Here is a 71,801-nt window from a genome sequence, read left to right as displayed (position 1 = left end):
AACTGTTGCGGCCAAACATGCTTGAGTTTTTTGTGCTTTTCTTTTTTGTTGCAGAAATCTACTCGAATTGCCGCAATCGCGATCACGCGAAATTGTCCCGCATTGATGTTTGTTGGTAAACGAGACCTTATAGCTGTACTCACGTTCGACGCACGTGAATCGAAAAGGGCTTTGGCTGAACGCGCGTCGTGATCACCTCACATGACGCGTCTCGGCCCGAATCCGGGAAAAATCTGCTATAACCGTGAAAAATCGCGAGCTCCTTGCGGTGTTTGCTTCGTTTCGCGTTCATTTCTGCGATCGCAAAATCCTGGACGGACTGACAAGTAGCAATACGATTATAGAAATCAAAAATTAATTTTAAAAAAACCAGTTATTACTTTAAAAAAATGTTCATTTGGTGATTCTTTATATCAGGAAGCACTTATTTAACACGTATAGACGGGGTCTCCGGTATCAGTGCTTCGTAACGGTACGTTTTCCACTACAGGGAAGTCTTCGTCACGTTCCGGTTTCTCCGTAAACATCTGTTTTGTCTTATTAACGTCAAGAGAGAGAAAACACGAGAGGCTGGTGAGGAAACAACTGCTTATAACGTAAGTGGGACAGAAAATTGTTTTGTGGCCGTTTCAACGCCATTAAATGGTGCTCGCTGTAAGCGTTGCCAAATTGCTGTGGTGTAAGAGGAATAAAACACACACAGCGTGTGCTCATACAGGAAAATAATCAGCACACCGCACCACCCTGTCGTGTTTTATTCCTTATGTCGTGTAATACTAGCCTACATCGCCACACAACCATGACAATACAGTCCATTTGGTCAATAAGTAGACGTCACTACGCGTTCGAATCCTTCGAGTCACTCGCAAAGAATCGATTCGCTAGTGAATCACTCATCACTAGAGGGCACATTGCGGAGTTGAACACACAGCCAGGCGGGGATTCCGAGCATGAGCACTTCAGTGCAGACTTAAACAGAGTAAGGACTGAATTTTTTTTTTGGACTCTGCTGACACACCGCTGGACCAGACGACTTCTTACGGACACGAAACCTGACCCCTCGGTATCAGAGGACGGAGCGCGTTTTCCACACGCAGGTAACAAGGCGCCGAACCGAGCCGAGCCGAGCCGAGCAGCTGGTATGAGAACCGATGCCAGGTGTTGTTAATATGCCAAGTGAATTTGGGCGGGTTTTTTTGTTGTTGTTGTTTTTTTCTTCTTCAACCACTGCGTAAAACGACCCAGAAGCGCCATAGCTGCTTGATTTTTTTTAGGCGACGTCCAAAAACAGCATATCATACAAGACGCACTATTTAGTTGAGTAGTATGCGGATTGGGACGCAGCCACAGGCAGTGGTCAATTGTCATGGTAACCGAGAAAGCTTCATTCGGGGCTCTCTAACTCTGTATTTACCTCAGGTCTCAGGTGGAGTACAATTTCGTTAAAGTATTTACTACGACACTGTGTATTTTCATCTTGCTTTGCATTGTTATCCAGTGTGCGCATTTATTTATTTATTTATTTATTTATTTATTATTCGCACATTTTATTTCTTAAAGGTGATATAGTCGAATTTTTCCCCATGTGTTTCCTGTATAAATAATATGGAATAAATGTATTACGTGTAAAAAAAAAAAAACCCAAAAAAAACAACAACAACGTTTTAACCCGTTACGTTATCAAAAGTTTATTAACTTGCTGAAAAAAAGCCACTGTTTTACGGTCCGGAAAGCTTGTTTGTGTTTTACGTCATTTTATAGACGCTATATGAACCAATTAAGAATCTGGGGGCGGAGCTTCGTGTTAAATAAATGAAGCTCACTGTTCAAGACCTAATCTTGATATATCTCAGTTAATGTACATTTAAAGAGCGTTTACAATGACGGCACTGACATAACCGCGTAAATAAACGACTTTATTGCTTGCTAACTTTCTTTCAGCTCTTTAAAAGTTTATAACTGAAGCAGAAGTATTCAGAAATTCCTTGTGACTTTTTTTTTTTTTTTTGGTCAAAGGAGCTATTTATATGTTTAGTAAAATGCTAAAAATTTCACCCAGAGCAGACAAAATAAAGCAAAATTGCTAAAGGGGTCTAAAAAAAAAAAAAAAAAGTATCAACAAAGTTGACAAATTGCAATAACGACAAAAAAAAAAAGGGTTTAAAAATTAAAGTATAATAAATTGTCTAATATTTGGTACTGTTACAATCAAGACATACCTTATGTATAAGTTTAAACTTGGTTCTGGTTAGTTTTAATAATATACAGTAAGTTGTATTGGAAAACTATTTGTTTTTGGGGGAGGGGTTTACGTTTAAAATGCCAACACACTACAAACCTTTTTAAACCTCCTAAGGCGTGTTATCCAGTAACTACTTGGACGTTATTCAAGGTGTTTGGTCGATTTATGGGGGGAAAATGAGTATATTAAGGTGATTGTAGTTCGTAAGATCAGTGCCTCGTAGACGTGCGTTTATTAGGAGTAAAAGATGAACGGGAGATTCAGTAGAGAAACAAAAGTAAGGGTCGAGCACAAGGGCTGTTTTGTTTCCTTTCCGTAAATCACCGTGTCTGTGGATTCTGGACAACGATTATTGTTGTCATGAGGTTTCCTGTGGCTTCAGTCAATAAGAATAGGCTGTAAAGGTCAGAGTCAAAAGGTTACTGGGAGGCTGCTGGGCGTTAGTGCTGCTGCTGCTGTTGGTTCAGGTGAAGGAGAGGAAAGAAAAACAACAACGAGCAAGAGGATTTGTCTTAAAATGGAAATTGGTTGTGATTGATGTTTATCTCGGGCGTGGGATTAAGTTAGTGGCTAAATCACGTCCATCCGTTGGATTTAACGTCGCCGACGTTCCAGAAACTAGGGGTCATGACCTCGGTCTGGTTTCTGTATTCCAAAACAATGTGAAATGTCACTCCTAAAAAAAAAAAAAAAAAAACCCGAAACAGACGAACTGCTAACGGGAGGCTGTTTGGGGAGGGAAAGTGTTTTTGTTTTGACCTTTCAGGGATGAATCAGAGTCAGCGTCAGAGCTGGATGTGCAGTCTGTTAGTAATCACCTCTCTTTTAGAACGTGAGAGCGAAACGAACTTCCCGTCTCTGTCCCGGAGTCGATGCGTGTTTGCGTCCCAAACCCTCGATCTCCCCGTCCATCTTGTTTACTACAAAAACAATGCAAATGTACATGCTAATATGGAGAAATTGTTTTTGAAGGCGAACGTGCGACACTTTCAGCGCCATCTCCACGTATCTTTCGTTTTTGTTTGTTTTTTTCCGCACAGGAAAGTGGCACTTAACGGGTTTTTAATGGTGCGCTAACCGAAAAGCCGTGGTCTCGGGCTGATTGCGTGAAGTGTGAGGTTTGTGAAAGTGTGAGAATGACTCACTCGTGGTGTTGATGGTCGCTCGGAAAATGTAAATGACCCCATCATCTCTTGTTTTATGCTTGGGAATAGTGCCATAGAGAGAGAGAGAGAGAGAGAGAGAGAGAGAGAGAGAGAGAGAGAGAGATGTGAAAGAGGAAAACAATGCCCGGCAATTCTCACCTCAGAATCATGCCAATGATTCCACTTCTGTCGAGTCTCCTTTACACACAGGAAGACAAACCGTGCATAAATACAAGCTAGTTTGTGCCCACACTGACTGAGGTGTATACGGTGTTCAAACTGGTCTGTCATATAGCAGATAACGAGTACAGACGGCTTGGGGGGGGGGGGGGCGGGAGATCTTCTTGAACAAAGGAAATATAGCAACATTAAACCTTAACAGCTTCTTGGAATATAGAGTAATGGACCGACGTGTGCATGATTGCTTTACTATTAATAATTTATCGCTTGCTGGATTTGTGCTCCAGTCCCAGGCAAAGATGCAGGCCAGATAAATTAAGCACGCCACCCTTACCGTCATCACCCATTTAAAAACGGCAGCTGCGAAATATCTGTGCCAGGCAGTGGCATCCACCGAGCGTTCCCACAAGAAGCTCGGCCTTCAAACCTTTCATTTAAACCCACGCTCCTCGTTTTTTGAAACGCCGCCCAAGCGGCTCGCTGCTCACTTCAATCCTTTTGTTTTTACGGCGTCAGAAAGATCAGCGCGGTCTCCTATAAGGTGCCGTCGTTTTAAAAAAAAAGGTCACGCGTATAATAGTTTAAACCTCTAAAAGGGAAAGGTGCTGATTACGAGAAACATGAACCTGTTACTTTTGTAGCATGGGATTTTTAATTGAATACAATCACTGCCAGAGTGGATCTACGACTTCCTTCCGTATATAGGTGTCTAATGAGGTGTCAGGGGGATAAAAAAAAGGGGGGGGTCACTGAGTTTGATTAAAACACCAAGTGGGTTTCAGGAGTCGTGAATTTTAGCCGTATTTTTTAAACAAGACATGGAGAAAGAAGGGGGGGGGTATAAGAGAGGTCCAGCTAAGTGAAATGCCACTCATTCCTGTTGAGTCAAGTCGCGAAGGTGAGTGCCTTGTCTGTGTAAAGCTGAAGGATTGATGCATGAACCTGTCTGCCGGAGAATTCAAAGTCCAAGGCCGTTGCAGCGCCAGCCTATTACCAGCACTGTCCTTCATAACTTCTTAGCTCGGCCGTCCTTTTGGGAACCTTCAAAGCCGAGGCAAGGACACATCGTCTGGTGCAGTAAGCTGTGGCGGGAAGAGATTTACGTAATGACCCGACTTATACGCTCGTGTGTGTGTGTGTGTGTGAGACTGTACACACGTACACTCCTGGGCCTCCTGGGACATGACGAAAGAGCCGTTCTTTAAAAGCTTTCCTCTAAAATTGCAATTAACTCGAGGATTTTTGAGGATTTCTGAATGAGCGAGGGGGAAAATAGTGCAATTTCCCCGTATGCCGTTTGTGAGGTAGAACTTTTGTTGGTGAGATAAGGAGAAGGGATCTGAAATAAAGATGGTCTTTGTGTCATGGAGAGGAGAGGCGAAGAGCTGTGACTTTTTTTTTTTTTTTAATGTATTTTTATTTTATAGCTTTTCATTGCGGTCATCCATAGCATCACGTCATACAGGATTTACGATCGATCCACTTAAAGAATCCTACGGTTATGATTAGAAGTGAGCTCCGTAATAATAACAACGTGTGTTAAATATTCCTGTTAATAATAACCGTTTGTTTGCGCTCCATCCATACGGATATATATCAGCTGTTTACGGACTCTCTACTTCCACTTCCCTAAAGATCAGATTAGCGAAAGTGACTTCTCTCTTTGTCGTCTTCTCATATTTGCGCTTGAGGGACACCGAGTCGTTCCCCAGTTCGGTCTCTGCTTTTGTCACCGTCCCAGTTAACTTGCTAGTCTCGTCACATCCGCCGTCTTCCGCAGAGCTGAGAAACTTGGCGTTCTTGAAAACGCGGCCTCTATAAGCCTTTCCAGGCACATGAAAAAGCTGCGAGGGATGAAGTTGTCTCACTTCCTAAAGCTGACTGACACCAAGCTCCTGCTGTCGGAGCACAAAAGCCTCCGCTCAGGGGTTAAAGTGAACTGCGCTGTTGCCCGGCAACAAGGGACACCTCTCCAGCACCGATAGATGGCGGAGAGCGGATATCTTTCCGCGGGTCTCAGCCGGCGCCGATGAAGTCTCGCCACATATTCCTCCTTTGTGCATGCTGAAGAGGAATTCGCTCACACTGGGGCATGTGGTTACGAACGCGCACGCGCAGCGCACCACGCTGCTTATTTTGGCGTCGCTTTTCTCCCAAGCTGTTTCAGCCAGCCGTGATTTTGGCTCAGCGCTCAGCGCGACGTATCGCTCATCCTTGCTCCGTGACTACTTTCCTTGCATCCCAATTAGCAGGCCGAGTGGAACGAGTTAGAGCTCCTACAGAGGGCCGGGAGACGTCCTTGGGCGCCGTGGGAAGATAAACGCGCCCCTCTCGTCCCAGCGAGCCACTTCATGCTTCTCAAGGCTAAGCCACGGGTAGAGAGTAGGCATTACGACTAACCCGACCTTGACCAAAGAATAACCGTCTAAAACAAAGTTCAATCATGTGACCTCGCTCCTCACACAGAACCCGTGCTGGACTTTATGTAACTCTCTTGTTGGAAGAGTCGTCGTCTAGCGATAAGGCGGTTTGTTATCAGCCTGGTCATAAGGTTACGAGCACTGTAACCCGTGTCGAGCCTTTGGATCTTTTATAATGTTGTTGTTGTTATTATCGGGAGCAGGAGCGGCGTGGTTGTGATTGTGAGAATCGCTTCGTTTAATTCTACACCAACGTCAAATGCAGAGAAAATACAGAAGGAAATTTCTCTCTTGGATTATTTAGACGTCCCCCCCCCCCCCCCTTCTTTTTCAGAAGCATAAACAGAATCAATTAATTAATCTTGGCAGATGTAACTAGACTAGAGGCACATTTTGTAACGCCATTTCCTCTTTAACGGGCACTTGTTTCCCGTAGCAACCATAACAAAACCATCTTAGATGTACTGGTACCCAACTGAGGTAATTTCTTGCTACTTAAGGACCATTTTCATTGGGCTGAGATTGGGTCTGAAGATTGAAATACTGGGCACATTCGGTGAAACAAAATGCCTGAATTAGTTAATTACTCTGGAGGAGCTGAACATGTGACGTGATGTGATGCACGGAGACGAAACCGTGCGCTTAAATGTGCTAATGTGCCGCTTGTGTAACCATGTTTACATGGCTGAGTTACCAAAGCCAGACGACTTAACCCGAGCCCCCCCCCCCGCTTCCATTCAGGGCTGACTTTCACGCTCTCACCAAGGCAGGGCCTGACCTAAATACATTTAAATGGGTTTAATAAGGTCAATGAGCAGTGATTCAACAGCTTATGAATGCCTTTCATAAGCGGCGTGATAGATGTTGGAGACGAGCTTGGGGTTTGATAACCGAGCCACAGAGATGCTGGTCACAAATCAAATGCGGTTTACCCGAGCAACTCTATGGTCAAAAGTCTGTGGACACCTAACCATCACACCCGTGTGGTTCTTCGCCAGACGTTTGCCACAAGGTTAGAGGCACGCGGCCGTCTAGAATGTCTTTTGTTACTCGTTATTACCGCAAAGGAGGAGTATATCTGGAACGCGATGTTCAACAAGCACGTACGGGTCCGACGGTCAGGTGTCCGCAAACTTTCGGCCACGCCGTGTATTTCTCCACGGTGCTTTTGACGCTTTGACGGGACCCAGGATAGAAATTCAGATCAAGGTGAAGGCGCTTCCTTTCTCTTCCAGACCTCTCTAACCACATAGCATTGCACATCGTTTCATATGTACAGCATGCATTATGCATGTCGGAGGAAGGAACATGGGTTGTTGTGCCAATGCCGCGACCAGGATCGATATCTGACCATCATTACAGGGATCACACAGAGGATCGTCGCAGGGGGCGAGAGAGCTCGCATTATCGGCAAACATCTCTCGCGCGCTCTCTCTCTCTCTCTCTCTCTCTCTCTCTCTCTCTCTCTCTCTCTCTCTCTCTGCAAAAGCAACATACGCAAACACGTCTGTCTCTCTCTCTCTCTCTCTCTCTCTCTCTCTCTCTCTCTCTCTCTCTGTGTGAAAGCAACACGCTCAGCCCGAGAAGTGCTGGGGATTTGGAAGGTAGTGTATGTGTACCGTACACCAGACGTTAATGAGTAAACCTGTCTGTCCGTTACGATGGGCATTTCTACGTCCCAGAATCCGGCGCTGATGCATTCTTCACTTTGCTTATGGAGCTCTTCCCAAGCTGGCAGGATGAACAGAATATGGAAAAAGGGGATGAAACGATTGGGCTGCCTGAGTTGAGCTGTGAATCCTGTTTAATTAATTATGAAGCCTGATAAGGGCTTCATATTTCTGTGAGCATGTTCTCGGCGCACTGGGGTTAATGAAGGTAGTCTTTTCTGTCTCGCTGTCTCTCCAATTTTTCATCTCTCTCTCCCTCTCTCTCTCTCACTCGGATTCTCTCCACTCTCTCCTTTTTCCCCCCCCGCTCTCCTCGAGGTGCCTGATCAAGACTCTGCAATGCTCTTCACATGCTGTCATAGAAAAAAACCCACACTCTCACAGAGGGAAAAGTGGGTCATGGCGACCTATTTTTCTCACAGTTCACGGAGGCAGAGGGTGGCAGAGCTGTCGTCAGTCAGATGGGGAGCAGGGCCTCGTCTCCAGACGCAGCTACATGGAAGTGGGTCAGCAGCAAAGGCTACATCTTGTAAACGACTTGTCGTATTCTGCAGGAGCTTCAAATGAACCGTAAATTATATGCCCCGAGTCGTGCGTGGAGGTCCTTCCTTTTTTTTTTTCCTTCCCTAGTCCATTATACGCGAGCACACCAAAGCCCCGCAGAAATACTCGCTGATAAAATATATAATGCTTCTCTTAGCTTCCTTTTTTTTTCTTTTTTCATTCCACTCCTAGTGCAAGTTTAACCGAACAAAAGCAGACCAAAAATAACCTCCTAAGTTTGCACTCTATGTGCAATATGTGCTACTCAGCTGATCCCAACGTTGGACGGTTTCCCAGTTCAAGTCCGACCGAGTTGTTTTAAATCGTTGTACAGAATACATCATTGCCCTATTTAAGGTTCGCAAAAACAAGAGTGGGTCATTTTAAGTATAGCCTGTTAACTCTTAAGCTTATTAACACGTCAGGAGAAGACTTTCCGAAATATACGAGACCGAGGACTGGACTTTGGAATTTTTCAGAGCCTTATCCTTGGCACCGTGAGTCTTAATGACGCCGTGCACTATTTGATCGGTGAAATTCCTGCTCCTTCTTATTTCTCCAGGTTGTCCGAGCAGTATAGCATTAGTGAAGGGACTTTGACCCGGTGTGTGTTTGCGTGCGCGTGTGTTTTAGTGCTTGAATTATACTGAAGTGTGACTTGCAGGTCGTAGTGCAGAAGCACCCACAAGCACTTTGGCTAATGGAACCCGACTCGGCTTGTGTTGAAAGGGTGCTATATTTACACAGGTGTGCAAGGCCCTCAAATGAAATGACACGTAACACACATCAGGCTGGAGTGGGGTTATATGCTGAGGATTAGCATCTTGTTTGCCTCCATCGCCCAAAAAAAAAAAAAGAAAGAAAGAGAGAGAGAGATCTGTTGTTACACGCTGTAAAAGAACCTGAAGTCTGACTCATTTCAGCACAAAGATCATTTCCATTAACTAAGGCTCAGAAATGTGATCAAGCCCAGGCCTTCTCGGAAACCGTCATCGGAAGAACGGAGCAGATGGTTTCCAGCAGGACCGCAGAACCCAGGCGACAGCATTACAGTCAGGAAAGGTCAGTCGACATAGCCGGCAGAATGGACTCCGACCCTGCGAGATCTCCCACCAAGAACACGCATCCTGTCCACGCTTCTGATGAAACGCCTCGTTTCTCCTTTCATGCTTCAGCAGCGAAGACATGGAGGACGTTCCAAATATTTGTTTAATACTCTGAACCTTGGCTTGGCATGCTGGTGCTTCCAAGGGCACCGCATTTGCCTAGTGATAACATTCTCATCATTCTTCAGAACCTACTTGCAGTAGAGTGTTTTGTTTTGGTTTTTTTTTTTTATGGTAAATTATCAGCTGCTTGGAAACGTGAGGCATCCCAGTAGATCGCCACACCACCGATCTGAGGCTCAGTTCATGAAATACCTTTATCGTTCCTCTCCTCCTTGTTCCAGGCGTACTCGTTCTTCTGCAAATCGTGTTGAAGCTTATTTCCAGGCTTACCGTATTCCGAGGTAGGGTCGTGGCTACAAGGGTAAGCTCGTTATTATTCTCCGACAAGGCAAACGAGTGTTTCTTAATGGTCCTTGTATTCTTACTGGTAAGACATATGTATATGTTTTCGTTCAGTAGAGAACGGGATATCTTCATCGAAGTAGTCTCACTGGCATCTTGAGACGAATCAGAATCCACACCCGCAGTGGCACCAGCGCCATCCGGAATCATGCCGATTGCACCCATCCCCCCCCCAACCCCCCCCCCCCATCCCACCCCACACAAAGCCTCCACCCACACTGAATTAGTGGGAATTTGTGTTGGAGGTTAAAAATAAACCAGTCAGACCTTTTGAAATTCTGCCGGTATCTCAGAGTTCACTCGTAAGGTTAGAGATCCAGCGTTCTGATAACACCGTTCCCACTGGAGGGAGTTATGGGGGGGAGGGGGGAGGGGGGGGGGCGGCGCAGCCGTGCAGCCGTGCAGATTGGAAGAGCGAGACACTGAAGGAGATTTGAGATGTCTATCAGACGGCATGAAAGGTTTTTGTCTTGCAGATCCAGTTCAAGGACGCCTGCAGGCAAGGCAGCTTGTGTCATGCTGGCGATGCCGCTCAAGGTCACACACACACACACACACACACACACATAGTTGCCCGTGACATTCAGGAACAACAGGAAATGGGGGGAGGGGAGGAGAAGAGGGGCACTGTAAAATCCATCATTCCCCCCTTTCCCCCCCCCTGTGCAGACGGGAAAAGGGGATTTAACCCCCTCAGTGGCGCAGGGCTCCAGGTCCAGATCTGCGGTTTTGTACGGCACAGTAACCTTTGTTTCTGTGATAAAAGACTGCCTCCCACTCTCTGTCTGGCAAATGTGAAAGGAGCCAAGGCGGCTTTGTAGTGCCAGAGTGTGTGTGTGTGTGTGTGTGTGTGTGTGTGTGTGTGTGTGTGGGCGGGTGGGTGTTAACTTGGAAGAAGTAGACAAGAGCACAAGGAGAGGTCTTAAAGTTATTTAAAGAGACAAGCATTGAAATTTGCTCGCCACGGTGGCCCCCTCTCCAGCTCGACTTCACGACTGTCTAAACGGTCCCCCGTCGTTTCTTCTTAATTCCTCCTTGCGTTTATCCTTCACGCAGCTTCTCGCAACTCAGCAGAGATTTTCATCAAGTCCGTCGTCAGCACCTACAGCGACGGCGTAGCGCCGTTCGGCTTTTTCAGACATCGGTCTGATTACGACAGAAGTTTGCAGACAAAAGCCTAAATCGGCTTGTCAGAAAGCAGCAATAACACGCTACACGGGCTGTCACCCCTGAAGACATGCGTGACCCAGCTGTGAAGAAAACGTTTGAGATTGAGCTGTTCGGAAGAACACGCGTCATCCAGAAGACACGCTGTCCCTGAGCAGTTGATGAGTAACCGAACGTCCTCTAATCTAACGAAGTATCCGTTCCAAGACGAACCAAACGTTCTAGCAATTTGTAACTGTTTTTTTTTTGTTGTTTTGTTTTGTTTTGTTCCTTCAGGATGGATTTGAAGGGCTTGGAACCTGAAGCAACTACTCTGGATTATTTCCATGTTCAAATCTGGGTTGTTTTTTTCTGGGCTTCTTTTTCTCCAGCTGCTTGATTAAACGGTGGAAGTGGACCCTTAGAGATCGATCCTCCAGACCGTAAATCTTCCGCAGGCTGCCCTCCAACTCGTTCCCTTTCATTTTTATAGATTAGCTTTCCCATTACTCAAAACAGATGTGTTTGGAGATGATGGATTGTCTGGATACAGCAAATTTGTCAGCAAATTGATATACGCCGCATCCTCGGATGCACCGGCGAGGTAGTGTTTCTTCTTAAGGTTTCCCTGGGACGCAACGTCTCGACTTTACCGACAAGTACTAGTTTTCCCGTTGAGCTTGTGTAACGTCTTGCTCTTGATGGGCTTCATGTAGGCTACGGATGGTTTCTGGATGGTTTTCGAAGACCAGGCTTTAAGAACAAGCCCATGAACGGTAAACCAGTCGACAAAGTCGTACAGTTTTGAACTTGAAGCACCCTGACGTTCTTGAGATAAGCTTCGGATCCCGCTGCAACCCTGACCCAGATAAACTGGTTGTAATAGTGAGTGAGCAGACTTCTAGCCTGTTTGGTTAAGACACTAAATCTTATTCCTTTAATGTTTTAGTTGGGGGGGGGGGGGGTGAGGGGGGTGTTTTTTCTGAGTTTTGCCTAAATTATTCATCACAGGAAAAAGAACAAGAGAAGCAGATATACTGTGCAGCATAAATATTCCCCCGTCCTTGGGAAGAAACCCACCGTGTCGGTCTTGTGCCAAAGCAAACAGTGTGTTATTCTTCTTACATTCTGGCCTGGTGGTGAGAAGAAGAGAAGCAGGCCGGATCCGGGTTAGTAGGGGCAGAGCCCTGGCCGTAATTGGCACCCGCAGCTGCGCAGACGCTTGACAGAGGGACGGTTTTGTGCAGGCTCCGGTTTGTGTGACAGCTGCCTAATTGGGCATTCTCCCCTCGCAGCACGGCTGCTGACGAATAGAGGAGGATTACAGATGAGGGCACGGAGACCTGCACGACCTTCACCGCCAGCTCAAAGGAGGAGGGAGGGCCCTCTAGGGTGGGGTAGGAGGGGGGTCACCGGAGGATGAGGTCATGAGAAGGTGGAGGTTCTTGCCAGGTGGCAGATGACAGTGTCACATGACAACGGGCTGATGTCAGTGTGTCAAGGGCACTGCTGTCATTGCAGGCTCTCTCTCTCTCTCTCACACACACGCACACACGCACTGTCCCATAGTCTTTCATTTGTTCTGGGTGTTTATTCTGCCTTCACAGCCGCTGGCTGTCTTCACACATCAGCACAGAGTGTGAGAGCAGAAGATGGCAGTTTCCTGAGTGTGGTGATGTTGAGTTCCTGCCTCTCTCTCTCTCTCTCTCTCTCTCTCTCTCTCTCTCTCTCTCTCTTTCTCTTTCTGTCTCTCTGAAACTCCCCCCTTTTCCCTCTGGTACCGCTTCCTCTCAGCTGCATGCGAGACTGCCAAGGTGAGGTTGTGTCCTCTTGTTAGGAGCGATTAATGGAACTCGTTATGTACATAATGAAATATTCCTGCTGATGCAAAAGGTGCTATTGACTCTCACTCATCACCTTCTGTATTGCTGAGCGAGGAAGATGCAGCCGCTAATACATGAGCGTTCTCAGCATTATCGATACGAGCCACCAAACAGGGATGCTAGTCCGTGGCTCGTATCGCTAATGCAACCGATTATTATTATTATTATTATTATTATGATTTTTTTTTTTTTTTTGTACTTTTTAAACGTTCACTACGTAAACATTTACACTGCGGCGCTTTTGAATTCTCGAATCCGATTGGTCAGAACGTGTCGAGTGGGATAAAAGTCACACTCGGTCCTCTCTAATGTGACGATCGTTTCCTTAAAAAGAGGAAAACCAACGAGACCGGTGAAGGTGTGGCGGCTGGGAGGGTTTTGCCTCTGCTGTGAACACAAGTGGCAAGTTGTTCCGCAGCATTAAATGGATAAAACGTACGCGTCGTTCTATGAGCGATTTAAAAATGTCGGCTGATCACCAGCGGACTGCGGAGTATAAGAGGAATGAAGCACTTCAACAAGTTCGGTCGCACGTCTGTCCACATCACACCACCCTGCAGTTGATTATTTTACCATAACAGCATGTCCCCAAGCGTATTAATCCTTAGATAATATGAAAAACCGGCACATATACTAGCAGACCTAGTGTTTGTTGATGGAATATATGAGGTAGGTCTTGGATTGTATGCCACTTTCACCGGTGGCGTAGAAATCGTAAACATTTGGCCCGTCATTGATTTGATCGCAAGATCCATCCAACAATGCAATAGGAAGGAGGCACGTTTTAATGCCCGTCCGAACACGTTGGTGTATCGTAAGACGATAGACCAGAACAAGCTAGCGGGCGGGAAAGAAGTAAGAATCACAGATGTTCAGTGGTACTGTGTGTGACAGACGTTCCTGTCAGGCTCCAGTTCGCCTCTCCAATTTCTCGCCCGAGGTGTGTGTGCTGCATGCCTAATGAACGTCATTTTAATGTCTCACAGCAGCGACGACGGCTCCGTGCAGCTGCGAGACACTCGAGAGAGTCAAAGTTTGTCCAATAATATCTATCGCAGCTGAGACGGAGTGCCGTTTGCCGTGAGGGCGTGCGAACGTGAGCGTGGACATACAAGAGCGTTTACTACAAGAGAAGCGAGGCTGTGTGCGAGGTTACCACAGATTAAACTGTAACCTTGTGGTATAATGGGTGTAGCTTTGTGCTGTCTGAGACCTCTAATCCTGTGCCCTGGTACACGTGGCCTTGATTAGCAGCAGAACAAAACAACATGCCCTCCTTTACCACTGGCACCGGTCGAAATGCATAAATACGTGGGCGAGGATAAACGGAGATATGAGGATGGCGAGTGTGAGAGTGTTTGAATGCGTGTGCGTGTGTGTGTGTGTGTGTGTGTGTTGGAGAGAGATCATTAGCATTCAGCCAAAGTAGCCTTGTCAGTAGGGAAAATTGATCGGCACACTTTACCTGTGTTCTGCGTTCACAGCTCGGCAAAAAGGTAGCGCTACTACTTCTTGTTCAATTAGATCACAAGATATGAGCGCCGTCCGAGTGAGTTTCACTGTTGGGATGATAGAATTATGTTTTTTTAAAATAATATCGATGTATTCAAAGGCAAAAAAATATATATATATATATCTCTCTCTATATATATCCCAAGATCTGATGTTCTACGTTGTCGTCGAATGCAAGTTTAGCAAAAAAATAAATAAATTGGTGTAAATATACACAGATTAAAAATTTCTCATAATGTTTTAAATTAAATATCAGTTTTTGAATTAAATAAACACTTATAAAGAGTATGGAGTTGTTGTTGTTGTTATTATTATTATTATTATTATTATTATTATTATTATTATTATTATATGTTAGTGGTGTGTATCGTGCATGTTGTACACTACGTAGGTTCTGTAACACTATGTAGTGCGCATGCACAGTAACTAGCCATTTTTAGCCAAATTACGCCTAGGTGTGGGTGTGTGTTTTTGTGTATGGTGTCCTGAGATGGACTGGTGTCTCTTCCTGGGATGAGCTCCAGATCCCTGACCAGGATAAAGCGCTTCCTGAAGATGAAAGAATGATCGAAAAACTTACTTTGTTTGTTTTTCTAATGGAATTTTCCTGTACTACACGGTTCACTGTTGACGTGGTCGTACTAAGTGTGGTCTACGATACATCTCCGGGGTCAGGTGGTATAGAAAGTGGTGCGGCGTGCCATCTTGGGGAGTTTATGCATGGTTTTTGGGACGGAGCCCGAGTTCAAGATCAGTTTGGATAACTGGGGTGTTATAGGGACGGAGGTGATGGATGGACCTGGACTTGGCAGGCTGAATTTCAACAGAACTGAGTAATAGGTAGGTGTGTGTGTGTGTGTGTGATTGCTCAGTCTCAGATGAAGTAATGGAGTCTGGAGGAGTCCGAGCTTCAGTGATTAGACTTGGAGTGTGTGTGTGTGTGTGTGTGTGTGTGTGTGAGAGAGCGAGGAAGAGAGAGCAGTTTCAAATGAAGTCTGGAGGAGTCTAAACTCTAGTGATTAGAACAGAGGAGGCGTGTGGGAGGAACGGCTAATCACATTTCGGAGGTCTGGCATTTCATTGGCTGCTTCTCAATGCCACACTTGCCAGCTGGCTCGATGCTACCTGAGGCTGGCTCGAGGAGGTTACACACAATCGTTTTGTTTTTTAATAGGTTAAGTGCACTTAACTGATTAGAGACGTAGCTCACGCTCGTATATATAACGCCCGCGCGCACGTCAGGAACAGATGCCTGCCGTTCAATCTTTCCGCCGCTAATGGATACTCGTTCTTTCGTTCAAACCGCGACTCAACCGGGGCGTATTCCAGAGACGTTCTCGGCTCGTCCCCGCGACACATCCGTCACGCTATAAATCAAACATCCAGTCAGATCAGCAACATTCATTTTATGTCATAGAGTAGTGCAGACAGGCATACACAACTCCAGCGATCAGCCTTGACTATTCTCAGCCTTTCTAGATAAAACCGTAGGTGATCCATCATCTCGTACATATCTGTCCCTTAAGAGCACCTTGTGAAATGAATATTTAATCGAGACAGACGTGGATTTATTGCATTGCTACGACGGCCTTTTTGGACAGAACTCACCTTTTAACCACCTTTTAAACCACCTTTGTTCAGTCCGAACGCCGTCGAGTATCTCGAGTGGAGATCGAATCCATCTGATTGATCTGCAAGATTTTTTTTTTTTTTAACGGAATGGGAATATCTGAAATTCAAACCGGAAACACGGCATTATTTACGTTTAGGTAGAAAAGTCAGGAAGGCGATGTCCGGTGTCTTCATGACTGAGTGATCTTTTTACGTTGCCGAGTTTATGACGAGGAGAATCAAGAAGAACGTTGGTCTGAGTGAAGTTATGTAGGTCAGGGATGGATGTGGTTCGGAGCTGTAACGTGGGATAGTAATGAACACGGTGTGGCAAAGGGTTTAGGTAATAGTGTGTGTGTTTGTGTGCGTACGGGCGAGTTAGTAGAAGTGCCTCTTTGAAAATAGGTCAGTTCGGTCTAGATTTATAACCATTAATAACCGAGTACAAGTTCCTGTGTACATAAATCATGGATTTTCCTAACCAGATTAACTTCCCTTCGGCGATCCTACAGATTTTTATTCCCAAGTGGTTACTTTTTCCGAAAGTAAGAATCCCAGGTATAGTAGCAGCCATCTTGTGATGGTGAAGTTGATTTTCAGCGACGCTCTAGCCGTGTGTGGCGTAACTGAACCTGCGAGATAGTCCTCGCCGCTGAAACCGAACGTACATATCGTTGTACAACATGAAGCAACACGTTGAACACGCAGCCTGAAATCCCCAGGGTTGGACTTTTTGTTCTGCAAGCATGAGTACTTGGGCTCTGAAAAAGAACGTATTCCTCTGTGTTTCGTTAATCAGAGTAACCCGATCAGGAAGGAGAGTCCTCACCGTCTAATATTGGTATATTGACGATTTGGTAGATTTTCAGATCGTCTCGGAAATTCTTCTATCGTCGAGATTTAATACGAAGCCTGATAAAATGTCTTTATTTGTCACGGGCTTCCCAAGGCGATGTTCGGTCTGGTATTAAAGTTTCCCAAATTTCTACAATTGTGTTGGGTCAGCTCGCAGGCCTGTTGTTTTATTTAATCTCACCGAGCGGTATTAAATTTACAAATGCCTAACCAAAGGAGCCCCATAGAGTAGCTGGCGCAACCCCAGCCTCAGATAACATCATCGAAAAGTGTTTAGCCTTGGGTGCCTCCTTTAGATTCCTTTAACCTTGACTTACCATTTAATGCGGCACACTCGTCTGCCAGCCCCATGTCCGATATTAGTGATATACACAGCCAGGGCCGCGTTGTCACTTTTTATTAACACTGAGCGCTTTGCATGGGCACCAGCTGTTGCATCAACGTGAGAGTCTGGAAACGACCTTGACTTCCACCACGAATCACATGGCTTTTTTTTTTTTTTTCCTCTCCCTTTCCCCCCCCCTTCTCTTTTTCGATTTCGGACACATTTTAAATAGCTTAAATGGATTAGAGTTTTTTGACAACGGAAGTAATTTATTATCCCTTTTTTCGGGAGAAGAGAGCATGCTGCAATTAATCTTGTACTCCTCATGTTGAACGATGGAGACTGGCTTTTAGATATCCAACCCCTGACATTTGCATCAGGTCCAGCCTTCGCAGCACAGACCATTTTCTCCCCAACTCGGAGCTGGAAATTGCCTCCCCGCCACTGATAATGTTGTGACCTTCCTGTTCTTGGTGTCTCAGAAAGTGAGGAAAGGCACCCCGCGATGATAAAGCATTCGCGCCTGCCGCTGCTTTTCTCTTGCCACTGGCGAGTCGAAATCACTTAAAATGCTGTTGGGTGTTATTGGTTGACATTGTCAGAGATAAAGGATAATTACTTGGAGGCTGGGAAGGAGACGGAGACAGACACGGCGAGACGGAGAGAGAGAAAGAGACACTGTTGCCCTTTATGTCCAGCATGGTGGGGCGTGGAAATCCACGGCCCGGTGTGAGAGGTCAAGTTTAGTAGGTATTTCAGGTATTACACCCATTTCCCTGTCCTTAGCCACACACCAGATCCTATTGAGTTTCACACTGCCATAATGGGGCTTTGTCCTCGCAGGTATTTCCATACGCTGGCCTACGCGACATAAATTCAGTCTTCACACGGCCCTTTCAGAAGCACTCGCATCTTTCCTGGTAAAACACATGTCTGGTGCAATTTGATCTGGTTTAATCTGGTTTTAATCCTGCTCTGGAAAGGGCTTGGGGTTCATATATTTTCTTTCTTTAATCTGTTTTGCTTCTGACTGTATTTTCTCCACTTGGTTAAAATCCAATTTTCTTTCTTTCTACTTTAAAAAAAATATATATAAATACCCTGCTAACCTGAGTGCAAAAATAAATCAAGCATGTTTATTGGCCTTCAGCATTACAGTGCTGTTTTTTATAACCCGAGATAAGCCAGTGGCAAGGAAATAGTCTTAATCCTGCCCGTTAAGATTAGTCCGAGATGTCAGATGGTCCGGTGTCTTTTGTTGCTGTCAAATTTGGGTCATTGGCTTAGGATAGCACTGTAACTGAGACCGGTGGCCTCGTCTGAAATAATTCATTAACCAGGTTTCCTCTCCGCTGTGCTTGTTGTTTTTCAGCCTTGAACTTGTTGACTAACCTTTCAAATTCGATGTAATTTGCATGTGATTTAAATGTGTGGTCCTAGAAGAAGACTCAGCCAAGGTTAGCCTTAACTGACCAGGCTAAACCCAGTTTTGCACAAAAAAAAAAAGAAAGGGAAATAAGAGCACTACGTTTGTTTTTTTTTTTGTTTTGTTTTTTTTGTTGCTGCCACGGGTTCTAATCAAGACTCTTTCTCGTGAGCTTGTTCCGTGAGAAACATTACGCTGATGCCGGAGGCAGGAAGATTTGAAGGATAAGACAACTGAACGGCTCATGGGGAAAGGTGGAGTGTTCTGTATTAATTAACCTTTGTGGCTGTGGTCCTGACAGTAGGGAAGTGAGGGCTGTTTGTGGAGCCAGAGCTGACAGGGTTCACGTCCAGGGTCTCCGAGCACACAGCACACCGGCAGTGTCATGCTATTTGACAGAGCGTGAGGTCTGATGCTGTAGCTCCGCCGAGCCACATCCTGGCAGGTGCACCAGGTCTCTCCGTATCTCCTCCCACTCCTGCTCTTTTACACCTGCCAGCTTTCGCCAAGTGTTAAGAGACCGATGATGGGCGGCTTCAATCCGAACGAGCTTTCACACCTACGGGCTCCGGTAACGCCAGACGGAACGCATTAGCGCTAAACACGCACTCGGTGCGTGTCAGAAAGGAGATGCACTTTGTGTTTTAATCTCACCTGCTACGTGTTCTTGCTTTAACACTTATCCTATCCTAGTGAGACACCTCACATGAAGATGTCAAGTCTCTTTTAGGGAGAGCTATCCAATTGAGTTGACAAGGTGTGTGTGTGTGTGAGTGTGAGGGGGAAAAAGGTAGCTATACGTCATGGCATTTACTAGCTCGTGTATGTGCTGTGTACATGAATTCGGTGTGACACTGGCTTCCGAGGGAAGTGACAGCTAAGAAGGAAGTATGGCAGAGGGGACTGACCTCTGAATCTGCTGGACACTCAGGGACTGCCACACAGCCACAGTGCGAGATAGGAAGATAGCTGCAGGCGAGATCACACTGCATATTGCTGGGATTCATATCTCCCTTGTACTGCCAGGTCGAGTGAGCAAGAGCAGTTAACACGGCCACGGAGTTGCATCACTTAGACAGGGCTTTTTTCTCGTCTTCCCCACAGCGCGCGCGATACTGAATATCGGACAACAGGGAAAGTCTACTGTGCCTCTAATGCAAAGCATAGTCCGTGGCCATCATGGTCGCAGTGAGTTTTAGACCATTCCCAGTACACCCTGTCAGCATTTAAATAGCTACAGGTCAAAGTGACCCTTTTTGCACTGGTCCAGATCCACTCCTCTCGCTCGGATCCTGTGGTAAGGTCAGCTCTTTGCTTATTGCCTGCCTCTATCACCATGCAGGAGAGAATCGCGCGAGCCGTGCTTTGAGCGCGTGTGTGGGGATAATCCGCGGAAATTCTCCAACTGATGAGCAGCGCAGTGCTCGAAAGCCCTTCACGCATGAGAGCAAGCAGAGAGACATTTCTCGAGAGGTTTGCTGGAAGTGTCATAGCAGGACGTGACAACGCATAGAGTGGGCTTTGCTTGGATTTACTGACATAATTCATGTAATCTATAGCATCCTGCTGTTTTTCCCCCGAGTTGATCCGCTGCATGCTGCCTATGGGGAATACTCTGATCTTTTTTTTCTTTTTTTTGATAAATTGTTACACTAAGCATGTTTTGACTGTAGTTAATTATGTATGTTTTTCATCAAACATGCATATATGAAATAGAATGTATTAAATCAAGTGTCGGTCGGAGAGCTTTTTTCTTCATCTTCTTCTGCTGCTTCTTCTTCTTCTTTTTAATTCCAGAAGTAAACTGAAGGGTTAGGGTAGGACGCTGCATGAGCTCGGCTTGAATGCGTGATATGTAACAGACTCTCAGTCGTGTGCTGTCATGTAGAACTTCCCCTCATACTCTTCTCTGTTTGCTCCCTCTGCTGCAGGTTCTCGTGTGGCCCAGTCTGAGAGCACAAGAGCAGAACGACAACACGGAGCCCCTGGGACCTTGTGACAGACATCCAAAGTATTCAGCGGCATGGAACGCTTCACCGGGATAGTAGCGAAGAGGATTCGCTGAGTCCTCCCTGGCTGTGCGTCTATGCTGGAAAAAGTTGGCTTGTCGCAGACCTACAGAAAGGAATTCCAGCTGAGTCGATGTGTGATGGAATTTCTAACATCCAGTGCTTCAGTCTGTCAAACTTAAAAGAGGACGTATCGGGTCCCCCTTTAGGAATTAGGGCTCTTCATCTATGGCACAACAATCGAGAAGACATTTTCAGTAGTCGTCAACAACCACACAAGGCGTGCCTACTATTGAACATGACTTATGGGGAGGAACCTGGCCCTGAGACACACCAGGATTCTGCTGTTTTAACGTATCTGGAAGGTTTACTAATGCATCCGGTTGCATCTGGGCCTGGTGCCACGGCAACAAGGAGACCGGAGGCTGGCGGCAACAATGGCGAGGCGGGAAACCAAGGGACCAGAGGCATTCAGATACCCAATCACGGCTCTAGCCCTCCAGGAGCGGCTTCCCAGCACCTTAAAAAGGCCAGACTGTTGCGTTCGGGAACCTGGAGTGAGATAGACAACCAGAAAAAAGACCTTGCTGCAGCGCAGGTGAACGGACAGGGCAAAGAGCACCATAGAATAAGTCTGGATAATTCTGCACAGGGAGAGAGCACGCTGCTGGCCTCTCTGCTCCAGTCCTTCAGCTCGCGACTGCAGACAGTAGCCATGTCACAGAACATTACTCAGAGTCACAAACAGCTAGATGGAGAGAGCAGCGACAGATCACCAACTGACAAGGACACCTTACAGGGCTACTGTACAGCCTCCAGCCACCTCAAAGGCCTGATAAGGAAAAACAAGCAACAGAGCCACAACACTGTGCCTTACAGTCGTCGCAGCAGCCAAGACCGTTGCTCTCAGTCTCCTCGTTCGTCACAGAGCTCAGTGCCTGACAGAGTATCCTGTGCAGAGAGATTGAAGGCTGTGGCCAGTCTCGTAAAGAGCCGATCTAGTCCCGCTCCTTCTCCTAAACCCAGTGTGGCCTGCAGTCAGTTAGCATTGCTGCTCTCCAGCGAAGCCCATCTGCAGCAATATTCTCAAGAACAGGCCTTAAAAGCACAACTGTGTGGCCGATCAGCCAGCGAGAGACTGGCAGCCATGGCGACGCAGCAAACTAAAGACAATAGACCACCCAGCATGGGAGAGTCTGTATTTGCTCCAGACATGTTGAGCCCTTTTAACACTCTAAACGGAACACTCCCCTCGCCAACATTAAATTCCAGCCAGAGAAGCCCTTCTTTGAACCTAGGCCAAAGTGCGCCCAGCGGCTCCCCTCGGCCCTCTCCTCACACCCCTAAAGAGAAGCGTCCATTTGACAGGCACAGCAGCCGGCCCCCACAGAACTGCAGCAGCTTGCTTCTGCTCCTCCTTAACAACCACAACTCCCAAAAGCATCTCACTAAGAACGGCCACCTGGAAGATGACTTCACCGCTCCTCCTAGCCAAGCCTCCTCTCATCAGTCTGACAGCGAGTATTCCAACCCGGAAAACAGCTTGACCAAAGACAGCAGTGACGCAGAGAGCTGCTACTCCAGTTGCTCCCCTATTGACCTCTCCACGAGGAGCCGAGTTTCCAGCCAAAAGTCAGAGCCCCCCTCCTCAGCCTCGTCTTTAGACAAGCTCACAGAGACGCTTATAAGCAAGTGGAAGACAGAGACTCTCAGGGCAAAGGTCCCTGAAGCCAGGGAGTTGGAAATGATCCCAGACATGACATCCCATCATAAGGTTACCCTCATGCAGTTACTGTTGGATCGCAGAAATAATGAGATGGTAAACAAAATCGCACCTCTTCCTGATTTGCCGGATGACGCCACCCTTCGAAAAGCGACCGTAAGTCCACTTAACCGGCTTGGAACACTGGAGGAGAGCAGAACGCAGAACCCTTTTGACCAACTGATGGGCAGAGGTCTGTCCACATCTTCCCTCAGCGGAGATACAAGCAAGACTCCTTCTCCTTACTCTTATTCTTCACCCCTTGTTCAGTCCAGTCCTCTGAACCTGTGTAAGTCTAAACAGCACGCCAGTGAAAAGTTAGTGGAACCTGCTTTCACAGCCAGTAAGCTATTACAAAATCTGGCTCAGTGTGGTTTGCAGAGTGTATCCCCCTCACCCCCTCTGCAAGCGTGCAGGCCACCGAGCAAACGGCAAAGCCCGGAGCCTGACCTAGACAGATCTCAGACTCTTCTGGATAGGGTTGCTGTTCCGATAAAAAGGAACCAAACCCCTTTATTTGAACCACCTCCTGCCACTTTCTCACCCTTTACCGGACCAGAGCGCTCACCTCCGGCACCGACACAAATTGAAAACCTCCTGGAGAGACGGACCGTACTGCAGCTGCTGCTTGGCTCTGCTTCCCACAAGGAGAAATCTACTGAGAGGAGAAGCACAGAGGTGGCTACGGGAGTCCATGAGAAGCCTCCAGGGGCTTATTTTCTATGCGACAGCTCAAACGGGCCGTCGTTGAACGCCATGGTCAAAACAGAGCCAAGAGACGAGGGTCTTCTCTCGGACGGCTCTGACGATGCTGGACGGCATTGTAGATCGGGGCGTGAAAGTCAAAGCCCCATCGTCGAAGCACACAGCAACGTTAAAGAAGAAGCTAAATATGGGCTTCTCAGCCAGCTCTTGAAACAGAAGACAACTACATATCATTCGAGTCCACGCACAGAGCAGATCGTGAGCACAGTGAAAGAGGAGCAACAAGATTATCAGGTGCCTCTTCCTAAAAAGAGGAAACTTTGCTTGGAGTTGGCTGAACACCTGAGTAAAGAACTTTGCCAGAGACCGTTGGATACTGTGAGTGAGTGTCTGGTGTCTGGAACACCCGAGGCCCACAATAGCAGAAGGCTGCCAAGCCCGAAAGAAGAGGACTTGTTCATCAAGAGTCCTGCGAGTAAAGTTCCCACGAGAGACAGCCAAAGCTTCAATGTTTTGAAGCAGCTCCTTTTGTCAGACAACTGTCTGAAGGAGTTATCTCCGCCCCGGGGGATCCCTAGTCCCTTACTCCCTCAGGCAAACTGCAAAGCCAACGAGAGCTTCAGTCAGCCCAGTTACAATCATGAACTTGTGAACTTTCCATGGTTTCCCCAGACTCTTAACTCAGGGCCTGGTCGTTTTAATCCACTCTCCTCCTCGCCGGTAAACGGCATCCAGGGATCCGCTTGGGATAAGGCCTCCTCCCCCAGACCCAGTCCCAAATCTGTGAAGAAAGAAACACAAAGCTCACAAAGATGGACACTTTCTGGGGAGGATAAATGTGAATCCAGCTCGGATTCTCCACCTCTAATGAGGTCTAATCCTATACTGTACTACATGCTCCAGAGGAGAAACAGTCAGCTCAGAAAAGAGGTGGAGGATCACGCGCAAAGGACGCACTGCGGGGTTACAGTGAAAGTAGAGCCATGTGCCAATAATCGGTACTATGACGCCAGACTAAGTACGATTTCTCCAGTTCAGATACAAAGACAAGGCATCGAAGGCGAACACCTTAGTGGGCTGTTAGAAAAACCATAGATCCGAACTGCCAAAGAACGAAACGGACACCTTTCTGTTTTGTTTTCGTTTCATAACAAACCACGAACTATGTATCCCTGACCACTTTTTCTTTCACGTTAACGAATGCCGTATAACAGCGACACAACGGTCATACATTACAGACTGAGCGTGTTACGTTTACGCCACTCGACGCGTCACGTTTCTTTCCGACCGACGTTTGTACAGGTCCTGTTTCAGTGCGGTTCGTTCTCCTTTTTTTTACATTATAAAACGTTTTCTAAAAAGAGCATCCTAGATATACTATCAACGACTCCAAAAAACGTCACCGTCGCATTAAGTCTCATATTTATTTCCGCACACGTCCCGCTTTTCCGAAGCACAAAGTTCTATTAGATGCGTGAGTGCCATCCGAGCATCACATCACAATAAAGGACAATAAAATTAACGGAACTCTTTACGAACGATCAGGTACGTCTCGTGTCGTTCTACCTGAACGATTGTACCACGACTTCTATCCTAGTAGGAACGACGATGACAATACACCCCCCCCCCCCCCCCCCACACACACACACACACACACACACACACACACACACGTCGAATTGATTTACAATGCTTTAATTTACACATCAGGAATGGATCTGTAGGTGTTGTTGGGTATTTGGCATGAATAAAGAAAACGCGTATTTTTTAGACGTCAAATGATCTTTTTACAGTTTTGTATCGTTCATTGTTTTGTACTTTATATTCACGTATATGTAGCAGTTCACAGACTTGCGGTGTCGAATGAAAAAATTTGCCCCAAAGATGTGAGTACATGTTCATGAACTTTCTGTTTCCTACACACACATTCAATCATAGAAGGATAGCATGTGAAGCTGAGAGCCTACTGTGAAAGAAAAAAAAAGTTTGCTCCATCGTCCAATTAAGTATGAACTTTAAAAAAAAAAAAAAAAAAATCATCATACAATCTATTTTATTCCTTCCTGTGTATGCAGAGACATTTGGATTTGACAAATTTGTGTAAATAGTGCTTTCATGATGAAATATGACTATTTTGTATTGTTGAAAAAGCCCTAGTTTTTATCATCTTGGATTGTAAATATAATATCTGTCTAATAATGTACATAAAATTACAGAAAATGAGACCTTTTTTTTTTGCATGTCTCTATGTTGTGAGCTAACGATAATCTTTGGATCTTTGTTCTGCAAGCCGTCGTGTTACGTCTGATCTCTACACTGCTGCCTGTTGCATGCACATGCATGGGAAGCACCTGCGTATCAGTACCTGCAATGGGAAATGTCAAGTCTTAAACCAATTTTTTTTTTTGGGGGGGGGGGGGGGTTGTTGGTTTGTTTGGGGGTTTTTTTTAATTTTTTATTTTTATCACAAATAGACGATTATCTAAAGCATCGAATCTGATGAGACAAACATACATTGGTTTGTTTAGGGGGGGGGGGGTTGTTTGTTTCGTTTCTTCGTGTGGATTCCTGTTCTGTTACTCTTTAAATCATTTCTCTAAGGTGGATTCACGTCATGCTGTGCATTCGAGAAATGCATTTATAGCAACAAAAAAAAAATAAAATAAAATAAAAATTCATTTCACAGTTTCATTTATGATACTCTTGTGACGACCATGATGTTTTACTTTTTTTTTTTTAAAAATTACTTTCTGGTGTTTATTTGCACTGATATCAATAAATATTGAAATGCACAAGACTACAAAGCTTGTATATTTTATAAGACATGTATATTTTATTTATATATATATATATATACATACACACACTGTCACATAGTATCTCGATTCTGATTGGTCAGAAGATTGATTCATATTCTACAGTATGATAGCAGCTCTGATAGTAGTGACGGCTCTGATATTTAATCGTTTCTATAGTAACACGGACCTGTACGGTACGGCGGACACTCCGCGTAAATGGATTTCAAACGGATATTCTATGGGGAGACGTTTATTTAGCGTTTTCGGAAGGAGTCTCCAGTGCCAGGACTTTGTAACTGTCTATAAATGTTCCCTCACGGGACAGAGGAGTGTTCAGGAGAGACGCGTTGACGCTTTGCGGTTTCTCGACAACACGACAAGCTGCGTTTTTCATTTTTTTTGGGCTTATTAACACCGAGTTAATCACGGACGATACCCTTTATTACGTGTAACTATAAATAGATAAAAAGTATGACTTGGTAATCGTTGGCAAATCGTTGAGGTACAAGTAATATTATTAGTCCGTTATTTCGCTTATACCACAGTTACCACGCCTCAAGACATCGTTCAGATGTTTTATTTTGTCCTTAAAACGCTCTTGTGTGTGTGGAACTAATTTATTACGCGTCCCATCTCACGCCTCCACATCATTTTAGAGCTAGTCATGGAGGCTTGAGCCATTGATCTGCAGAGAGAGAGAGAGAGAGAGAGAGAGAGTTCACAGGTTTATTTATATAATAGAAAATAGAACAAATAATTAAATAGATATCGATAGGCCGTCTTGTTCACAGGGTTTTCCTGTCTCATTACTAGGGAATCATTCCCTAGCCAATCAGAATCGAGTATTAAACAGCGCTGTGGTATGAGTGGATTTAAACACCCGACAATTAGGAGATTATAAGAAGATGATCCCTTTTCAGTCCACGTCATCGCGCCACCCTGTCGGTGATTATTTTCCTACGACGGCACATCGGGACAGTGGTGGAACCCAAAACGAGCGGTGTTGCAAGCTGCATAAGACCTTAAAGCCTTACAGGCGGGACCGTAGGGGCGTGTCAGCGGGTAGAGAAACTCGCACCGGGTGAAATCTTCTGAATCCGATTGTGTTTTGATCTAGAAGTCGGTGAGAGTTAGAACTCCTTTCACTTCCTTCTTCAATCATGTCAAATGAACTGGGTTGTCCTTGAGCTGCGCGAGTGCGTCTGTAACAGCATAAACCTCAGGTTACTGTAGGGAACTCGTATGCAAAGCAATCATCAGGAAAGGTAGAATCTGAGCAGTTTAAGGGTCAGGGCAACTTATGAAGACATCTAGGGCATATTGGAAGCCCTGAGATTTGAATACACAAACTTTTGGGCACCAAACCTCAACCTCAAGTCTTAATTTGTCTATTTTATGATTTGAAAGCTTTAAGTACGTCTCGAGCTGTCTTGAATTTAAATATGGATATCCTGCCAGTATTCCTAATCTGACATCATTTCATTGTTATTGGAATGTTTTTTGTTTTATTTTTATTTGCTGTTTCTTAGGTTAAAACCTCTGACCCACTTTGACTTGCATAGAACATATTTGGTATTTTTATTTTTATTATTATTATTATTATTATTATTATTATCATTAGCCGTAAAACACAGACAAATTTCCTTATGTTTTTGTTTGTTTGTTTGTTTGTTTTTTAATGTTCATTGCAAATGATTCAATTTAAATTGAGGGATCCTGCAGATGCTTTTTTAACTGCCAGACCTTTGCAGAAAACCGATGGCTTGAAGTATTTCTGGAGAAGAAACTGTCGACATGCAATTTGCAATTCAAAAAGAACAACAACAACAACAACAACAACAATAATAATGATAATAAGTTGATGTTATTACCACAAAATCCATTATTGTCCAGTAACAGCATGTTTTATTCCTCATTCAATTTAAAATTCATGCTAATCTCCCTGCTGTTTATTCACTTTAATGCAAATCATCATTTTTTTAAATAAAAAAAAAAACAAAGAAGACGTTCTAAATTTTTTACTCGTTAGGCATAAAAAGTTTAGATTTTATTTATTTCAACCTCCTACACTGCAATAATGACATCTCAGCAAGTGAAAATATCTTCAATATAGTGATGCAGTAATCTAGTGCGACTACGTTAAACCGGGTATATGATTATCGAACCTGTCTCTAGATGTTTTGTTACTCGTTTCAAACACGAAATAGTCTTGTCAAGTTCTCTAGCATTGATTTCTAGAAAGATGCACAGGAATAATCATGAGCAGAGCTAAAGCTTGAAATGAGGAGCTGAATAATCTGAATGTGAAATATTAGAGAGATATTAGATCAGTTTGGGCATATTCAAGATCTTTTCAGTGTCATTTTTCGTCACCGCTCCGTAGTGAGGTTTTTCTCCCCAGGCCCTGACTTCCTGCTTTTCTCAACGAGTTCCCTTTCCTTCATCTTTAAATAACCCCTCTCCGTGAACTTCTCCATCCTCAGATTCTTATCGTGCATGAACTTCACGTAACCCCTTATTTCCTTTGGCTCCAAAACAGAGACGAGTGAGTCAGGGCACGAGTCAGGAGCCAGGGTCAGCGTGTAAGATCCCACAATCGGCTGTTTGTCCTTCTGTCCCTTTGAAATCTGGAACGGATTTGGACGGACAACAAGAGCTTCACATACTCGGAGCTCAAGTTAAAGCTACCGAAGAGCGAAAACTCCAGGTCACTCAGAGAGTGTGTGTGTGTGTGTGTGTGTGTGTGTGTGTGTGTGTGTGTGTGTGTTCAATGTTTAACTTTTCCTCGTCCCAATCCCCCAGCTGCTGTTTCAGAAAACATTCACAGTAAGGTGTCTAATTGCATTTTATGGCCGATTCTGCATGACGGCTATCGTGAGTAAGTGTCACGAATCAACCACGTAGAACAAAAACAAACCAAAGATTGAGATTGGAAATGATTCTCACAAAACAATAATCCAGGAACGTCTGGATGTGACTTACAGAAGTAAAAGTACAGAAGTGAAAACAGAGGTCAAGGTTTTTTACATTTCAAAGCACAAGCGTGTTTATGTTATCTTCTCTTTCTTTTTTCCCCGTAGACGTTCTCAAATTCCAGCGTGGCCCTTCTTCAAGCCTGAGCCTCACCGGTCATGACCTTTGTCTCTCCAGTTGCTCAGTAGTTGAACTGAATGCCCCATATTTCCCAGCATGCCTTACTTCAACGTCAACCATCAGCATGACAGGAGTAATCTACTTCTTTTTTTTTTTTTCTTTTTCTTTTTACATTGCACGGTTGAGTTCAATAAACGTAGCCGTTGGGGCTCTTTGGATAGTCAAGAGTTGTTTTATTTTTATTTCTTTTCTTCCTATTTTCTGATAGGAGAACACTCCGTTGTAGGGTTCTGCGTAGAACCTGTAAGACTTTTAAAGGGTTCTAGAGATGCCAGTTTTTGACAAGAGTGCACCCAACTGTGTGTTGATGTCAGATCTCAGAAGATTAGTTCATGAGTTTAAAAAGGCTGTTTGCTTCAGCTCAGTTTAGGATAACCCCGCCCCTTGTTCTCCAGGCCCCGCCTCTCAACATTTGTAGGTGGCAATTTAACTGGAAAGTTTTTTAATTTAATTTTAGTTTGGAATTAAATTTGTATTATGTTCTATGTTACAAAAATTACGAACATAAAAATGCACAACACATTATAAGAGCTCTCTCTCTCTCTCTCTCTCTCTCTCTCTCTCTCCCTGCCACTGTCTGTCTTTCTCAGTCTCTCTCTCTCTCTCCCTGCCACTGTCTGTCTTTCTCAGTCTCTCTCTCTATCACTCTCACTGTCTCTCTCTCTCTCCCTGCCACTGTCTGTCTTTCTCAGTCTCTCTCTCTATCACTCTCACTGTCTCTCTCTCTCTCCCTGCCACTGTCTGTCTTTCTCAGTCTCTCTCTCTCTCTCCCTGCCACTGTCTGTCTTTCTCAGTCTCTCTCTCTCTCTCCCTGCCACTGTCTGTCTTTCTCAGTCTCTCTCTCTATCACTCTCACTGTCTCTCTCTCTCTCTCTCCCTGCCACTGTCTGTCTTTCTCTCTCTCTCTCTCTCTCTCTCTCTCTCTCCCTGCCACTGTCTGTCTTTCTCAGTCTCTCTCTCTCTCTCTCTCTCTCTCTCTGCCACTGTCTGTCTTTCTCAGTCTCTCTCTCTCTATCACTCTCACTGTCTCTCTCTCTCTCTCTCTCTCTCTCCCTGCCACTGTCTGTCTTTCTCTCTCTCTCTCTCTCTCTCTCTCTCTCTCTCTCCCTGCCACTGTCTGTCTTTCTCAGTCTCTCTCTCTCTATCACTCTCACTGTCTCTCTCTCTCTCTCTCTCTCCCTGCCACTGTCTGTCTTTCTCAGTCTCTCTCTCTCTCTCTCCCTGCCACTGTCTGTCTTTCTCAGTCTCTCTCTCTCTCTCTCTCTGCCACTGTCTGTCTTTCTCAGTCTCTCTCTCTCTATCACTCTCACTGTCTCTCTCTCTCTCTCTCTCTCTCCCTGCCACTGTCTGTCTTTCTCAGTCTCTCTCTCTCTCTCTCCCTGCCACTGTCTGTCTTTCTCAGTCTCTCTCTCTATCACTCTCACTGTCTCTCTCTCTCTCCCTGCCACTGTCTGTCTTTCTCAGTCTCTCTCTCTCTCTCTCTCTCTCTCTCTGCCACTGTCTGTCTTTCTCAGTCTCTCTCTCTCTATCACTCTCACTGTCTCTCTCTCTCTCTCCGTGCCACTGTCTGTCTTTCTCAGTCTCTCTCTCTCTCTCTCTCCCTGCCACTGTCTGTCTTTCTCAGTCTCTCTCTCTCTCTCTCTCTCTCTCTGCCACTGTCTGTCTTTCTCAGTCTCTCTCTCTCTATCACTCTCACTGTCTCTCTCTCTCTCTCTCTCTCTCTCTCTCTCCTTGCCACTGTCTGTCTTTCTCAGTCTCTCTCTCTCTCTCTCTCTCTCCCTGCCACTGTCTGTCTTTCTCAGTCTCTCTCTCTCTCTCTCTCTCCCTGCCACTGTCTGTCTTTCTCAGTCTCTCTCTCTCTATCACTCTCACTGTCTCTCTCTCTCTCTCTCTCTCTCTCTCTCCCTGCCACTGTCTGTCTTTCTCAGTCTCTCTCTCTCTCTCTCCATGCCACTGTCTGTCTTTCTCAGTCTCTCTCTCTCTCTCTCTCTCTCTCTCTCTCTCTCTCTCTCTCCCTGCCACTGTCTGTCTTTCTCAGTCTCTCTCTCTCTCTCTCTCTCTCTCTCTCTCTCTCTCCCTGCCACTGTCTGTCTTTCTCAGTCTCTCTCTCTCTCTCTCTCTCTCTCTCCCTGCCACTGTCTGTCTTTCTCAGTCTCTCTCTCTCTCTCTCTCTATCTCTGCATCTCTCTCTCTATCACTCTCACTGTCTTTCTCAGTCTCTCTCTCTCTCTCTCTCTCTCTCTCTATCTCTGCATCTCTCTCTATCACTCTCACTGTCTTTCTCAGTTTCTCTCTCTCTCTCTCTATCTCTGCATCTCTCTCTCTCTATCACTCTCACTGTCTTTCTCAGTCTCTCTCTCTCTCTATCTCTCTCTCTCCCACTGTCGATCTTTCTCCCTCTCTCTCTCTTTTTCTCTCTCCCTCTCTATCTCTATTTATTTCTCTCCCTCTCTCTCTCACTCTGTCTCTCTTTCTCTGTTTAGCATTTCACTCTCTCACTGTCTATCTGTTGCTCTCTCTTTTGCGCTCTCTCTCCCTCTATCGCTCCCCCTCTCTCGCTCTCTCTCCCTCCCTCTCTCGCTCTACATCTCTGTCTCTCTTTGTATATCTATCTGTCTACCCCTGTTTCACGTTCTCTGTCTCTCTCTCTTTCTCTCTTCTCTCTGTTTCTCCGTCTGTCTGCCTCTTCCCTCTCTAACTGTCTTTCTCTGTCTGTCTATTTATCTCTTTCTCTCTCTCTGTCTCAACAGTCACATAATGTGACCTTCAGCCTACGCATAAGGTCACGGCACAAACACCTTTCAAAGCTTCGCTCCGAGGCTGTTATCTTTCCGCAGAAGAAATAAAATATAAATATATATGCAAGGTATAAAACGCGATTTGCTCTAGCAGCACCGTGCTGTGTCTCAGCCTAAAGATTGCGAGTCGTTTCCGATCGTATTGACGCTCTGATCTTTTGTACTCTGTGAATGCCTCCTTCCCCTGCACGCCAACTCCATAGGTCATGCACTTCCAAAGCAAACATTTCCCCAAACCGTGCGGTCGTCAAAAGGGTGGCTCAGCGCCGACCAATCTCACAGAGAGACCAGATTGAGATTAGAAGTTTGAGAAAGGTCACCGCGAGGGCGAAGCGAGCACATTTGTGCTGTGTGCTCTCGAAGATTCATTCCTTCTCCCAAAGGTAAGAAACTCTCCACACGACCCAATACATCAGAGTGACCCTTAACTAACCTTCGCAGAGCAGTTAAGATAGATGCCACGAGGACTGGAGGAGACATGATGGGGTGACTCGGGTAGTTTAGAGGCTCAGATACTTTTCAGGTGGACGGTTTCTCTCTTTGCCATGAAATGGCTGTAATGATTCAGTTGTTTTGACAGCACCGGATCGTTTTACCAAAGCCACTGACTTTGGTCGTGGACGTGCCCGGGTCATCTCTGTAAGAAAAACCCGCATGCAGGGGTCGAACTGGTTTACGGACGTGTCTGCGGGATCCAAAAGATAAATAAATAAACGTCTCGTTTATTCTGCAGAAGCACTCGCGGTCTAGTTAGCGGGTTTTCCTTTTGCATCAGAGCATTCACTAAATGAGTGAATCAGGTGATTCAGTTATAATGGATGCTTCTGTTAAAAGCGTAAATCAGATCATCTGTGATTCATTGATCGTGGAGAATCTCAACTCGTTCTCTGAGATGAGTTCTGGATCAATACAAAAACCGGATATATTCGATCCTTTCTGCTTATAAGAATGACATTTTTTGAAACACATGCTTAGAGTTTTGTCTCCAAGTAAGCACTTGTACAATAACCTGGCTGGCTGTTTGACAAAAATAAATAATAATAAAAAAAGGTTCTTGTGAGTTTGTCCCTCTTGTGAAACCTACAGTCTATGATCACAATGTGAACAACAACACAAAAAAAGACGCATAATACAGACACATCCGCATTTTTTTTGTTTTTTTGTTACGGATTTCACAGTAGTGTTCGTTTATTTATTTTACTATTGCATTCCTATTTATTCGGCACTTTTATTCGATTTTAAGTAAGCTTCGAGTCCCGTACAATGGCTTTCTGGCAATCCTGGGATTTGAACTCACAACCTTCTGCTCCTGATAACGGTCCAGCTGCTGTTTTTCATCCCGAGATGAAAAACAACCAAACAAAAACGAATCGAAAACGTCCTGCTCTGCGACATCTCATCACAATCTCATCAGAAATTCAGTCAGAGGTCCGAATCAAAATCTCACCTCTACCTGAATGTCAGCGGGTTTCATTTAGGAAGCCAGAACTGAACACACACTCGCACAGCCACGTGCTTTAACACGCAGGTTGGAAATTCAAGCAGAACTGATATTGCGGTGGGTCGGGACGCTACATCGCTGGACTTTGAGAAAGCTTTGAGAAATACGCACGCTACAGTGCAGAGCCAATCAGAATTGTGCATTTATTTTCCTCCATTTCTTCGCAGCTAGCTACACGTAGCTATACGTGTATTTAGGTGACAGCTAATTGAGTGTAGCAGGAGAGAAAGAAACATAGATATTGTTTTATAAAGTAAAACATAATTCGTTATTATTGTTATTATGGTATATAAGGTTAGTAAGGTACTGTGTACTCATTTCTTTGGCTTAATAGGGCAGGATTTAATGAATTAAATGACAAATACCGAGTACCACTATTAATTCTACTACTTCCTTACATCTTTACAACACGTCACGTTGATCACATTTATTTTGTACGGATCACATGGTGCGAGTACACGGTGCTCATCCCTCTGAAATGAATTCCTGAGTATTAGGGGGTGCCAATACTTTGTGCGTAGAAACAAATGGGTTACAGTCAGTAATAATACACCTATTCATGGTGTTGAATGTTTATATCAATCTAAACTTTAGATTGTGTGTTTTTGTTGTTGTTGTTGTTGTTGTTTTTTATCGGAACAGTGAACACGTGACTGACTTGTGTTTTTGTGTCATAGAATGTACGAGCCAATCAGCTTCCGGTATGCAAATACAGGCCATGTAAGTAACGCGTGGAGCAGGACACTTGTAAGTTTGGGTGTGTTTTTCGAGTTGTATATTCTTGATTTCTTTGCTGGAGGTCATTTTGTTGATGTAGGAGACTTTATTCATGACGTTCTTTTGTAAAACTTCAAGATATATATATATTTTTTTTAAATTCTGTACGATAAAATAAAATGGATGGCCTTCAAAACAAGTCTTCAGCCACCGTACATGAACAGCCTTTGAACAAGGCCGTGTAGAGATGCTGCTGACTCCGTGTCATGCTGTAATCAAAAGTAAACATTCACCGACGTCTCGGATTATCCTTGCGTCAAATGACAGCTCAAAGGTGACCTTGTTGTTTTTCTTATTTATTTATTTATTTATTTATTTTCGAAGCAGTCGTCTTATCTGAGCAGAGGCACGCCGAGATGGATCAAACGTAGCCATCGACGATATCCTGCCCATCTGATTCGCACCTTTAAATAGAAATAATGACCATGTTTATGCTTCAGATATGAGGGGGAATCAGGTCAGTGTATAAATGAGAGCTGCTGCGTTGTCTTGAAGGACAGGACTTTATGTAGAAACAGTACTCACTTAGATTTGCCCTATATGGTGGCTTACACCGAGCCCAGTTATGCAACTGTTTAGCCTGGGAAATTATTGTGTGACTGTGCCATCTGCTGGACTTACAGGCTCTGTGCGGCGAATTCATAGAACGAACAGATTTCCGTATACCACATCTGTGTCGAACGCTCTATTCCGATTGGTCAGAATGTTACCGATCGATCGATTCGTCATCTGTAACTGATGGAATTTCTCTAAAAAATCAGCTCATGAATGCACGTCTTATAATATGTTATCGTTTCTATAGCAACAATTTACACAAGGACTGGCGTAGCGGACGGATGCTCCAAATAAACCTAATAGAAATGCGTGTAATAGTGATTACCACTATGGTGAAGTTCTCTGTAAGGAGATGTTTATTTAACACCACTTATGGAAGGAGTCTCCAGCGTCAGCGCTGTGTAAGATCGGGGGTAAAGTTGTAGCGTTACATTTTAAGACGCAACAGAAGAGTTTGCCGTTTCCGTGTTGTTGTTTTTTTGTTTGTTTTGTTTGACTCGTTATCGTCAAGCGTGAGAAGATCAAAAATTAAGCTGATGAAGGGACGTTTTTTTTTTTTTTTATCATTACTGATAAAAAAAATAATCCCTGACAAATTGCCGCGGCGTAAGAGGAATAAAACACGTCAAGACCTGCTCTTATGGGAAAATCATCTACTTCGAGGCGATAATGATAATTCCGCTTCATCACTCCGGCATGTCGTTGATTATTTTGCTATAACCGCACACCCCAAAGTGTTTTGTTCCTTACCTATCGGTTGTTTTCATAAAACAGGGTTTAAGACAAAAATTACACTGGCCTGTAAAATGATTCAATAAATCAGAAATGATTCGAATAAAAGATAACAGATACACACCGTTTATGTTATGTTATCATAATAATGATTTAGCCACCAGCAATTACAGAGCTGATGGCACTGAGGAAAAGAAACGAATATTGGAAGATGAATTATTTAATAGTGATCTTAATTACTCAGCTGGTAGCACTTATGCCACGGTGCTCAGAGGAGCAGAGATGGATTATGAAAAAATGCAAGCTATTAAATCTAAAATCCGGCGTTTTACTAGGCGCGTATGTTTTCGCGAGTACGTCCTGTATAATGATCCTGAAGGAACACAGGTGTAAAGAAATAACAGGAAAAGAATTCGCAGCCATGTGGTGTAGCATAATTTAGGATGTAAGAATTCAAGTAGCACGACAGGATGTAGCGCGCACACACACACATTCCAACGTGTGTTTATTCTACCTCTTGCTCAGTCTGTAGTGCAGGATGGGACCTTCAGCCTACTCGAAAGGTCACAGCACAACCTCGTGGAGGCGTCCTACCACTTCTCCCCGCAGTCCACTCCATCTCCACAGCGCTTTTCAGAAACATGTGTTTGTTTTTAGTGCATGAAGATATTCTGTCATCGTCAAGAAATAGCTCACACACACACACACACACACACACACACACACACACAAAAGGAATTGCACAAATTCCCACCTGCAAAGACAAGTTGCTAAGAGATAAGTAAGGAATAAAACACTTGGGGGTGTGCTGTTATAGGAAAATAATCAACGATGTAGTGGTGCTAATGTTACGACCTTGAAGTTAATCATTTTCTTATAACAAAGTGTTCCTTCCTCTTATTTAACAATCCGGATCCGTTTTACTTATTAAAGTACACGTCACAATTCTTATCCATTTGTGGTTACGTTTCATGCTTTGGAACGTCCCTGAAACATGTTACTTCCTGTTCTCACTTACGTGTCGCGCCTATAAACAGTCGTTCCCTCATCAACCTCTTATTGTTTCTTTCTCTTCACACACACACACACACACACACACACACACACACAGTGGGGGAAAAACAGCTTCTCTGTTCTGAAGATGTCATTAAAGTTACGGTTTTACCGCGGACTGTTACAAAACTCCGAACCTGGTGACTCCTTCCAAACGTTATCGTATGTACTCGTTTTGTGCAGAAAAAGTACGTACTTTTGAGCGTGTCGCAAAAGAGTACGCAAGTACTGAGACATACTAACACGCCATGTAACCGAAGACGACGTTGTTGCCTAGTAACGAACACCGTCACCGTAAACATCCTCCTCGATGCATTTAAGCTTTTCTTCTTTCATTATTCCTTATATCATTCATACTGTATCATTTAACTCATCATTGCCTTGATTTATTTTCCCCACATTTCATTTACGCCTCTCTAAAACGAGTCCTTGAATGCGGCGACGCAAACCGTCACAAAACTCCTCCTCCCTCGCTCAAGGAGTTGTTGGGTCGATATCAGCTGATAAAGCGTCCACGGATGCACACTTTGAAAATCTACCAGAAATACTAGACCATCCGGGTAACCTTCGAGATACTCCTTCCTACACACTACGATTTGAGACGCGCTCATTATAATCTCAGACACTATTTAGGGCGGATAGTAGGCGAATTTGGACGCAGAACATATTACCCACTGAATCTTTTCTAACATCCCATTTTGCCTTCAAAACATTGCAAATCTTAGACTGCTTTCATTGAGAACCTGCACACTGTAACCATGACAACGTTCTTTCCACTCCTGCTTAGCTAAATGTTCCGGGTAATTAGCTAGTTTATCTGTCTAAATATATTAACAACAGATGCTACATAAACAAATCACTTTATTTTTTCCTGAATTATTTATTTCTGGTTGGTTGATTGATTGATGGGTGGGGTTGGGGTTAGGGTTAGATTATCTGACAGGAAGTGCAGGGCCGGAACGAATCTTTAGCAGCTGGAGTTTCGTTTCTCCTTTTTTTGTCCCTTTTTTCTGACTTAACCCTCTAAGAACAGCTTGCAGCCTCCGAAGTTTCAGTTTCAGTTCATCTTTGTTTGTCTTTGAAATGAAAAGTTTCGTTTCATTGACCGTATTTAATGTTCAACTTGTTTTCAAATCAACTCTTTCCTTTATATAACAGGTCATCATCATCATCTGAGCGTTGAATAATGTGATAATGTTCTATTATTGAGGTCTAAGTGAAACCGAACCAGACCCAACTAACAGAAACACAACCTCTGCATAAATCTAAGCGTCTCTTCTTCTTCTGTTTATGTTTTTCCCACCCGTATTCCTACACATCTCACACAGTGCACTGTGATTGGCCAGGAGTGTTTGGCACGTTGCAATGCGATTCGCTTATTCGTAGAAGTCTGAGCTGTTAGCCAATCCGAGTGGTGAAGGCGGGATGTCTCGAATGCGAGTAGGAAAAAAAAAACCCACGACGCGACACTTTTTTTTTCTTCTTCTTCTATCCCATGCCTGCGCTTCCCATGGCGCCCGCTGCTGCGCTGCTAAGCGGGGGACGTTTTAACTATTATTAAACTTAGGGCTGTCCGTTGTACGCGTTTATTATCTTTTTGTTATTCGTGAATTCATTTCATTTGCACCCCGAAGCGGCCATGACCGTGGAGCAGAATGTCCTCCAGCAGCACTCTCAGAAGGTAACGCGCTCGTGCGCCGAATGTTTTGCTATGCGCCAGTCTGGCAAAGTTAGCATTAGCTTAGCTAGCTAGCTAACAAACTAGCTAGCTTCTCTTAATCTCAACTTGGCGTTTATTTGTGTACGGCTTGCTGTTGTATGTATTTATTTGTTTGTTTGTTTGTTTGTTTGTTTGTTTGTGCTATGAACTCAGTGTGTGGATTGTGTTGCGTTACGTCTGTACTAGCGTAAAATTCCAGCTAGCTAAGGAGCTAATGTTGACATGGGCTGCGAGACACGCCTAGAAACGAGTTGCTAGCCACGTAACGCCAGTGCTTCAACCGTTTAGCATAGCATGCTACTGTAATGTTTACTCAGCTAGAGATTTAAAACACACTGTGCGACATCAACATTTATAACGCGTTTACAACAGACTCATTTCACTTTGGGCCATTGATGCACATGCATGTTATTGTTGAGTGTAATTCAGTTGTGTGTGTGTGTGTGTGTGTGTGTGTGTGTGTACGGGTGTGTACAGTGTTGTTGTTGGTGTCATAGACACCATTTATGGTAGTATGTGTACAGAAAAGTTTTTCTTATTTAAATTTAGTCACTTTTATGGGGAAATGAGTGAGTCGTGAAAACATTTTTTGAACACATCATGTACTAATTCAATTAAATACGCCATAGAAGGTTTATATATACCCCGCCCCACCTGCCTAATATCGTGGAGGTCTTCCCTTGTGCCGCCCAAAACAGCTCTAAACAGCAATTTAGAGGCCAACTTGAGCTCTTTGTCATGTTCCTCAAAGCCATCCTAAACAATGTGTATAGTGTCTCAGGACGCATTATCCAATACCGTCGCCATGAAGGGGTGTACTTGGTTTGCAGCAATGTTTAGGTAGGTAGTACATGTCAAAGTAACATAAACGTGAATGCCAGGACCCGAGGTTTCCCAGCAGAACGTTCCCCGGAGCATCACACCGCCTCCACCGGCTTTCCTTCTTCCCATAGTGCATCCTGGTACCATATTTTCCCCAGGTAAGCGACGGAGTGACCCGGCCGTCCACACGATGTAAAAGAAACCGTGATCCATCAGACCAGGCCACCTTCTTCTATTGCTTCATGGTAGGGTAGAGTTGAAGGAAAGTTCAGGCACTGAACTTGCAGAGCTTGAGCACATGATCTGTGAGACATCTCCATACCAGTTTTTTTATTTCCGTCAAAGTCGGATAACGCTAATGACACAGATGTGGTTTTGGCCTCGTCACTTTTACCACTCATCGCCTCGCGCACTTCCTTCTTTATGCCTTGTGGAAGGCTTGTGCCAGAATTAAAAGTTGGGTCAGTGATTATTTCTTATGTTGTCACTGCAGTAAAGTTAAATTTCTTTAATTTTTTTTTTTATTTTTTATGTCACGACGTTGCTGTACGTAGTATTACAGTTGCAATAATTGTAGTTATAGATATGGGATGTGCTTTTTTTTTAAAAACATTTTAAGGAGTGCTGTCTCCGGAAAGAACACACGCGATGCCGCGTTTAAATTTCTACAAAAATGACGAGGACCTTTAGAAGACAGCCGACCTTACGCCGGTTCAAATTTGACTCGTTACTTCTCCCAAATGACACACAGGGAGCGTGATGAGATATATCTGGTACATCCTTAGCTGTGAATAAAGGTAGAGGTTTGTGTGTTTCTTTCTACAGCACCAGCAGACGTTACTGAATCAGCTGAAGGAAGTTACTGGTACTACAGATGTTCAGCTGTTACAGCAGGCCCTACAGGTAAAGAGGTTCTCCTAGCGCGGTCAGTACTTACATTACATGCCATTATAGGAAAATAATCAACGACCGGGTGTTTCCGAGGCCTGACATGACGTGGAGTTACCGTTACCAAGTTGATTCCTTTCCAATAACAGTACATCTCGAAGTGTTTTATTCCACTTGTACCACAGCAGTTTGCCATCGATACAGTTTTGTTTATTATAGAACGATACGCCACTTTAAAAAAATAAATAAAATAAAAAATCTGCCTGTAGTTACGTTTAATGTTTTGTAACGTCCTCAGAACAAGTTGGTTCCCGTTTTAGCAGCTGGAAACAGTATTAACTTCATGTTCTCTTGAAGTGGATAAGATAAAAGCTGCAGCTTGTTAGAGAGAAACCTCAAAACACAAGGTCCTGTAGGAGAAAACCCAATTTACCCAAAATTCAGCTGCAGTGATGTATAACAGGCTTTCCCAGACTACCACACGAACGATAGCCGCCCTTAATTAAATCATCATTTGCAGACGAAATCGAAGCGTTTTGATGCGAGTGTGATGCTGAAAGTCGAAACCTTTTCACGTCAAGTGCAACGTCAAAGTCTCGTTTTGTTCCCAGGTCAGCAATGGTGACCTAGCCGAGGCGGTAGCCTTTCTTACAGAGAAGAACGCCAAAGTCCCTCAACAGGATGAAGCCACCTACTATCAAACCGCGCAGATCGGCAACGACAGATACATCAGCGTGGGCAGCCAGGCCGACACCAGTACGTATTTACGGACCGTTATATTACGGCCTGGTCGCGTGCGTGGACGGTGATGACTTGTGCGCTTTCTCGCTGTTCTACGCTGTATGTATTAACCGAAAGTATTTAACCGTGTCGCCTCCCTTAAATATGACTCACGAATACATGAATAAGAATATCCGAGCTCTTGGCGTGTATGAAGAGGCGGACCCGGTAATTATTCCCACATGCTGTAAGTGCCTCTTAAAACACGACGATGGTGGTAAATTCACCACTGTAGTAGAGAGCCGTACGTTTCATTTACATCGCCGTGGGAGTTGAGGGCGTATAAACGAAACGGCATGACGTTTGGCTCGCGTTTCAGATGTGATCGATCTGACCGGAGATGATAAAGATGACCTTCAGAGAGCCATCGCGCTCAGCCTGGAGGAGTCCAGCCGGGCCTTCAGAGAGACGGGCATCACGGACGAGGAGCAGGCAATCAGCAGGTGCTTCGCACGCCTCGACGACATCTCAGGCTGTCCTCCGAGCATTATTATTATTAGTAGTATTATTACTATTCCGGTTCTACTGTGTCATTGTTTAGAATTGATGTTAAGGACTCTAGTGTAACTGGGTGGTGTTTTGTCTCTCAGGGTGTTGGAGGCGAGTATAGCAGAGAACAAAGCCAGCCTGAAGCGCACACACACGGAGGTGTGGAGCGACTCACCCAACCCTCACGACAGGAAGCGGCTGGGTAACTGCCCCGTAGGCCTGAAGAATGTGGGCAACACCTGCTGGTTCAGCGCCGTCATACAAGTGAGCTCCGTTGTGCCCAGGTCTCAGTTCTCACAGCACGGCTTTCTGATTCTATTCAGTTTTATATTGAAATTAGGCTTGTTTTAGGGTGACATTATTGACGCAGCATGAGTAGAATATAATGGGTTGTGACTTCAAATCCCAGAACTGTCCCAGTCTCTCACACACACACATTTGGGTATGTAGGCACTACAAACCTTCAGTTGACCTTCAGTTGATCTTCTGCTGACCCTGCGCTCTAGAGTATACTGTCGCCTTCATGGATGCTAAATGTGGAATTTATACATGTTAAAAAGTTATTTTCTACACAAATAATTCATAGAAATTGTTAATAAGGTGTTAGACATGGGGTATTAGGATCTGTAAAATGAGTTTGTTTGTTTTTTTTGTTTTTTTGCACAACAGTTGTGTATAACTTTCTAAACTCATTTCTCATAGTAAACAGATATCAAATGTGTCTCTCAAAGGGAACAGGAACGTTATATCATGGAACGTTAACCTGTCCTGACTGCGCCAAATAAATCTCCGCTCGCTGTGCCGTGCTGTGTTGATCTTCGCTGGCCCGTGGTAAAACATGAGCCACGGAGCGATATGTGTTTGGATCACCGGATACACAGTCACATGCTGTTTGCTTGCCGCGTGTAATCGGACTCCCGAAGAAGCCGAAGCGCGTTTGAAGGCTACGGGGAGTGCTGTTGACATTCTCAGAGCTGTGCAGGCTTGTATATTAATAATGCAGTCAGGCCTCTTGCGCAAGAGTCGAAACAAGACACGCTTTTAATCACTTGACTCACTAAACCTGCCACAACAAGCTAACGTATCCCATCTCCGTCGAATCATTAACATGAGACTGGAAAACAGGGCGTTTATTTCAGTCATGCATTGGGCTTCTTTTAAATGAAGCTTGCCCTCTCACCTCAAGGGTTTGGGGGGGGTGCAAATCCTGCATAGGATAAGCGGTATGGATGGATTTACAGAAGCGCCCCTTAAGTTACAGCACACCGCACACATCTCCTTTCAAGTCGTCGAAATGAAACCGCTGCGTTTCAGACTAAATTTGCACAAACTACGGAGCGAAACGTGGGACACAAACTAAGTGGACTTTTTTGTGAACACGACATTTCTTTGCGAATGAATTCTTTATGCTTGATCATTTATAGAAGGGGAAAAAAAAAACTTGTAGAAAAATTTCGGTTTAGATTTTTATTAATCTGGACATTTTCTGTGTATTTAATTTTTTCAGTCATTGTTTAACCTGCTGGAGTTCCAGAGACTGGTGTTGAACTACTCTCCACCTACTCGAGTCCAGGATTTACCCCGAAACCAGAAGGTGGTGATCTCCTACTCCAACACATTCGCACAAAAACCCTGTATTACTGCCACACACACACACACACACACACACCAGCTTATGTCTCATCCCAGTGACCTTTGGTAAAGCCTCACAGTGCCCCAGTTTCATCCCAGTGCCCGGGTTAGTCATTGCATTGCACAGGGAGTGAACTGAAGGAAGAATATTTTCAAGCTTTATTTGTTCTCTGGCTTTAACACTACGTCTAATCTGTGCTAAGCAGCTTCCACAGCCACAGGACCACCGAGCCTTGTAGGATTCAGTCCCGCACTCGATTTCTCGCTTGCTCTTCGGGGCTGGTGGGAAAGCACAGGCAGGGTTTAGGCTGTAATCTGTTAGCATGACAAATAGCACTCAGAGTGGGAGGGAGAGGGAGGAGACGGGTCACTGGATGGAAGAATCGGCCAATTTGTTCTGAAGCTCCTCTCCTCTTGGAGAACGTCTCAAAATGTAAACTTCTCTCTCTCACACCTCTGCTTCAGCGTTCAGGATATTAATTGTCGATATTTCATCACTATTTCGTATATTTTTATTGGAACACAAGTTAGTAAGTTCCGCGTTTGGCCGAATAATGACGGTAATAAACACTCGATACGACCTAAGCCATCACTTCTCTCCAAATTGCAGACTTTCTCAAATTTTTGGACTCTGTTCAGTCGTACTCGTTTCATGTCAGAGCACGTATGACAACGGTGAGAACCGCGTCGCTGAATAACAGTACTAAAGATTAATTACACCATAAAATACAGGGTGTAGCAGAAATTCATCGTTTTGAGTTTCTCTGGGATGAGCAGACACGACGTGATTGTGGCATATATATGTATATTATATACAATATATACAAACACACACTTGTTTATACAGTATACGTATATCGTATGTAATAAAAGAAAATCCACCACGTATATTGAACTCGTTCTTCCTCCGTGTGTCCAGGAGCACAGGAACCTGCCCTTCATGCAGGAGCTGAGGAATCTCTTCTCCTTGATGGTGGGATCCAGGAGGAAATACGTCGACCCGTCCAAGGCCGTCGAGATCCTCAAGGATGCCTTTAAGTCCAGCGAGTCGCAGCAGGTATGCCTCATGGCTTCTGATAAGTTTTTGACTTGCCTTGACGGTGTCTGATGCTGATATCAGACCACAGACCTTCTGATAGATATTCTGTGGCCTGAAACACTGTGTATTGGATCTGGCTGTTGTGAGTTAATGTGTATATTAACACACATAAGTGATTTAGTGGTGATCAGTGGGCATTGATTGCTGCTGTTGTGTTGGTGTTTACGTGAGCTGTGTGTAAAAAGCCCTGCAGCGCTTTTATGACTGTGTGTGTGTGTGTGTATATTAACAGCAGGATGTAAGTGAGTTCACTCACAAACTGCTGGACTGGCTGGAGGACGCGTTCCAGATGAAGGCAGAGGAAGACAGGTGAGCTCTAGCACCTGCTAACACCTTCACTTTTTATGACGAACGACCGACTTTCCTGCTCTTTTTCTTGCATACCTTGTGCCCTCATCAATCAAAATGACCTATGACCTTTTACCTATTATGCATGCTAGCCATTAACCGAGCACTACGATGATAAATGAGCTGCATTTAACTACGTGACTCCGATCAGTTCCATTGGATAAGCACTGAACCCGACTCATGAAATGACGACGTGGTTAACGCTCGACCGAGTGCCTCACCGCGGTTCCTTTGTTCTCTTTACAGAGAGGACGAGAAGCCGAAGAACCCGATGGTAGAGCTGTTTTATGGGCGCTTCCTGGCTGTAGGTGTTCTCGAAGGTGAGGGATTTGTGTCACGAGTTTGTGTTCTCTGTGTGTTCATGAGATCCTTTCACCCTTGATGTCGGATCGAGCGTTAGATGGATATTTGTCCGATCTGACGGATGGATTCGAATCGAGATTGTAGCAAAGGCTTCAGCTCAGCTACAAAAAAAACCCTAAAACGGCCCACCCAGGATTTCACGACTTTGCGATCGCAGATTTTTTTCAAAATGGCCGCAGATTTTCCACAGGTCTGGGCTAAGACATGTTTGGGTCAAACATGAGCACAGCTGAAAGGTCTCATTTCCCCGACAAACGTCGCCGCGAAAGGCCGTGCGATTTCACCAATTCAAGTAGTTTTCGGCAACACTCACAAAAAAATCTCGTACAGACTGAGAAACATGGTTGGGGGGAACTACTACACGTGTAAGGGTCTTTTATATAACGTTAGTTTTGGGAGTCTTCGGCATGACTTATTGTCAGGGAAATATGAAATGTTGGTCAATCCATGGTATGAGGTGTCTTTAAGACCTGCGTGCACGTTGTTTTTCCTTCAGGAAAGAAGTTTGAGAACACGGAGATGTTCGGACAGTACCCGCTACAGGTAAACGGCTTCAAAGACCTGCACGAGTGCTTGGAGGCCGCCATGGTGGAGGGCGAGATCGAGTCTCTGCATTCTGCTGAAAACTCTGCCAAATCTGGACAGGAGGTGAGCGTCCTGTTTAAATGTGCTGGTCTGTACACTGCACGTGCACAGCAGGGATTTCCCCGGAAGCCATTTTGACCACAGTAGGCTCTAAAGGTCTTTGTGCAGGGTAGCGTGTACTCGCCAAATTAAATCCTCACCATAAAAGTGTTGATTGTTTTGTGTGTGTGTGTGTTTTTCTTCTTCCCTCTCAGCACTGGTTTACTGAACTTCCCCCAGTTTTGACCTTCGAGCTGTCACGGTTCGAGTTTAACCAGGCTTTGGGCCGACCTGAGAAGATCCACAACAAGCTGGAGTTCCCCCGAATGCTCTACATGGACAGGTGAACAATCTTCTCATCCCCTGGTATTTTTTTTTTTCTCATGTGCATTAGGACGTAGTGCACTTAAATTTGTTTAACTGGGGCGTCCCTCCTCTGCTCAGGTACATGGACAGGAATCGTGAAATCACACGGATCAAGCGGGAGGAGATCAGGAGACTGAAGGAGCACCTGACCGTCCTTCAGCAGCGGCTCGAGAGGTGAGCTGCTTTAGGGAGTGAAATGTAGGACAGGACTCTGCAGGGTTGAGGAAACCCACTGAGTTTAACTCTGTAGTAAGTCTAGTTCTCGTTGAGGGTTAATTCAACACGGAGGACTGCGCTGTGTGTGTGTGTCTCTTAGACGTCTCGTGTTCTCGGTAGCGTAATTGAAAGCTGTGGCATTGTAAATATTTGTAAAGCAATATTGCAGGAGTGTGTGGTGGAGACGAGCTGTCGCTGCGGCAGACCTCGCAACAGCGTAGTTTGTTTAGCTTATATTTATAGATCTCGGAATTTGGATTACACACTCTCTCTCTCTCTCTCTCTCTCTCTCGCTCTGTCTTCCTCTGTCAATCTCACTATCTCACACTTTTTCTATTTCTATCACTCTCTAACTTTATCTATCTATCTATCTATCTCTGTCTCTTGCTCTCTGTTACACTTTATTTTTCTTTCTCTCTATCTCTGTCTCTCCTTATATCTCTTTCTATCTCTCTGACTCTCTCTCACTCTTCCCTTCTGTCCATCTGTTTTCTCTCGATCTCTCTTTATCTTTATTTCTCTCTCTCTCTCTGTTGCTCTCTCTCCCTCCTCCTTCTCCCCCAATCTCTGTCTCTCTTGAGCAGCATAGTTTGTTTAGGTTATATTTATAGAGTTGACTATCTCTCACTCTTGCACTCACACACGCCCCCATCTCTCCTCCCCCATTTCTCTCTGCTTTGCTGTTGCTCTATTTCCTTCTCTCTCTCTCTCTCTCTCTCTCTCTCTGTTCTGCTCTCTCTCTCTCTCTCTCTCTCTCTCTCTCTCTCTCTCTCTTTCTCTTTCTCTCTCTCTGCTTTGCTGTCGCTCCCTGCCTCCCCCCCCCTCTCCCTTGTGTGTGTATGAGATCAGTATTCACCAGAACATTCTGTCTCACTGTTTCAGGTATCTCAGTTATGGCTCGGGTCCTAAGAGGTTTCCTCTTGCAGATGTTCTTCAGTACGCCATGGAGTTCGCCTCCAGCAAGCCTGTGTGCTCTTCTCCCATCGAGGACTTCGACACGTCGGCGCCACCTGGTGGCACAACAGCACTGGTGCCTCCTGCGCCAAGGTAAAGCTCGAACCTCAGTCTGCGTTACTCCGATTTTTGTTTTGCTCGATGAATGAAACTATCATCGCCATGTTCAACTTCGCTAAAGGGTCAAGCCACCTCACCTTTATTTATATAGCACACGTGATGACGACAAGCAAAGTAAAGCAAACACTTTCAAACAGCAATCAATCAATCAATTAATATAAATAAACCTAAATATAAATGAATATAAACAGAAGAACTGATATTACAGAAAAAGACTCAATTGCCTAGGAGAATAAATACTTCTTCTTTTATATATATATATATATATATATATATATATATATATATATATATATATATATATATATATACACACACACACGCACATCTGCTGAAACTGGTTGTATAACTGATTACTTGTGCTACTTGTGTTATAATTTTAGTATTCGCATAACCTTTGAAAAACGTTAACAAGATGTTTATATTCAAACGACTGGTTTGTTAATGCGAACAATACAACGAAAGGATGTATATTATTATTTTATCGAGTATGTGCCGTGTGTTGTGACACACTTCAATCAGTGTAATGATATACACTTTAATTCAACACAGTGTGGCAGAGCAGGGCCCTTCAGCCCCTCCAGACAGCTCCGGGGCTTCTCCTCAGCCGCAGCCTCAGCCTCAGCCTCAGCAGCAGCGCGTGTCCATCCACAAGCCCTTCACCCAGTCACGTGTGCCCTCAGACCTTCCCATGCACCCCGCACCCCGCCACATCACAGAGGAGGAGCTGCACGTGCTCGAGGGCTGCCTGCACCGCTGGAGGAGCGAGGTGGAGAACGACACGAGAGGTGCAGCGATTACCTCCAGCACACACACACACACACACACACACACACACACACACACACACACACACACCCACCCCTACACATATACATGCCATGTCTGTTTTCACACGCTTGCCATGTACTTGTCATGCCAGATCTGCAAGGGAGTATATCAAGAATCCACAGAACCATCGAGCTCATGTACTCAGACAAGACGATGATGCAGGTGAGATTTAAAAGAAAAATAAATAAAGTATTAGATTACAATAATTAAATTGCTTTGCCCTTTTTTGCCTTCTTGTACCACATGGTCGTATCTGATTGGTCATAAGGTCTTGAAGCCAGTCCTGATTTTCTGTGATGAAATTTTGAACATGTGCTTCAGGTGCCGTACCGCCTGCACGCAGTCCTGGTGCACGAGGGCCAGGCCAACGCAGGCCACTACTGGGCGTACATCTACGACCCGCAGCACGGCTGCTGGATGAAATACAACGACATCTCGGTGACCAAGTCGTCGTGGGAGGAGCTGGTCAGGGACTCGTTCGGCGGCTACCGCAACGCCAGCGCGTACTGCCTCATGTACATCAACGACAAGAAACCCTTCCTGGTCCAGGGTAATTACACAGTAACCTACGCCGCTTCACATAATAATCTAATAATCCCCTTTTCTTATTATAAGTGCGCACTTGTACGAGAAGTGCTTTTTATAACGACGTCATTATTCATATAGCACTTCATTACACACCGAGTGTCTCGTTGCACTTACCTTCATTTATTTCGTGCTGCAGCTCACACGCGCCGGTCTCACTCGGAAACCTTTCTATAAATATCCGACTTTAGCGGATTTCCCCTCACACTGATGTAATGATGTGTTTTAGGACGCAGTTTGACTGGGGGGGGGGAAAACGTGAGACCCACAGAGGTCATGCATATGATTTTAAAATACGATAAAAAAAAAAAGTTCCAATTTGGATCTGAATCTGTAATACGTGATCTTTTTTTTTTTTTTTTTTTAATTTTTGTTAGCTATATTAGACTTGTGTTTCAGTGAAAAACGCAAGAGGGTCAGTGTTTTGGACAATAGATACAGTATGTGTCCTTTTATTGGCTAAATTAAAAAAAAAAAAAGATATATATTCTTTTAATTGACAGGAATACAGTACAAAATACAAAAAAACGTGTACAACATGAAAGACAGAAAATCATTATTTCAAACAAAATTTCATTAATAACGAGATGCTTTCTTAAATGAGTAATAATCTGTATCCTTGAGAATGTTTGCTTTTGTGCTTCTACATCTGGCAAGGAGGAGGTATAAGATGTTGACATTGGCTAAGTGTGTGAACAAAAGCCTGTGTGTGTGTGTGTGTGTGTGCCTCAGAGGAGTTTGATAAGGAGACGGGCCAGGTGCTGAGCGGTCTAGATAAGCTGCCTCTGGACCTGAAGTTGTACGTGAAGGAAGACAACCAGCATTTCGAGCGAGAGCTGGAGGAGTGGGACGTCATGCAGGCCAGGAAAGCCCAGCAGGAGAAGCTGGCCATGGCCGCAGCCGCCGCCGCGGCTGCCGCGTCTCCTCGTCCCACGAGCACCGAGACGAGCCCTGCCGAGAACACGGGTCAGCCTTTGCCATACGTATGAACACACAAGTGTGGAGTCAGAGAGCGGAGTAGGAGGAAGTACGGCCGCCACGTAGGAACGTGTAACTGTTTGGTCAACATACGAGATATTTTTCTCTCTCACCTGGAGATGTTAGTGTTACGAAAGCTAGGCAAATACTCAGTAAGAATGACACGTCGTACGTTTGATCCTTTCGTAGTTTATAGTAACGCTGTGAACGATTTATACGAACCGTTCTATACAATTCCTATATGGAAATTATGACGTATTAGAATAAAACACGTTTCTATTTTTGAGCTGCACTCACTCCTAGAAGAAACCGCCGTTCTAGAAAAAAAGTTCAGCACCTTCTAATCATTAAGAATTGAATCTTTAACAACGTCAAACGAATCATACCTGCGAGGAGAATCGCAGTCGCGATGAAACCACTCCCAGAAAGAACGCTCGTTGTGCGTGTTACACGAGTTACGCATAGAAGAGAGTTCCGACGAGCCAAGAGTGAAATAAATTCGGCGTGCTAGATTTTCAGGTTCAAACTGTAATGCGTTTCAATAGCGATATGAAAACGGGTGGATGGAAATCCCTCCAGAGAGACTTCACGTATTGCTGTGAGAGTTGGAGTGTCCTAATGAGTGGCTGACTCGTTCTGTGTGTGTGTGTGTGTGTGGACTCTCAGCTTGCCAGCAGGATCCCGATTACATGGAGCAGCCGTCGCCCACGGATGACTCCAAACACCTGCAGGAGGACACGGAGAGAGCCATCAACAAAGCTGCAGCTGAACAGGATGAGAAGAATCCCGAGGATCTGCTTTACGCTGTAAGAACACACACTCACATGCTGAGGAGCCAGACCAGTGGTGTCTGGGTCAGTTCCTCTGGGGCCATTTAGCGTGTTTTCTCTCTTTTTCTAATGAACTCCGAGGACCTGCTGGGACACGCCGTCGGATTAGTTTGATGGGGAAGTAAGCCTGTACGTTTGGGTTTTAAAGGCTGTCTTGTTTCTCTAATCACTGCAGGTGATGTATTTTGCAGACGTTAACTTGGGATAGACGTAGCACCCCATTGCTTAAATTTAATCGGACACCACATTCACTTGAGGGTTTTTGTTTGTTTACTTGCTTTACTTCCTTATCCTCCTTATTTATTCGCCCCTTAACTCCCAAGTTCTGGATATGACATTATGTTGAATCGAAAACCCACTTCACGGCATTAAATGAGTTCAACGCAGTGTTTACTTCAGATCGATCACATTAATTAGTTCAGTCTCTAACACTGACCATACAGTTTGAGAAAGTATATCCATCATAAAACAAACTCATGGCCATTTGTTTATTTTCCCTCTCTTTAATTGTGAGTGAACATTCCGTCCCTTTGGGGGAAAAAAAAAATGCAATCTGAAGGTTGTACAAAGTGACGATAGCAGGCACGACAACTGCAGTACAACATCGTCCACCATCTTGTTTGTTTTGAGTCACATGGGTCACGTGACTGGGGGGAAAAAAAACCAACTCTGAACAGCTGAAACGAGTCGTTAGTGATTCCAGACTTACTCCCTGTACTAACCTACATAATTTCGTAACAAAAAGCCCCGCCTCTGCTCTTCATCATCTGATCGCGAACATACGGAGCTGAAACTCGTTAGGTTAGTGGGCGTTTCCTTTTCGTCACACGGTGACCGCGGTAGACCAGTCGCTACAGACTGGGACATCTGACCAATCGGAGCAGAGTATGCTCTCTGAAAGGAGGAGTTTAGAAGGAATCATTTAGAACGGATCATTTAACGAGTCGTTTTTGACGCTGGGGAAAAAAAGTTGAAATGATGAGCACGTTAGCGCGTTTTTCGTTTGTTTTTAACCTTAGACGCTTGTAAATCTATTGTATGAGACGTTGAAAACAAAAATTAGGCAAAACAACATTTTTTAAAAATTCAAATCAGCTAGTGTTAACTGACCTGCTTTTAACTCCTCCAGTGTTTAGTTACTCTTAGCTTGAAAGTAGTTTGGTGACCTCGTGAGATTATGATGTCTACTCTGAGAAAACATTTCAACAAGGTTCCTCACCAAGCACTTGAAGCACTTGCTTTTAGATATTTTTTTTTTCCCCGCCTACTGTAAAGCCTGGATAATCTTCCTTTTTGTGGAGTTGTGCTTTAAACAGACTGAATTCAAAAGGCATTTGAGATGCAACGTTTCTTCATTAAATAACACAAACAGTACCTAATGCTCGCCCCTGACGCCGACTGCTCAAGTTCTAGGAGCAATCACTTGAGTAGTTCTTAAAAACAAATAACAGTGCTCGAACAACCGTCCTGGATTTTCGTTTCGATCCGTCATAATAAGTCACTTTGTTGTGTGCCACTGATATCGAGTCTTTGAGTTGGTCCTTGGGGAGTAGAATAAATATGAGCTGGATTTATAGTCAATTACTTGGGTGTTATTGGTGTTTCTTCATTTCTAATTGTTTCTGTAACATGTCAGCTAAATCAGGGAAGAACAATTATTTTTCTGCGGTTATAATTCTTTCTTTCTGTATGTGGGCTCACTTATCCTCGAGGCTGCAGCTCGATGCCTCCAGTTAATCTCTGCGAATGAACATCGTGACCCGGATCCTAATGGGTTTCTTTATTTATGTGTATATTTATTTATTCATGTCAGTCCTCATTTTCCATTTCTCCCAGCTGTTCTTCTTTCACTCTTTCACTGCCTGTTTCTGTCTCTCTGTTCTTCTCGAACCGTTTCCTCACTTCTGTCCCTGCAGGCAAAGTCCCACGCATCCCCCGCCCAAACCCCTCCCCCTGATCCTGCACAGGAAGGCTCTGCCTCCACCGCGGTCACTCCTCATCGGGTGGTGGAGGTGGCCATCCCTCACGTAGGAACCTTCGTCATTCAGTCCCGAGAAGGGGGGTACGATGACGAGGTAGCGCCCGTTCCTGCCGGTGTTTTGTTCGTGTGTGACGTGGGGTTTTCCAGAGCCGTTTAGCAGCTGCATCATTAACAGCCTGTTTGCATCTGCGGAGCTCTCGCGCTTCTCAATGTGCTAAGAATAGCAAAAGTGTGTGCTCGGACAAACTTTGCTTTCTTTTAGCTAATCTGACTAGGTTTCTGAAAGCTTGAAATTTTTTTCCCCCTTATTTTTATTTATTTATTTATTTATTTATTTAGCATGTAGTTATAACTCAGGAACGTTTGTATGTGAACGCAGGACTAAAACGTAGTTCGGAAATGTTAAACCCAGCTCTGTTGAATTCTTGATTCTGATTGGTCAGAAACTGTTGGTTAATTTTTTATAAGAGCAGCTCTAATAGTAATTCTGGCTGTCAGGCAAATCACAGGTTACTATTACTACTTGTTCTAATACTTTATAGTTTTTGTAGTAACTTCCAAAGAAACTTATATGACGGATGTTCCGTATATTCTAAGTATAATATTAAACACTCAACAACGACAAAAATCGGCGATATGGTGAAGTTTTCTGAGAAGATGTTTATGGAAGGAGTCTCCAATGTCAGTGTTTTGTATCAGCCAGAGGTAAAGCTGGAACTTTTGCGCCACTGATAAGTCTTACGATGGTGGACATTGTGCTTTGCGGTTTTCTCGGTAACATGACACGCGTTTCTTTTTACCTCTTACTTACTTAGAAAGTAGAGGCTGGTGAGGAAACAACCACTTATAGCCACTACATAACGTAAGCGATAACTTACCCATAACAGCACAATGTTTTATTCCTTAGAGATCATATAAGCAATGATCATGAAGTCCTGCAGAGATGAAGAGATTTTGGCCGTGTTTACCTTCTTAGACCGGTAGAGGTTTCGGCACTGAAGACACTTGTTCATTAGGTTTCTGCATGATCTTCCCTGTAGTCTTAGTGCAGGGAAGAAGTTTGCTGTGGTGTGCGTGTCTGTGCCTGTTTGTGTGGTGATGAGTTCACTGACTCTCTGTGATTAGCATCCCCGTGTGACCGCTGAAGCTATTATGGGTCTGTACGGTATTAACGTGGTTTCCTTCCTTGGGCAGACAATGATGACTCCAAACATGCAGGGTATTATAATGGCCATTGGCAAAGCCAGGAGTGTGTATGACAAGTCTGGTCCCGAAGCAGCCTTCTTCAAGGTACTTTTTGCCCCGGTGACTGTGCTAACCTTCTGTGTGGGTGTGTGTGTGAATGTGGAATTGTCCAGTAGATGTTATATTATATAGTTAGGGGTCCAAGCACTTAATGCTGCAATCTTTATTGTTTTTGTTGGGATTTTTCATCGTCCTACTTTTTTTTTTCTTCTTCTTCTCCTTTCACATAAAAGGATTCATGACATGAAACTTGGCAGGTAGGTAATACTCCTTCCCACTAGATGGGTCTGATTTGTCTAACAATGCAGCGTTTTGCATTCCTGGGCATATCTCCGGTACTGTGAGGCAGCAAGACAAAAGCTCATTAAGATCCATTTACTTAGATTTCAAGCTAATTTACATAATATGCAAATACGATTCAGAGCCATGCAAAAGGCTTGCGATCATGTATAATATGCCATATTCCTGTCATGCCCTCTAACTATCACTGATTGTTGATAGTATCGCCTGTGGTTTTGAGCGGTGAGAAGAAAGGGGCGTGGCTCGGTATGATTGACTCTCGACATGTACAAGTTACGCTGCTTACCTCTAGTTGGCTGTAGCTGCAATTGCTTTCGTTAATTTTTAGTCTTATTTAACTACCCGTTAACAAGTTCAGGAATTCTGCAGAACTGAAAATAAATGCAAGTTATTACGCGAGTGTGACTGAGCTCATTATAAAAATTTAAATAAGATTATAAACTGCATGTGCAGGATTCGTATAGGATCGTGCAGGATTCGTATTCGCAAAATAAACTAAAAGGAAACGCGTATTACGAGCGACAACACGATTTATTCTTGTTGATCTTATAGCTGCAGACACAAGATTTCCCCGACAGATATTTAGCTTTTTCAACTTGATGACCATTACGATAGTCGGAATCTCTCTGCGGTTCCCCATACTATAGTCAGTCGTCTCAAGTCTACCGTGTAAACGCCCTTCGTGTTGACCCCAAAGACGCCAAAGAGAAACGGAGGCTGTATCTCCTCAATGCGTCTTCCTCTTGACAACAAACAGTACAGCAAACATACCAATTCTGGCACATGCATCTAAATAGGGGAAGCCATAACGGTGTCGAGTTGAATTTAAATATTGTAGCCAACATCCTGCTAATCTGGCTCACTTGATCAGCTAGGTTTTCGCAAGCATTTGACAGCGTTAGCATCAGTCGAATATCAAGAAACGTGAATATAATTGACATCTTTCTACTCCGTAGTATTCTATGTAACTGTGCACAACTTTGCAACTATGGGCCAGCTACTTGCGAAGGAGTGCTTGGACCCTGACGATTGCTGCCTGCAGCTATATTTCTAGTTTAATGGTGAACTGTTGCTTGTTTGTATAAAAATAAAGAAGCATGATTATTTATTTTTTTTACAGAAATATTCCCGTTCGCAGTTGTATACTGTCAGTACATACGCAGTCACTATATGTTACATTTGGTTAATTTTTTGACATTTGTTTTAAAGCCATGGTTTTAATTGCCTTTTGGCTGCCTGCATTTTTTTCCCCCATTTTTAATTGTTCTCGAATGTGCGACATCTGCCTCGCCTTGACATGTCTTGTTGATTGGCACTGCCACCTTGACTGTGAGTCAGATGACTGACAGCCTTTAGACGCTAATCGTCTGTCTCGGTGGGCTGTGACGGTGCCTGTGCTGGAATAGCGGTTGACTGATAAATCATCAGCGGCGGTCAAACTCTCTGCCATCTGTTTATCAGTCTGTCAAGAAAGATGTCGAATGACTGATATCCATTCATACCCATAAGTACTAGAAATGTATAACGGTTTTATTAATGCGCACTTACAGAGTCTAAGACCAAATGATACTTTATACATGTTGTGTTGTAGGTAGCGTGTATCGCAGTGACATGGAATAAATACCATAACTGATTGGTGTCATTTTATTTTCAGGATTTTTTCACCTACTTGCACTCTTCTGCAAAAGAAAGAACTGTGTTGATCTTTACCGTTGAGTGATTTTTTCAGAATTTTCTTTTGCAGCTGGTCCAGTGGGATTATGTTTGGAGTAGAGGTCGACCGAGATGGGCGGTACCTGCCGATAACCAGTTAATCCAACCGATAGTTTTAAAATTGATACTGAATGAAAACTTAATACTTAAAGTCAAATAATGCTGAACTTTATTACAAAAATAAGCAGTACTGCCTATACCTTGGAAATGTACTGAACTTGTTTTAAACTGAAACAAATATATATGATCTATTAGTAAATATTAAAGTAAATACAATGTATGCATCCAAACTGAACCAAAAAGTAACACTCCAAATAAATAAATAAAAAGACTGAATGAATGAGAATGGAAAAAAAAACACTTTAAATACCACAACAAAATTTATCAATGATACGGTTTTTTTTTTTGCCTCTAGAGGCCACTCTCGTACTGTATAATGACGGTGGACCCGTCTCTAAAACTATCGGTGTGGATTTTTGCCAATAACGTTTATCGGTGCCGAATAAACTGCAAAATCAGCCAACAGTCTAGTTGGGAGTACTTGATTTCGGCTAACCACTTGACTTCTTTCCTGCTTGCTTTGCCTCTTTTCATCCCCTGAGAGATGCTATTAACATCTAGCTAACATTTTTAGCATTTTATATGCACTGTTTTAGTGCATTAGTACTGTTTTGTTTGGTCCTGAGTACTTCTACTTCATGTCCTTTTTAAAAAAGTGTTGAAGGGAACAGGTATTAGCAGGGCGATTAAACTTCACAATCTTCTGCGGTAATGTCTGATGTTTTTGTAAAAAGTCATCCTTTTGTGTATCAGCCTGTGCCATTAGTTTGATAGTAGAACGTTGTACAAAAGCACATTAAAACCTATTGTAACCTTGCACCACTTTAGCACTTACGATAAAGCAGCGTAGCTTTTGGAAGCAGCAAGCGAGCACATACACCAAACATCTGTAAATTAGTTTCGCTGTTGCTGTGAACACGCGCGCACACACACCTAAATGCTCCTCTGTGACATTTTTGACTTCTGAGTGGTGTAAAAACAAAAGAGTGGATTTCTTCTTTCCTGCTGTCTGTTCTGCTACTGTTGTTTTCATTGTTAGGCAAATGCCAGTGTCGGACACTGTGGGACGACACGCCCACACACTTACGATCAGGCCGAAAGCTGCAGTTTCTCTACCATTTAATTATAATTGTATTATACATTTGAAGCAAGTCTTGGTTAATGATGATTGACAGCTTTAATAGAGAGTTGTTTTCTGTCAGATGAACCTGGTTGTTTGTTTAAATTTCTTTTCCTGTTCCATTGATTTCCTTTTTCGTCTCGTTCGTCATTCAGGCGATTAAAGTCGAGTACACTCGTTTGGTGCGGTTAGCGCAGGAAGACACGCCGCCTCAGAACGACCATCGGCTGCAGCACATCATCGTTTACTTCATCCAGAACCAGGCGCCCAAGAAGATCCTGGAGAGAACCCTGCTCATGCAGTTCGCAGACAGAAACCTCGGCTTTGACGAGAGGTAAAAAGCTGCCTTTAATATAAATAGTGTATTTTCCAGACTATATCAATTAGTATATCAAAGTAAAACCAATTTTACCGTTAGCCTAATGTTAACGTCAGATTTATTTTGTAATAATAAGCAAAGAAACAGAAATGGATTTTCAACATGTCGATCGTACGGGGGTTGTTTTTGAGTCGACGGTCTGAGTTTTTACCTTTTTTTTTTTTTATTTTGAGTTTTATGGAGAGTTCGAAAGGGCAAAATGTTCCTTTATTAATGAAAACTAGAGCAGACACGAATCTTAAAATGTCACACGCGCAGTGTCTTCTCAAGTAGAGGTCGACCGATAGTGGATTTTATCGATATATAAGTCAGGCAGTACCTGCTGATTAACCCATTAATCAGCAGATAGTTTTTAAATTTGATACTGAATGAAAACATAACACTCAAAGTAAAATATTGCTGAACATTATTCCAAGATTAAACCGTACTGACTGTACCATGAAAATGTTCTGTACCTTTTTAAATGAAATTATATATATATATATATATATATATATATATATATATATATATATATATATATATATATATATATATATATATACACACACACACACACACTAAATATTAATAAATTTTAAACTAAATAAAAGATGTACATCTAAACTGAACCAAAACATAACAATCTAAATAGCAAATAAAAGTCCAAACTGAAATGAATCAAATGGAGAAAAAAAAACAACAAAACAAAACACTTCAAATAACACAACAAAATTTCAGTTTTTATTTCACCTCTAGAGGCCGCTCTTGTACCCTTCTCAGCCGCTCCCACAACGGACTAAACCTGTCGGTGTGGATATTTACAGATAACCGGTAGTTCCGGCAATTTCAGCGGTGCCGATTAATCAGCAAAACCTATCGATCGGTCGACCGCTGTTCTCGACGCTTGTTTTAGAAGCAAATCGCCATACAACCAATCGGAAGCTAAAAAGAATACGCATTTCAGCAGTAGAATCAGATGTTTAAGACGAATAAATGATCATTTGTATTATTTAGGAGTTTGTCATTGTATTTGTATGTTTTAGTGTGATATTGGAATAAAATCTCAGCCAGAACTTTCCGTAGACTCACCATCTCAGTCGTCGTGAAGTTTTCACTCTGTTTTCCGTATTCCTAAAGAAGAGCAAACGAATGATTAAAATGACTAAGGAAGCTAAATTACTAAATGTACTAGCTAAATGACTTCATCCAGGCAATCCCAGTCGCTGACGCTCGAGATGACTTGAGATGGTCTAGCAGTGAGGCAGCATATCTATTTTCTTGCTAGACCACTTGAAATGCTTTCCTGTGGGATGTGGCAGAAAAATCCGAGCCCGTTTGTTTTTATCTTGCTCACGAACCAAAATATGGCTCTGCCGCTTCTGTTCCTGAATGCCCGCTCCCTTCCCCCTGTGGGATTGTACCGTGCCAAGCGTGCCACACAAGCCATATTTATAAGCGAATTGATTTCCTCCTCCTTCATTTTGAGGAGCGTAATTAGATTTATGCGAGCGCGGCCCAAACGCACAGCTCCGGAGCGCAGTTTTCCATTTTGCTCACGGTAATAAAGAATGATTCATAGCCTCAGGCACGAGGCCTCGGGACACGGCTCGCCATCTAGCCGTCTCATTTCTGAGATTAGCTCGTGAGTCACTCTCACCCCACCGCAAGCTCTAACGGCGATATGTTTTCTCCCTTAGATGTAAGAGCATCATGAAGGTGGCGCGCACCAAGCTCGAGCTCATCAAGCCTGACGAAGTCAACATGGAGGAGTACGAGGTCAGCAGTTTTTCCCCTCCACTAGTCACAAAGTGTTATCATCATCATCATCATCCATGTACTGCATTCTTATTAATCATTAATTTAAACTTTCTTAGCTTAGTTTAACTGTCCGTGTATCTCTTTGACACAGTGTACTCATACTGAACATTCTGAACACACTTGGTTCTGTTTGATCTTCTCGTATACAGATGTGGAAGAGTAACGAATTATAATCACGCTATCCAGTGTCGAGACCGGTTCCGCTCCTCGTGATTTCCTTCGCGTGTCGTCTCGGGGATTTTTTTTTTCTTCTTCACCTCCGTCTCCTCTATCTCTACATCCAGATTTCTTCAAAGCTTGAAAGTCTATTGTTAAAAGCGTTATATAAATAAATTTAAAAAATGAAATCGAATCGGACTGGCTGCCGGAGCGTATATCGTATTTTTGCTCGGAATAGCTCGTTGTGTTCCAGTGTTTAGAAGATCTTTAAACCACAGTAAGCACACACACAAGTGCTACCAGCCAATCAGATTGCTGCCCACTAGATTCTGAAGCTCGTGGCCAGATAAGTGTACAATACGTTTCAGATGCTCCGTGAGGCGTGGGAGGAGCATCTGAGGCAGAGACTAGAGAGAGAACGACTCGAGAAAGCTGGTCTTATTGAGTTTTGTCAGTATCTTTGAAATAAGACTCATCTTATCTCTGAAAGAAGAAATTATATCGATTTACAGCTTCATTCACAAATAAAGTCCAACTCTTAATGAGTTTTGAGTTAACAGGTCGTCTGAAAATCACTGGAGTATTCCTTTAATGTCCTGTATTGTTACTCGTTGTGTTTGTGTGAACAGATGTGGCACCAGGACTACAGGAACTTCCGCGAGACCACGATCTTCCTAATGATTGGCCTTGAGATGTTTCAGAAGAAAAGGTAAACACGACTGAGAAAAAACGACCTTCCCAAGGATGCTGTGTTTCTGCATTTCTGTCTCCACCAGGGGGCAGCGTAACCTCTGTTATGTCCTCGCACTTCCCTTGTCAAGGGCCTAGTGAGAAATGTAAATCTGTTAATTAGTACGTTTCATTATAGTTTATTTGTAACAGTCGCAACGACAATTAAATGCAGCTGGATCAGGAACGCTTTAATAATTATAGCACATCATGTTCAGGACATGGTGTTCGGTAATACGCCAGGGTCCGTTTCCATATCAAATAACTGTGTAAGTGTTGATTATAGCAGTGCTGGGCTCTTCTTTTCTTCTGTTCCAGTTACGTGGAGGCGTTGATGTACTTGGTGTACTCGTATCAGTACAACAAAGAGCTGCTGTCCAAAGGGCCGTACCGAGGGCATGACGAAGAGCTCATAGGCCATTATCGCAGAGAGTGCCTGCTGGTGAGTGTGTGTGTGTGTGTGTGTGTGTGTGTGCGTAGGTGCGTCAGCTCCAGCACGGCCTTTTTGCCCCCGGGGTCATAACCGTATCGCCCCTCCCATATGTGTCTCACAGCTGTGTGGAGCAGCATTTTCCATCAGAAACACATAAAAAATGAAATGCGAGGATTCAGAGATTGAACTAATACAAGCATATGCTCGTAGGATCTTTTAAAAATCTGGAAGCAGATAAAATACTAAACTGCCGTATGTATGTAGTACATGCTTTAACAACGGTTTGCGCTGAGTGTAAAATACTTCAGTGTAGCTTTTTGTGAAACTTTGAAGTGGTTTAAGAAAAACTTTCAAATGTACTATGCCACCATTTAAAAAAAAAAAAAAAAAAAGTTGGAATTTATAAATCCATTAATCATCTGATATTTATTGGTGTAAAGATGACATTGATATTCTGCCATCACCGTTAATCAGTACTAACACACACACACATAGACCTAACCCACCCACTGGCCTAGTTTGTATATTACCTCAAATAATTGAAGTATGATGCAATTCAGCTTGATTCAAAACCAAAAAGTGTAATCCAGTCTGGCTGGGATATGAGATTTCCTTGAAAAGGTCCGTAAAAGTCGAATGTTTTATTTTGATATGAGAGAGGGAGAGAGAACTTTTTTTTTTTGTTTAAAAGAACAACCGAATTTAAACTTGTACTAAGCTTTAATAAAGCCTACACTACCGGTCAAAACTTTGTGGACGCTCGACTGAAAAGTTTCTCGTGATCTTAAAAAGCTTTTGAACTGAAGGTGTGTGATTAAACGTGTGAAATCGGTGTCGTAGACAACAAATATAATCGTGCCGACGTACTCGTTTCTTTCTTCCGTGAGAAAACAAACATTTTATTTACAAAAGAAATATTTGTTTAATCGGATGACTCGGAGGGAAATGTTCCGAAAAGCAGGCGATAAGAGTCCGGCGTCGGTGTGAACTCCTGTAATACTGTTTAAAAAGCATCTCAGGGAAATTCCTCAAGAAATCAGGTGAGAAAACGCCAAGAATACATTTCTGGAAATTCTAGGCGGAAAGCGTGTCTACTTTGAAGATGCTAATGATAATACTAAATTATTTTGATTTATTTTGGATTTTTTATTACAACATAGTTCCATTTGTGTTCCTCCAGAGTTTTGATGACTTTGTTATTATTCTACAATGTGGGGGGAAAAAAACTAAAGAATGAGTGTGTTTAAACTTTTGACCGGTAGTGTATATGGAGTCTCTGTGAAATGGAAACAGAAAGTCTCAGATGGTCCGTTTATGGGTTTTTTTAAGCCTCGGGGCCCGTACTATCAGATTAGAGCACTGACAGAAACTCGACCGAAACGCATCATACTGTTCCGATATGTTTTTTCCTCGTCATACCACTGACCCATGGGAAACCATGTAGACCATCCCTCTGGCCTTCTCCTCTCCCTCTCTGAGCTCATTAAAACTGTTTGACTCTAATGACTATAGTGCTTTTGTGTTTGGAAAGGGTGTGTATCTGAAGTGATCTTATAAGTCATAAGTTTGCTTGCCTTTACTGTCACACTTGAAAGCAGACAGGGTTGTGGGGGTTGTTGTGTTTGGATTCCCTGTCGGTTTTGTTAGCTTTATCGAATAATCATCAGCCACGCTCTGTGTGTGTGTGTGTGTGTGTGTGTGTGTGTGTGTGTGGCTTTCTCACAGTGTGTGCTCCTTCTAAGAACTTTGAGACCTGTGTGTGTGTGCGCGCACACCCAGTAACCCTAAACGGCTATTGTGCTCTAATGTAATCATCGGGCTGCAACTAGGAAGCAGACGCTGCTGCGAGTGTAAACACATTACCGTGCCGTTGTCCTCGTTTCACCTCCACCATTTTGGAGCCGTGCAGGGGCTCTGGCTCACGCTCAAGCCCTGGCCATTTCCCCCGCTGCTCTGCTTTAATTGGAAATACTGCTAACATTGACATAGCTAATGTACTGTGCTGCTTTTTTTTTTTTTCTTCTTTTCTTTTCTCCCCCCCCCCCTTTAATGCGACACACGCCTATTCCCTAATACCGCAGTTGGATCGCAGAGGCCTGCAAGGTCAACAGGGTTGCTTGTGCCGCAGGGCTCTCGAGAGCGGCCGCGAGCGCATCAGCAGGCACGTCAGCTTCTGCGTCAATAACGAGACGAACTCTCCAGAACATTTCTGGCCAGATGAGAATACTTTAGAGAGATGTGCACGAGATAAGAGCTTTACTCTGAACGGTACAGGGTACATAAAGTGCATTCGTGTGCATGTATGATTTCCGCAGAAGCTGAACGAGCAAGCGGCAGCCATGTTCGAGAGCGGCGAGGAGCCGGAAGTGAACGACGGCCTGAGCATCATGAACGAGCTGGTGGTGCCGTGCATCCCTCTTCTGCTGCTCGAAGAGATGGAGGAGAAGGACATGGTAGCCGTGGAGGACATGAGGAACCGCTGGTGCTCGTATCTGGGCCAGGAGATGGAGCGTAAGTGTTGTAAATAATTTCTAGAGCGCACATACGGAAGAGACATAAAGAAGCTAATATCTAACACACACAAAAATACTAAAAATAAATAAATAAAAGCAACTTCTCAGCGTGATCAGTCACAACTGGAGCTAAACACGTGGACTCGCGCGCCTCATGACTCCGATCCTCCGCATACCTACTCCTTAATTATATAAACTTTGATAAAACCAATAATATTTATTATATGTTATATAAAACTATGTAAAAATTAGAGATCGCTTCCGCGTTACCCTTTTACACCAAATGAAACCGATTTTAATCAGTCAAATTTGCCTCATTAGTTTTGCATTGAAAATAAAATGCTAATGTAGATAATAAGTAAAGAAACTACATTTAAATTCTCACACGTTCCACTTAAAACATGATTTCTACATAAACAGCAGAGTAAATCCTGGTTACAGTTAGATATACAAGTCACACTAGAGCTTTATTACGTTTCAAATTACTTCACATAAAATCAAATCCCAAACTTTTTTTAGTTTACTACATAATACCCGTTTTATATAAATTTTTAGGAAGCGAGCGTTACAGTAGGCTTATGTTGGGTGACATAAAGTAGCGCATTAGATATTAAACATATGTATGTAAATATTACAAAAGTTTTATTAGTATTCAAACAGGGAAATTAGTTCTGACAGCCCTAATGGAAATACGTTAAGCCTGTTTTTACAAACAGCAGGGGGAGTCTGCGTGGGAGGGAAAATAATATAGGCTATAGAAACCGAAAATTTAGATGCATAAAGAAAATATATATAAATAAATAACTGCAGTTTTGATTTAGATTACCTAGAGATTCCCGTCCCTAGTTTTAGTGCAAAAACATCCAGCTATGAATTATAGATTTTATTTTAAGGGGTTTAGAACAGACACACGTGGAGACCCATTTAGGTTTTTAAAAGGCTCACGTGAGGCTAATTAATTAGTAATAACGTTGACTAAATCTACTGTACAAGCCAATCGGTGTCCTGCCATGTGTGTAAAATTGTCAGTCATTCAGTTTTATTTGATAGTTTTATAGTTTATTGCTATGTTTTGCTGTCAGTCCATCAAATTAGATCACCGGTTTACTGCTTGACGTTTCTCGAAGCCGAAAAGACATTCATACTTTGTCAGCTGGAATCGGTAAACCAGTTTGCATCAAAGATGCGGATTTGTTTTTGGGGGTTTTTTTTCTTGATCCAAACACCAGTGCATCCCTGAACTCGTTAATGCCGTTAAAAAAAAAATAATTCAATGAAAAGCAGCCTTCTGTTGATAAATTATTCTGGCTCAGCCCACATCACCGCAGAATTTGGGCCACTTATCTGTTGTTTATTATTGTTCTGTATCTAAACACATTCCTGTCTTTGCAGCTAATCTTCAGGAGAAACTGACCGATTTCCTCCCCAAGTTGCTCGACTGCTCTACAGAGATCAGGAGCTTCTCCGAGCCGCCCAAGCTTCCTTTATACTCCACCCTGGAGCTGTGCGAGCGCTTCGGCCGTGCCATGGCCTCCCTCACACTCAGCCGAACGCCCGCCGACGGCAGATGAGCCCTTCATGGACCTCTCTTTAAACCAACCCCCTCCCCAAGCCTTCCTCCGAAGCAGGGCTGCTTCAGCTGTTACTTCTCTTTAGTTTTCATTTTTATCATCATTATCCGTATCACTATCACTAGTATTTGGAGGTTACGCTCATCTTTTAAAGCTAATATGGCACAGTGGGGAAGGACAATGAGCGTTAACAAAATTGGATTACAAACTTCACAGCTTAGAATTTGCAGCATGCTGCTCTGGCTTTATCAAGCGAGGTTGAATATGTATTTGGTTATTTTATTGTTGTTTTTATTTGCTTTTTCCTCCAACAGTCATTTTGGTTTTTTTCATGAGTCGGCCCTTTTTTAGAGTAAAAAGGAAAGACTTGCTGCTCAGCCACCCCTTTATTACAGCATCATCGCACTCGTTTTTGTTTTTCTAAAGGACGGGACTGAACGTGAAGACCAGGAGAGTCAGAGATGGCTTGAGTTGTATAGAGGTGTGTGTGTGTGTGTGTGTGTGTGTGTGTGTGTGGGTGGGTGGGTGGGTGTGTGTGTGTGGGTCTTTGACCTGAGGACTGCAACTCTCAAAGTTTTAAGCGCTGTGCTAGGCAGCTGCGGACACGCCCCCGCAGCTTGTTAATACGTTGAGAGAATAAAGTTTTATTTATGGCGCTTTTAGGCCGGATACTTGTTTTGTTCAATTAAAGCTTGTTATTTTGAATCGAGTGGGCTTCAAATGAACATGTGACACATTTCCTGGAGAAAGGGATTGGGTGGGAACATTCCATTCATGAACACGATCTTAGCGTTTTCGCAATCAGTTAGGCTGTTCTACGCTCGGATAAACTTTCACAGCCGTACTCGCCGTCCGAACGTTCACTACGGTGTTGCTTTGCTCTACAGCGAACAGGAGTAGGTGCTGCGTTCGTGCATTCCTGAAAACATTTCCTGCAGGGAAAGAAGGGGCCACGTTTCCTGCCACACAGAACTTTGGCCTCATGGGATGTGACACAGTCATGCTTTGATACTTAAACACTGTGCTGAGCGTGATATTATATTACGTCTCTGTTTACAATTGGCGGGGAATTGCTGTGTAGTGTATATCTCGTTCCAGGAACCACGATCTAGTCTTAGAAGGTGATCGGCAATGCCATCTAAAGCAAGAACTTAACTATAGTTTGGTTTAGAGCCAGTTTCAATTCAATACAATGTACACAGTGTGGTCCGTTCACTCATCTTCATTCAGCACTTCATCCTGTTCCGGATCACAGTGGATCCGGAGCGTATTCCGGGAACACCGGCCATGAAGCAGGAACACGTTCTGGATGTTCATCGCAGGTTAACATGCACACACTAACTCATGACCACAGGTAATTGAGTCCGCAATCCATCTACCACCATGGTTTTGTTTGTTTTTTTTAAAGCTAGGAGGAAACCAGAGAACCCGGAGCAACCTATGCGGACACAGGTCAAACGTGAATTTTTAAACGGACGCCAACCCAAGGTTCAGATCTCAAACCTCGAGACCCAGTAGCTGAACGCCGGCAACGCAACCTGCTACAACACCAGTGCTGTCCATAACTGTTCTAGTCAAGGTTACCATGATTGCACATATAATCGAGTCTACAAATAAATCCTGTACGAAGCAACCCATCACATTTCACCTTTTCAAAATGTTAGTTCATCCTGAAGCAGCTTGTACAACACGAGTCAGAGATGATGTAGACACAGGAAACAGTCTGACAAGTGAACCAGTACAAATGACAAAACACCACACGGGAGCTTTTAATGAGCACAAATATAACCTGAGGAAGAACTGTTGGTATTAAATCTGTCGTGTAGTGGTAATGAAACGCAGTCGTCTAATTCCTTGATGAAAAAGTGATAATTAGCTAAAAGCTCTCTCTCTGAATGAGAGGCACGTGATGTTCCCCTAGCAGCCAGGCAAGTTTTGGCCTCTGTGATGAACATTTTAAGTCAGAGAGAAGCTTACAAATGATGTTTGTTTTGTATTATATTTGATCAAATATATCCAGCAACAATCAAATGTTTGTCAGTTTTTAATATTGGATCGCAGCGTTGTTGAATTCTCAAATCAGATTAGTCAGAAAGTGCTGATTAATTTCCTATAGCAGCAGCTCTGACAATAGTTCCTGCTGTAATTATATATTAATGCTCTGGTTGTAATATGTTCTCGCTAAACAGTTTGGTATAGGTAACAGCTTATTCACGTCATAAACAGATAAAAATGTAAACTACGACAACAACAAAAAAAAATCGAAGGTAATTGTACGATCGGGTGAACATTTCTGTAAGGAGATGTTTATTCAACATGTTTTCGAAGGAGTCTCCAGTGTCAGCACCTTGTAACCCTAAGGTACTTTTTTTTTTCCCACCGTGGGAACGTCTTCAGGGCAGAGGAGATCACGTCAAACGCTTTCCAGTTTCTTGGTAACGTGAGTTACAAGTTGCGTTTTGTCTTATTAACGTCAAGAATGAGAAGCCGACGAAGGGACGGTTGTTTGAAGTTGCCATAACGTAAGTGATAACAGGAGCTAACTTCTGAGACAATATAAATGGTTAAAAAGCATGATGTGAATTAATAATTTAAAAAAAAATTAGGCTTGTTTACATAGTGTGGTATAATCACATCACATCTCCCTGTGACTGATTCTTTACCTTTAACAACATTCCCCCTAAAGTGTTTATACCCCCCCCCCCCCCCACACACACACACACACATTATTAGAAAACGTTTGCTAGCTGGACCTTTATTGTATTTACACTGCATTTCCGAACCAAAATTATAGCTGCACCATGTTTTTTGTTTGTTTATTTGCTTGTTTTTTTTTTTTTCTTTTTAGCCTTAAAGCCTTTCGCCTAGGTGTTACTACTTTATTTCAGTGTTAACCATCAAATATTAACTTATTTTAGTCAGAGTATTTGTGAAAATTCTCGGTTTATAAAAAGAAGTCGTGTGAAGTAATTCTGAGGTAAGTACAGCCACAAGTTAGTCACGTGACTGCTGTATCCCAACTAATAATCCTCACTATGAGGAACGGTGTGTATTTTGAATCACCTCAGAACGGAGCGCTTCGATCATTGGCTGAGCGATATTTTTTGGCGGGAATTTTTGTTGTTGTTGTTGTTTGTTTCTTTCAAAAATTAACGGAACATGCTGAGGGGGGAAAAAACGTCGATGAAAAAACAGTCTGAGACTGAAGAAAACAGTCGTTTACCTCATTAGAGAAGCCACAGAGGGGGAAAAAGTGCATGAGCTGAGGTAAAAAGTTGTTTATGTCGGATATTATTGTGATTTATCCGTGTGTCCACTCGAAAAAAAACCCAAATTATTTCGTTGGAAATGATGCTAACGCTATGCTACCTGCTGAGGTTTAGCCTCTGAGGTAATATTAATTAACAAGCTGCTCACTACTTCATAACTGATGAGTTTTAAGATGCTTTTAATGGACCTTTTGTAATAATTTCACTCCCCCCCCCCCTCCTTAAAATAACACCTAATTGAAACTAGTTCAGTATATAAACACAACCCAATCCAGTATCATTCAGTTGTATAATTCATTTTATTGAGCACTTACAGTAAAGAACACTAAATAAATCACCATGTACTACTCATGTGGGCTGTTTACTAGTTGAGAAATCTGAAATATACGTATTTTATATATATATATATATATATATATATATATATATATATATACACACACATATACATATATGTACGTGTATAAAGCATGACATTTCTGCCAAAATCTCATCGATGTAAATGTTTTATTCCTCTTGTACTTCAGTCATTTGTCGTTTTTTATAGTTACGTTTCGTGTTATTCAACAAACATCCATGAAACAAGTGAGTTCCGCAGTAGTGTAAACCCCTTCGTCCAGCTTTACCTTCTTTTCTTGATGTTGTTACAAAGCGCTGACACTGGAGACTCCTTCCATAACTGCTCAATCGTCTTCTCCTCCTCATAGAATCAACAATAATAAACGATTATAAATATTTTTGTAGATTACGTGAAGCGTCCTTCGTGCAGGTCCCGTGTATAGCCTTGTTGTATTTTACACCGATAGTGAGCTATAAGGTGGGAGGGTTTTATCCTTTCAACGGATAAAAAAAATGTATCTTTAAAACAATCTAACTCCTCACTCGTCATTAATATTCGATTCTCTGATCGCATGGCTCACGAAGGATGACGGTAAACAAAGCAGTTAACGTTTAAAATGCAGCACAGGTCTAACATCTAAGTCTAACCCAAGCTCAATAACAAACGGAGTTCCATGATACCATTTTGTTATCTTTTAAAACGACAAGATTTAACTTAATTAGCTTCTCCACGCCTAAAAGCTCATAATGAAACAGTGATAATTGCCTTTGATGACACTCTGAGTATAACGAAACAGTTTGCAGGACGCACAACGGGTGAAGGTGGCTCGTGATAATGACTGTAACGGCGTGCGAGTTTGATTAGTTATTAAATAAACCTTTCTTGCGCGCTTGCACCCGTTTGCATTTAAGTAAAGTGGCTTTTTTAACATGGCAAATTTTATTCGTGTTCACACGGTCCACCCGATTAGGCTAGATGTACAGTGGGCCGTAAGTCCTGTGTAGAATTAATACCTGTTGAGAATCTTGACTAGTTTCCAAGGTGAAAATAAAAGCGTCGATACAATGGCGCATCTAATATCCAGGCTACACGATAAGCGGGCTTTCAGGTGTGAAAGAGTAATGAGAGACCGCACCAATCCTCTGGAGATAGATATATATATATGGAGAGAATTGGAGAACTTATTGAAAGAATTCGTCTTGTATCTTTTCAAAGGTCTTTCAATTTTTCTTCACTTCGCGACTTCCTAATCCACCCTCTGCTTCGTTAACTGCCGCTGTTATCATCTGCCAGACGTCTTGTTTTTTTCTTATTAATTATGGCATTGTTTTGTTTGCGTGCTAAAATATGTACATACTTACTGCAGAGTTCGATAATTTGTCTTGTTTCACAATCATGGTCATTTCGTTTTCGTTTCTTCGGCCCAGCAGTCATTTTTCATGTAATCATCGGCGGAAGTAAATGTAAGATTGTAACCATAGCAACCTGAACGGCCTGGCAACTATCACTGCGTAGCTGTGCCTAGTTGTAGTTTTAGACGGTGTAACGGGCTGGACGTAGCGATGGCGTAGGGTTTACACCCAACTTTCTTACATCTAATTGGTGCAACTGGCCGCTATAGTTTAATAACTTATTTGTCTATATTGTGACCAACTGTCCAAATGGAAATACTTAATCCTTTTTTTTTTCTTCTGCTTTTCGTTTAGGCCAGGTATTTTCCACTATGAACGAGCGATTACGGCGCCCAGCATGGGGAGGACGATGACGGGAATGAACCGCGAAAAACTTCCGAATTGTTAAGCCACGTTTGGATTGAAGAAGCTTAGTAATAAAAACGAAGGTAGGCGACATTATCCAAGGTAAGCTACAAGTACATCATCAATTTTATGTCAACTGTACCGAAGAATCTGCTGCCTTCATGAAACGCCTGAAGCATTTAGCTGGTAAGTATTTCCGTAAGTAGCTACCGTGTGCAAATTTGCACCTCTGGAACCATTTGTTAAACAGATCCTGCACTTCATGTCTTAATTGCCTCCGACATCTCAGTCAGTGGACAGCAATCCATCATTCTCCACTTCAGCGAATCGTCGCTCGTCTCGATGCCTTTGATGAGTTTAGCTTCAGAAAGTCAGATGCTGTGTCTGTTAAACACGACTTCTCCCGGTCGTTGATAACGGCCCGCCGTTGCCATGCCGACACGCCATCGTCACAGCGTCTAGACGGCCCGTGACACCTGACACCGCATCCCACTGAGCCCGAGGTAGGATCAAAAATCAATGCCTATCAGGATCTCTGGTCTGGATTCGTCGGACCGTTATCGGCTGAGGGCATCTGATTTCTCACACGCACTTTGAAAGACTTTGTACTTCTTTTTTTGTGTGTGTGTGTGTGTGAAATATATAATAATATTATATGAAGAATTTATCAGGCTTTCATCTTTCTTACATCACTCCGAAATATAATCTGAGAGGCAAAAACACCTTGAGAGTTTACCTGAGTGCTTGCTTGCTCCTACATATTTGCTGATCCTGAAGCATTGTGTGTATTTTTGAGCATGTTTTTTGTTGGTGGTGGCAGAAAAAAATAGCCGTTCATTATTTTTCACCTTTCTAAAGAATTACTTGTGCTTGTTTAGTTACCACCAGAACCAATTTTTAGATCAACCATTAAAAAATCCTGGGTTTGCAGAATGAGCACAGTTGCTGTGATTGCTGTTCTGCAGTGAAACACCATGTGACTGCGTAATAGGTGTTGTAAGAGTTAGCGTGTTTTTTTTTGTTGTTGTTTTTTTTTTTTAGGGCACTTCGGTGTGATTTCCAACAAAGTGTGTCACTAAAATAGTTTATTATACCATCTGCAATAAGGTCATTATCCAGCTCTAGATGATAATTTATCATTTGTCCCAGTCCCTTGTGTGTGCGCCTTGGGCAATCCACGAGAAAAATACGGTCTCCATGGGCATTTTGTTCAAAAATTTTGGGGTCCATAAGTGGATTTTTTTTTCCCCTATCTCAACCGAATATCAGTCAACAGGCGAACCTCGAGAATGGAACCTCCCTACCAGGCTGCCTCTTGTAGGGGAAAAAAAAGGAAAGCTCAAATTTCTGTCAGCTCACTTAGAGCTTAACAACGCTTTCTGAGGGCTGCTCTGCTCGGGCCGTGTTTTATGGTCGGATAAAAGTTGGTACGAGGAAGAAGAAACGTCGTCTGGGAACCGTGCCAGAATCTGGTGTTTTCGCAGGAACACGAGGACGCGCAGGGAAGCTGAGGTGGCCTGTTCCAACCTGAACAGGAAGGGGGAGAACTGAGGGTTCGGGTTGTAACTCGGTACGGAGGGGGGGGGGGGGGGTCGGGTGAATTGGGGGGGTGTCGCTGGTCGAGGAGAGGCTCTCGAGGTGCCACTTCCATAGAGACACAGCTGGCCTGAACAAGCTTCTCATCAGTGGACAAACAAGAGGCAAGCTTGTGTCGGTCTCCAGCGCCTTTACAGCCATCTCCGTCTTGGTTAATCTTCAACTCCGGTGATGAGAAGCCGGTTTTTTACAATTATACACTAATGAATTTTGCTCCAAGACAGCGCTGTTTGCAATTAGACTCCGAGAATGTAATGTAATTCCAGCAGGAGAGTAAACATGCCATCGCTAGTGATCCTTTCAACCAGCTTTTCAAAACTGGGACATGTTGATTTTCTATCTTTCCTTTTTTGGTTCATGAACAGCGTGTCATTCTTATGTATATTAGTAATGAATTTGGTCAGTCCAGTCTACATTTATTTTTTAAGATTTATAAGATTTTTCAGTTGTGACCAGTTTATTAGCTTACCCTGATACCACTTTACTTTTACATTCACTTCGCCTAATGTTTTTAAGACTTCTTGAAAAAGCTGAGTGACCAAGTACTAGTGCACAATCATTTTGTGTGTACAGCCTTAAAAGCTTTCCAGCATCTACATTCTCTCCTGATTAATGAGGAGAAAACCTCCCTTATGTAAAGCAGAGGTATAGACCTGGACTTGCACCTTTTCAGTTTGATAGTTTCCTGGCTGTAGATCATAATTTGAGGCAGCTGCTGCAGGATACACCACTTTTAAGGTCACACACCCCACAAGCCGTTTATTCTGGACTGCTTTCCTGGTTGAATGGAATTACTTAAGGTTGATTTTTATTTTCGTT

The 71,801-nt window shown here is 43.5% G+C and overlaps 2 protein-coding genes across 5 annotated transcripts; both read left to right on the top strand.

Moving 5' to 3' along the window:
• The first annotated feature begins 927 nt into the window (after positions 1-927).
• On the top strand, positions 928-25,411 carry nrip1b (nuclear receptor interacting protein 1b). Of its 3 annotated transcripts, none has more exons than XM_053645342.1 (2): positions 928-1,097; positions 20,461-25,411. In XM_053645342.1, the coding sequence occupies exon 2, from the start codon at positions 20,672-20,674 to the stop codon at positions 24,098-24,100; it is 3,429 nt and encodes a 1,142-aa protein (XP_053501317.1). In that variant the 5' UTR covers positions 928-1,097; positions 20,461-20,671; the 3' UTR covers positions 24,101-25,411. The 3 variants fall into 3 exon arrangements, with proteins under 3 accessions (XP_053501317.1, XP_053501318.1, XP_053501319.1); XM_053645343.1 differs by having other exon boundaries at positions 928-1,139; XM_053645344.1 differs by lacking the exon at positions 928-1,097 and adding an exon at positions 1,149-1,426.
• Positions 25,412-37,825: 12,414 nt separating this feature from the next.
• Positions 37,826-64,729, top strand: usp25 (ubiquitin specific peptidase 25). Of its 2 annotated transcripts, XM_053645208.1 has the most exons (26): positions 37,826-38,053; positions 39,740-39,817; positions 40,414-40,558; positions 40,902-41,025; positions 41,173-41,335; positions 42,579-42,665; positions 43,623-43,760; positions 44,035-44,111; positions 44,397-44,470; positions 45,010-45,161; positions 45,353-45,480; positions 45,582-45,677; positions 46,602-46,766; positions 47,346-47,581; positions 47,716-47,786; positions 47,946-48,174; positions 48,942-49,175; positions 49,854-49,993; positions 51,934-52,092; positions 53,193-53,288; positions 56,592-56,770; positions 58,495-58,573; positions 59,404-59,483; positions 59,822-59,945; positions 62,252-62,447; positions 63,842-64,729. In XM_053645208.1, exons 1-26 carry the CDS (start codon positions 38,012-38,014, stop codon positions 64,018-64,020), a joined length of 3,471 nt encoding a protein of 1,156 aa, XP_053501183.1. In that variant the 5' UTR covers positions 37,826-38,011; the 3' UTR covers positions 64,021-64,729. The 2 variants fall into 2 exon arrangements, with proteins under 2 accessions (XP_053501183.1, XP_053501184.1); XM_053645209.1 differs by lacking the exons at positions 51,934-52,092; positions 53,193-53,288 and having other exon boundaries at positions 37,830-38,053.
• Positions 64,730-71,801: the final 7,072 nt, after the last annotated feature.

This window comes from Ictalurus furcatus, chromosome 16 (assembly GCF_023375685.1).
Source record: "Ictalurus furcatus strain D&B chromosome 16, Billie_1.0, whole genome shotgun sequence".
NCBI classification, from domain to species: Eukaryota; Metazoa; Chordata; class Actinopteri; order Siluriformes; family Ictaluridae; genus Ictalurus; species Ictalurus furcatus.
Note: the sequence above shows the minus strand (reverse complement) of the source record. Positions and strands in the feature narration are given on the sequence as shown.

Bases quoted from the DNA above. Each gene is read 5' to 3' on its own strand.
- nrip1b (XM_053645342.1), top strand. From the start codon at position 20,672: ATGTGTGATGGAATTTCTAACATCCAGTGCTTCAGTCTGTCAAACTTA.
- usp25 (XM_053645208.1), top strand. From the start codon at position 38,012: ATGACCGTGGAGCAGAATGTCCTCCAGCAGCACTCTCAGAAG. The intron at 40,559-40,901 runs GTACGTATTTAC...CTCGCGTTTCAG, and splicing joins GGGCAGCCAGGCCGACACCA to ATGTGATCGATCTGACCGGA. The intron at 44,471-45,009 runs GTGAGGGATTTG...TTTTTCCTTCAG, and splicing joins GGCTGTAGGTGTTCTCGAAG to GAAAGAAGTTTGAGAACACG.